At 31.9% G+C, this 72089-nt stretch overlaps 4 protein-coding genes, 1 long non-coding RNA gene, 1 other non-coding gene and 1 pseudogene across 7 annotated transcripts; 3 read left to right on the forward strand and 4 right to left on the reverse strand.

Annotated features, from left to right (window-relative positions):
- Positions 1 to 9939: 9939 nt before the first annotated feature.
- On the reverse strand, positions 9940 to 10853 carry LOC123204791. The gene is made up of 2 exons (XM_044621588.1): positions 10682 to 10853; positions 9940 to 10460 (listed from the first exon to the last, which is right to left on the reverse strand). The coding sequence occupies exons 1-2, from the start codon at positions 10851 to 10853 to the stop codon at positions 9940 to 9942; spliced, it is 693 nt and encodes a 230-aa protein (XP_044477523.1).
- A 2410-nt stretch (positions 10854 to 13263) lies between these two features.
- Positions 13264 to 36011, forward strand: LOC123204794 (annotated as a pseudogene).
- Positions 13947 to 14053, forward strand: LOC123204984. The gene has a single exon (XR_006499670.1). It is a non-coding gene; the product is annotated as a small nucleolar RNA R71 (small nucleolar RNA).
- Positions 21045 to 23591, reverse strand: LOC123204096 (protein NSP-INTERACTING KINASE 2-like). Of its 2 annotated transcripts, none has more exons than XM_044620653.1 (6): positions 23477 to 23591; positions 23248 to 23382; positions 22824 to 22950; positions 22402 to 22736; positions 21581 to 21841; positions 21045 to 21465 (listed from the first exon to the last, which is right to left on the reverse strand). In XM_044620653.1, exons 4-6 carry the CDS (start codon positions 22418 to 22420, stop codon positions 21122 to 21124), a joined length of 624 nt encoding a protein of 207 aa, XP_044476588.1. In that variant the 5' UTR covers positions 22421 to 22736; positions 22824 to 22950; positions 23248 to 23382; positions 23477 to 23591; the 3' UTR covers positions 21045 to 21121. The 2 variants fall into 2 exon arrangements, with proteins under 2 accessions (XP_044476588.1, XP_044476587.1); XM_044620652.1 differs by having other exon boundaries at positions 23248 to 23387; positions 23477 to 23585.
- On the reverse strand, positions 23688 to 24403 carry LOC123204097. The gene is made up of 3 exons (XR_006499443.1): positions 24313 to 24403; positions 24116 to 24197; positions 23688 to 23923 (listed from the first exon to the last, which is right to left on the reverse strand). It is a non-coding gene; the product is annotated as an uncharacterized LOC123204097 (long non-coding RNA).
- Positions 36012 to 59243: 23232 nt separating the features above from the next.
- Positions 59244 to 63810, forward strand: LOC123204446 (tryptophan aminotransferase-related protein 2-like). Its single transcript, XM_044621103.1, has 5 exons — positions 59244 to 60224; positions 61286 to 61589; positions 62440 to 62720; positions 62996 to 63294; positions 63372 to 63810. Exons 1-5 carry the CDS (start codon positions 59941 to 59943, stop codon positions 63554 to 63556), a joined length of 1353 nt encoding a protein of 450 aa, XP_044477038.1. The 5' UTR covers positions 59244 to 59940; the 3' UTR covers positions 63557 to 63810.
- A 397-nt stretch (positions 63811 to 64207) lies between these two features.
- On the reverse strand, positions 64208 to 68465 carry LOC123204447 (AP-1 complex subunit mu-2-like). Its single transcript, XM_044621104.1, has 11 exons — positions 68217 to 68465; positions 67749 to 67895; positions 67568 to 67630; positions 67296 to 67472; positions 67114 to 67217; positions 66545 to 66652; positions 66358 to 66454; positions 66059 to 66156; positions 65285 to 65426; positions 65040 to 65162; positions 64208 to 64655 (listed from the first exon to the last, which is right to left on the reverse strand). Exons 1-11 carry the CDS (start codon positions 68343 to 68345, stop codon positions 64557 to 64559), a joined length of 1287 nt encoding a protein of 428 aa, XP_044477039.1. The 5' UTR covers positions 68346 to 68465; the 3' UTR covers positions 64208 to 64556.
- Between the last annotated feature and the right edge of the window lie 3624 nt (positions 68466 to 72089).

Genomic DNA, 72089 nt, shown 5'->3' on the forward strand with positions numbered 1-72089 from the left:
TCCCTTCATATCTAAAGCTTCTAAAATTGAATTCTAAATGTGCAAAAAAGGATACCCATCCCTATAATGGTAGGTTTTAAGAATTCGACTGTTGGATGACAATTTCGAAGCCACCAAAGTTAGAATATCTAAGAGGACACCTGTCCCTCAAAATCCATCCTATCATGTTTTCAAAGTCAAAACATCATTATCAAAGCTCAACGAATACATTATTCCAACAAATGGTCATATGAGCTATTCCAATTATCCAAGACCATAAATTGAAGATTCTTTGTTAGGGAATAAGCTAGAGAATATAATGCAAAAAGTTTAAACTCATTTCTTCTCTAATTTCTCACATAAGCTCATAACTCAAAATTCTTGAGAGATATATTTGTGCTCATTTTCTTGTATTAGCCTTGTAAAGGCATTTACAAATATTATTTTCTATATTCAAACACTTGGGTAAAATCCTAGATAAACTATTATGGTGGGCACAATCTCAAAGAATTAGTATATGTGGGTGAAATCCTAAAGAACTATTATAAGGAGACGACATCATCACAAGTGAAACTTTAAATGAGTTGCTTGAAAAAATGGACATAGGAGGCTTAGAAGAGAAAGTTTCGAACCACTATGAACTAATAAGCATTTCTATCTTTTTGTCTTTACCTTAAGTTATATATATATATGTGTGTTGTGATAATTTGTTGAATAATGATTTTGTTTGATTGCCCTTTTAAAGATTGCTTAAGCGATTGATTTTGATTAAATATTAGTTTAAAAGATTTTATATTTATATGTTTGGTTACGCTTGTTTATAAATTTGTTTAAAAGTCTTGATTTGGTTAAAGTTTTTAAATAATTCTATTCACCCCCTCTTAGATTATTAACCATTTGAGGTTTTTCAATTAGTATCAGATCTTGGACTCTAGATTTATAAATTCCAATGAATTTTAGAGTTTAAGATCAAATTTAGAATGGTTAGTACATCTACCTCTGTGTTTGGTGAAGGACATAACATTACTAGACCACTATTATTTCGTGGGTTAAACTACACTCGATGGAAAATAAGAATGAAACTTTATATTCAATCGATAGACTATAAGTTATGGAAAATCATTGAAAATGGTGATTTTGTGCCTAGAGACTTTAGAACAAACTTGCCTAAAAACAAAGAAGATTTTAATGAGGAAGATGAAAAATTAATGAGTTTAAAATACAAAGGCTATGAATATTTTGTTTTGTGAATTAGACTCAATCGAATTTAATCGTGTCTCCTCATGTGATTTAGCCCAAGAGGTATGGACTATCCTTCAAACCACTCATAAAGGTACAAATCAAGTGAAGGAGTCCAAAAACAAGTTTTTCTTTCAGGAGTATGAATTGTTTCAAATGAATTTGGAAGAGAGTATAATTGACATGTACAAGAGATTCTCACACTTGGTAAATGACCTTAAAGGACTTGAAAAGAAGTTTGAGGCCATTGAGCTAGTAAAGAAGATTATTCGATCATTACTAGAATCATAGAGCATAAAAATGACTACCATTGAAGAATCAAAAGACTTTAGCATTATTGGAAGCATATTGACATTTGAGATGAAAAAAAGCCAAAGGAAGAAAAGACCAAACCAAAGAAATATACTGCCTTAAAGGTAGAAAATGATTGTGACAATTCTTCAAACAGATGAGGAAGGTGTGAGCATTCTTGCAAGAAAATTTAGCAAGTTTTTATTAAGAAGTAAAGGCAAAAACTTCTCCAAATCAAATACAAGGCGGATAGTGACGATGAAATCAAATACAAGTTTTTATTAAGAAGCCCAGTCATATTTGACAAGAATGTCCAAAACTTATGAAGAGAAGGAAAGAGATGAAGTTCAAAAAGAAGGTTCTTTAGGCCACTTGGAATGGAAGTGACAATTCAAGTGATAAAAATAAGTCGAAGCATGAAAGAGTCAATCTATGATGCATCGCCATGAGCGAATCGAAGGAAGAAGATAACAATTCTAACATTTACTCCTTTAGTGATTGCAAGAAGCATTTGATTTTCTCATAAATGAATATAAATGCATGAGTGCTGAAAATAAATCCTTGAGAAAACAATTGACATGTATTAAGAATGATCATAAAAATTTCATTAGTGAGCATGCTAAAATCAAGAAAGAACTTCAATTAGTTAAAAATGAAAAGATTTTAGCATCAAATAAGCTATAAAAGTTAGAAGTGAAAATGATGCATTACATGTGAAAATATCTAACTCAAATGAGATTTTGGATAAATTCAAAATAGACACAAAAGATTAGATAAGATGTTTGCATCTCAAAGATGTGTATTAAATAAGGAAGACCTAGAATATAAGAGAAATAATCCTTTTGTTAAAACATATAGACCATTGAAAACTGATTATTCATTGTACTTAAAATACAAGTTTTGTGTTTTTATTGGTCATAATGTTAGAAAGTTTCCAATTAGGAATAGCAAACCATTTAAAGTAAAAAAGGTTTGGGTTCCTAAAATGACATTGAAGACTAACCTTGATAGACCCAAAACTATTTGGGTACCAAAGAGGTCTTGAATTATTTTGCAGGTGTGCTTTGTAGCATTAGAATCAAATGATGCAAAATGAATGGTTGTGCAAGGCACATATTCGAGTAATGAAGATAGGGGCACCAATATACATTGAAAGTTTAAATTTCTTCAAATTAAAAGCTTGAGACATCAAGTAAGTACCTAGACTTTCATTTGAATTCAATAACCATATAATTTGAATTTGATTATTAGTTGTTTGATTGTTTGAATATATATTCCTTAATATATTTTTTGTTGAGTGCTCATTGATATGATGTTGATAATATTTGAATGACGCATTTGAATTGATTGAGTGATTTCATGTGTATCTTGTTAAATATGTGATGATATATATATATTTTTTAATTGGTATCTATCTTGAGGTGTTTTGATTTGATGCATAATTCATTTGTCTCATCACATGGTTTTAACTTCAAAATTCATGAAAAATCATGTGTCTCTTTACATAAATGTCTATCCAAGATTTTTTGGCCAATCATTTTATGCAAAGTGCTAATGGTTTCTCAAATTTATGTTTTTGCACATCATGACTCTTTGAGCAACATGTTCTTTTTATAGTACTCATACTTATTCTAATACTGGTTATAATGTTTAGTTGAGTATTATATTTATATTTATTGATGATGATTGATTACATATCTTTTGGAATCATAATTTTAAAACATTGAGTTGATTGTTTGAGATGAATGGAACTTTGATGTTTGGAAAGAAGTTTGGTTGATTGAATAAATTATATGGAAGTGTAATTTTTGTTATTTGAAAAAGGGATTTATCGAAATTAAGGGACACCATGCCAAATTTTTTCCAAAATTTAGTCATATGAACTTGCTTTAACACCAAAGCTTGGTAAATATTTTTTGTTAAAGTAAGAGTGAACATATAGACATTAATTAAAAGAGAGAAAGTTTTCAAATTGGTGTTGTGCCTTAACTTATCTTTCCTTTATTATAGTTTTTTATTTATGACAAAAATGGGGAGAGATTGGTTAAGTTTAAATGGGTTTGTAAAATGAAATAAAAAAATGGGAGATGTCAAATTGAATTATATTGTTAAAGTAAGGGGAAGTTTTTCAAGTGAAGGGGAGCAAAAGATTTTCAAAAATTTTTTCTCTTGTTTTTCAATACTTAAATTTGAGTTTTGTCATCAATCAAAACATGGGAGATTGTTAAACCTCTAGTTATTTTGATTATATCAAAACTAAGTTCAAAATTGTTAATTTATATTTATTGAGCTAATTAAGTATATGACATAAAATTTTTATGACTGAAAGATGGGTGAGATATATTTTTTTCATCTTTTTAGATATGGGACTCCTGTCGCCAAATATATGACACTTTTCCCCTATGGGACGCCCATTCCTTTGCTAGTCCCATGTTTGTCTTTGCAAGTCTAGAACTCTCGAGAATTTTTTCCAAATAAACAAGAATGTCTATACCCAAAATAGGGACACCTATTCCTACATCAGGGATGCTTATTCCCATACCTGGGACACCCATTCCTATGGTGATCCCCTACTAATCCTTTCATGTTTGAAGTTTCTACAATTGAATTCTAAAGGTACGAAAAAGGACATTGGTGCCTAGCATGGCGCATTTCAAGAATTCCACCTTTGGACGACAATTTCAAAGCCACCAAAGTCAGAATGTCTAAGAGGATGCCCATCTTTCAAAATAAGGTGCCCCCGTCCTATCGTGTTTTTAAGGTCAAAACATCATTATCAAAGCTCAACGAATACATTATCCTAACAAACGATCATATAAGCCATTCTAACCATCTAAGACTATAAATTGAAGACTCTTTGAGAAGGAATAGGTTAGAGAATATAATGTAAAAAACTTAAACTCATTTCTTTTCTAATTTCTCACATAAGTTTATAACTCAAAATTTTTAAGAGATACATTTGTGCTCATTTTCTTATATTAGCCTTGTAAAGACATTTACAAATATTATTTTCTATATTTAGAAACTTGGGCAAAATCTCAGATAAACTATTTGTAATACCCTCAGGTACATTTCAAGGGCATTTATATCTTTTGGTCCTACTTTGAAACATTTCCAATTTTAAATATATCTGTCCAGATGTATGTGGATATATATATATATATGTAACAAAAAGAAGAAAGCCAAAAAAAAGAAAGATATAGATATATATTAAGCCAAAAAGGCTAAAACACAAACCAAAAGGCATTTTCATCTTTTTCTCCCGTCCTTTCCAGAAGCTCTGCCTTCTTCAAGCTTCTTTCTTTGTTTTTTGAAGAAAAAAGAAGGATTTTAAGGGGTTTTGGAAGACAAAGTAAAGAAAGAAAAGAAGAGAAAACACTTTGGAAGCCTTGGTAACCAAAAGATCTCCTTCTTTTCCCTTTACCTATGTTTATATATATTGGATGCATATTATATGAATATGGTAGTGTGTTTTGGTGTTGATTTAAGGTGATTTTAGTGATAAAAGAAGTAAGACAAAGATTGGCTTGAAACAAGGTAAGTGGAATCATTTTTGATATGTTTCATGTTTTATACTTTTGGCTCCTTTGCTCAATGTTGTAAATGATGGTTTTGAAGTTGAGCAATGTTTTGCCATTTAGGGTATCTATATGTGTGATTTTGTTAATGACAGAGAATTAAAAAATATTTATAGTTTTACCACTAATTTAGTCCCACATTTGGACTACCTTATCTGATGAATCATGAATGTTATTATAACTTATTGGAAAACTCTTTGAATTCTCTTTTCAGTGATATATAACTTGCATGAATTAGAGATCGTTTGGACTATTAAATTGCATGAACAAAAACATTGTCTTACCAAGTAAACAGTAAATACAGTTTTTTGCCACTAAATTTATCCCATATTTTGACTGTCTTATTTGATGAATCATGAGTGTTATTGTAGCTTGTTGGAAAACTCTTTGAATCCTCTTTTTAATAAATATATAGCTCGTACGATATAGAAACTATATGGACTATTAAACTGCATGAACAAAAAATTGACCTACTAAATGAACAGTCTAATGAATAATAAATTACAGTTTTTGGAAAGAAAAAAAGAAAGAAAATGAAGAGAGAGAAAAGGAAGAAAAGAAAGAAAGGAAAGGAAAGAAATAAGAGAAAAAGAAAAGAAAGAAAAGCAAGAAAAAGAATTTGGGGCTGAAGATTTAGGGGTCGTCCCAGAGTTATGGTCTGTTAGTTTATAGATAGTTTTAGATGGAAGCAAGATTAGTAAGAGATAACACAGACATGCATGCTACGAACTATAAGATGACACTTTACATTATACCGTCTATAGTAAGACACATCTGCAGTAGGACACGTCTATAGTAGGATATAGACTCACAGTAGCGTTCACTTGCAGTAGAGCATGTTCATAGTATAACACAATTCAGATTCAGAAAATGGTGTAGTAAGAGAAAGGAAGAGAGCTCGAGCTTAGAAAAGTGTCAAATCCCTGTACTTAGCTTCCAAAAAGTATCAAATAAAAATCAGATGGGACAAAATGTGACCTAAATAATAAAGGATGAACTAGATTATCCTTTCATTTCCTTGAGGAGGTTATGATGTGAGATTGAGTCCCGAAGGTGATTTAGAACAGGAAAAAAGATAGTTTACTTAATTATTTCCCTTTACTGAGTATTATTATCTCTCACTTCCATTTCTTTCATGATTATAGATATAGGTGATCAAGGTAGTTGTGAGGCAGGGTCAAGTCAGCAAAGATAGATCTAGGCTGGGGCAGGTTATCTATGGTTTTTGGTTAATGCATATGATATTATTGACTTTTGGCCCTATTCAGATAGTTGTACAATTGTATCTAAGGGCATGTATATGATTATTCTATGATCTTAGATGTTTTCAGATGAGTTTCATATGGGATATATACATTTTTTGTTTGTTTTTAGATTTTCAATTTTCTCAAAATAATTTCATAATGCTTTTAGTAACGAGTTCATTTTAAAATTTGTTTTAAAATAAACGCTTCAAATATTAATTCAACATTTTTCCTCTGGAAGGCAACATTCTGGGGAGGGATGTTACACTATTATGATGGGCACAATCCCAGAGAATTAGTGTACTTGAGCAAAATCTTAGAGAACTATTATAAAGAGATGATATATTTATAAGTGGAATTTTAAACGGGTTGCTTAAAGAAATGGACATAGGAGACTTGAAAGAGAAAGCTTTGGGCCACTATAAACTATTGAGCATTTTTTTCTCTTTCTCTTTACCTTGAGTTCTATATATGGGTATTGTTAATATTGAGTTAGTTTGATTACCCTTCTTAAGATTGCTTAAATGATTAATTTTGATTAAATATTTGTTTAAAAGGTTTTACATTTATATATTTGGTTGAGTTTGTTTATAAATTTGTTCAAAAGTCTTGATTTGGTTAAAGTTTTTAAATAATCTTATTCACCTCCTCCTCCCCCTCCTCTTTAGGATTATTAACCATTTGGGGTTTTTCAAAGATCAATAGATCTTTATTTAGGTTGTAACATGGCTAGAGGTATGTGTTTAAGAAGGAAAGATAAAGAGATAAATAAATAAATATGAGCATACTATTAATGACAAAAATGGAGATCTACATGATCACAAAATAGAAATTAAAGATAAAAAATATAAATATAGATATTGCACTAATAATATGTACAAAATATATATTTTTCATTATTTTCCTTTCTTTCTTTCTTTCTTTTTCATCTTCTTTTTTCATTCATTTTTTCTTTTCTCACATTTTTTTTCAATTTTTTTCCTTCTCTCTCTTTCTCTCTCTCTCTCTCTATATATATATATATTTTTTTTTTCTCTTTCAAAGGTCCTCCAAACTTTTTTTTTTCCCATAAGAGAGGGGTAAATGTAACAATAATAATTTGGCTTCATTTTTTTCTTCATTCTCCCTTTTTAATTAATCCAAAACTCTTATATAAGTCCACTCATTTCATCAATAATTTAACTTATGTAAAGGGTGTTATTAATATATTTATTAGCTAAATGGGTCGATGTAGGTTAAAACAAAGAGAATATTATGACTATAATTGAAATATGAATTATAAAGCTCCACAAACTAGCAAGGGATTAGAAATATGTACAAGGATTAGTGGGAAATAGGTTATTTAGGCTAAAATAAATCAAAATAATGTCTATCATATGTCTTTTATCAATACATAGAACTTTTTATTTCGCATCAAAAGATTTAGTGACAAGTTCTAGGACTTATCAGACATTAGGAAATATACCTAAACATGAATAAGTCAATTTAAGTAAGTATACATAATCTTGAAATGATGAACACATGCATAACAAAAATCCGAATAACAAATATAAAAATTGAAAACTCTTCACCAATCATGAACACCCCCTCATATCTATTGCTTCTTGAGAACAAAATTTAAAGTTAATCAATCATTAGACCATCAGAAGATTATTTAAAAACATGATCAAAAGATGGCAAAGGTTCGGCACTAATTCATGATTGAAAGGAATTGAATAATTATAAAATGCAGAAAAATAAAATGCAAAACTGCTTAAAAAAGATATGAAACAGAAGAAAAAAACAGAGCTGAAAAATCCTAAAAAGAAAACTAATCCTAAAAATATGAAAAACTAAAACCTCCCTCAAACTTAGGACAAACATTGTCATCAATGTTTGCAAATCAAGTATAGCATGAATAATTGAAAAAAAATAATAATAAATTGCAAGGAAAAGGGTATGAAACTTCCTTGAAGTGAAGAAACTTTTACTTAGAGCACATTTACTTCTTATTTTCGAAAGTGCAATGGAACCTAGAATTCACTCATCAATTTCTACAAGATGTTGTAGCAAGCATTTTGAGCAAGAAATTGCTATAACTTTGGAGAAGTAGAGGGTTGTGTAGTTGTTCTGCTGGAGAAGAGGAAAAGCACATGGCTGTTTTGAAGAATATGAAATTAGTTGTTGGAGGAGGAAATAAATGCTTTGTTGTGGGAAAATAAAGATGGTGAGCAGTTGCTGGTGAAGCAGGAAGACGTGGCTATGGTTTGTGTGAGGAAGAATGTTGACAAGGCGTTGTGTTGTTGGAGAGAATAAGGGACGTAATTGTTATGGGGAGAAACAGGTCTCTGTGGGGAAAATCAAAGGCGTGGCTGTGAAAGAAGGGTAAAGGAATGCAACTGTGTGGGTAAAAAATTGAAAGTTATTGCTTGTGAAAAAGAGTGACGCATGGCCTGTAGGAATGGATGAGGCGTCGAGTGTTGCTCTGTGTGAGCAAGAACACACTACTTGGAGATAATAGTAGAGACATGGCTACATTCTGTGGGAGAAGGGAAAAAAGAAATGTGTGGCTGCTAGACAGGAAAGGCGGGGCGAATGCTACACTGTATTGAAGGGATGGAGTTGTGTGACACAGCCGCACAAAGAATAAAAGGAAAGGTTAGGGGAAACGGTAGGTGCACGTTTATGTGTTTAGTTTCAGGAATTTTTTTAAATTAAAAACTGAAGCAGCAAAATTTGGTTGACTGGATTTAAAAACTGTGCTGCGGATGCTGCAATAACCTGAAGAGAAGATTTCCTCAATTTTTACTCAATCTAGCAGATTTCAATCCCAACAGCCACATTATCACGTTTTCACTCCAACAATGATTTAAAAAACATTCTAAATCAATTCAAAACAACCTCATTCAAGCATTCAACACTGAAAATTAAATGTTAACCCCTTTTTGTAGTACCAAAGTTGCTTAATGTCCAAGGCTCCCTTTCTACAGGAAAATCAACAAAAAAGACAATAAAAATCCTGGCGTGGGAAGAATTTATTATTAGCAAAGTGAAAAATATAACAAGAAAAATAAAGAAAAACATTCAGATGCCTCCCAAAATTCTAATTTAAAGTTTTTAGCTTGACCACTTATTTATAAAAATCAGGGTGGATGATCATATAGTGGGTAGGATACACCAATGCCAACTGATTCACCATTAAGATAAGGCTTCAATCATCACCCGTTTACTTTGAAAGAACTTGATTCATCAGTCCACACTTTGACAGCTCCACTCGAGAATGGTTTCATTACATTAAAGGGCTTTAACCACGTTGAGTTGAGCTTGTCGGGAAAAAACATTAGTCTCGAATTAGAAAGCAATACCATCTCACTTTCACAATTTTTTTTCTTTAAGACATGCTTGTTATGTCATCTTCTAGTTCTTTCCTTGTAGACCTTGGAATTTTCATAGGCATTTAGTTTAAATTCATCTAATTCATTCTGTTTAAGAATACGTTTTTCATCCTTTGTTGTAGCCTTGTGTATGATCCATGCTTTAAGTTGGTTCTTCAGATATTTCTTATTATATATCTCCTTCATGCACTTATCCATAATATCAACCCTATAATGTGATCTTACAATGTTAGGTTAATTAGACGATTGGAAAACATTAAATGCTACTTCTTCATCACTGATTTCAAAAGAAAATTTTACTTTTTTAACATCAATAATTACACCAGCTATCGCTAGGAATAGCCTTCTTGGAATTATAGGAACTTGAATGTCCTCTTTCATCTCTAACACAACAAAATCTAAGGGGATATAAAATTTTCTAATTTTTCTTGGAGCATTCTCCATAATCCCCATAGGATACTTTATGGATTGATTGACTAATTGCAATATGACCATTGTAGGTTTTAACTCTTCAAGCTCAAGTCGCCTACAAATAGACAAAGACATTAGACTTATACTTGCACCATGATCACATAAAGCTTTTTGAAATGATTCTTTACCAACTACATGAGAATTAGAAAAACTCCTTGGATCCTTAAGTTTAAGCAGTATCTTATTTTGCAATATAGCACTATACTCCTCTAAAAGAGTTACTGTTTCAAACTCTTCAAGTCTTCTTTTATTTGAAAGGATGTTCTTAAGAAATTTAGCATATGCTAGCATTTGAGTAATAATCTCCATGAAAGGAACATATAGATATATTTGCTTAAAGACATCAAAAAACTTTTCAAATTGTTGATTATGTTTTGCCTTTTGGGAAAGGCAAATGTGTAGTATAGCTTTTTTATGGGACTCTCTTTTGAGGAGGTTCTTGAATCTTCAATTTTTTTCTTCAACAAGTCTTCCTCACCCAATTTTTCAACTTTCTTTTGCTTACCCTCATCATCAACCTTATTCTCAACCTTGTTTGTAGATTCACCCAAATGCTTACAATTCTTAGTGACAATTGCATTACAATGTTCTCTTGGGTTTTGAGGTTGGCTAGGCAACTTTTCCATTTCCCTTGAATTTGAAACACTTACTTGTTGAGCTAATTGTATCTCAAACATCTTATTATGTGTAGCCAACTGACAAACTTTAATAGTAAGTTATCGAATGGCTTCATCTTGAGCAATGACCTTTTGTTTTTGAGCTAGGATAAAGTTCTCCATCATCAATTCTAAATTCGATTTTTGCTCTTGAGAAGGTTAAGGGTGACTTGTGGGTTGTGGGTTAAAGGTTTTGGGGTTGGAATCCTGGAGATGGTTGCTTAAAGTTGGAAATTTTATGTATTTGCTTAGGTTGACCATGTGAAATTGGGGCGATTTCTCCAATTTGGGTTATAAGTGTTTGAAAAAGGATTATTCTAACCCTTTTGGTTGTAATTCACATAACTCACTTGCTCGCTTGAAGATTCTTGTGAAAATTGGCCATCTATTTAGCATTCATATTTACTGTGGCCTCCCCCACATATATCACAAGTAAGCGTAAGTACAACCTTCATATCCAAACTCTCTAATCTCTTAGCCAAAACATCTAATTTAACATTTACTATAGAAATCCTATCTACCTCATGTACTCCTAAAGCTAAAGTACGATTAACTCTCTTATTAGACCATCAAATACTATTAGAAGTCATTTCTTCAACCAATTGTGTGGCCTCATCAAATCTCTTTTTCAATAATGAATGGTTAGATATTGCATCCAGAATATTCTTCAAAGAATCATGAGTCTTGTAACACTTATAGGTATGTCTCAAGCATGAGATAGTCTTTTTTTACATGAGTAAACATGATTAAAAGTAAAAAATATAGGTTCTGAATGACACACGACCATACATAGTAAGGTCATGCTCATGTGTCATGCCATGTCAGTTGGATAAAAAGAATCTATGTGAAATTCAAATTTTAGTGACATAAGGTCATGTGCCTTGAACATACATTTGTGTGTATGTAATGTGCTTTCAGTGTATATATAAAACGTCACTTTGTTTCTGGGATCATGATTTAATAATTCCTAATCACACAAAATCCTTAAATTTTGGGTGAGGGAGAGAGTTTGACCATCCAACTATTGTGAAGCAATTTCCACAGCTTGGCTTCAGTAATGTGATGACAAGAAAAAAATAGAGAAGGAAACTTGCTTGTACATTTTTACTTCTGTGAATTAAGGTAAGTAAGGCTTATTGTTCTACATTCTTGATTAGGGTGTCACTATTGTTTGTGATTCCTGATGATATTATCTATCATGAATTAATTAAGATATATATGTGCATATATGATAATCGATATGATGTATGAGTATTCATTATGAATTTTGGAATAAATTGATAGTCAATGCTTTTTTGAATAGTTTATGTTTGTCTATTTCAATTGGATTGGGATCATGAATTATTTTATATATTTATGAACACCCTGGTGAATGATTAATGGCACGATAACCCTGGTTGAGCAAAGTTTTGTTGAAGAATGGAATATTAGGAACCCTAGTTATGCTAATCTAAAATATTGTGAAGTTTTTTGGTTGAATTATGTTATTTATTAACAAGACATCGGTAGTTAGAGGTCTATATAATGATGCTAGTTTATGTGATTATCTATTTGTGAGGATGGATTCGCATTAGAATCAAGAAAGATGAGAAATTGGGGCACTCAATGTGTTTTATAGGTTCATCACACGATCGTATGTGTAATTCCTTGAATTTAGGTTAGGTTATCGTGGTGTTCCAACAACTATTGGATGTTGTTGATCGGTTAGTAGTCAACTATGACATGTGAATTTCTTGTGTGTAGTTTTAGCACGACCATGTATAGGGTGAAATGATCAGAATACCCCTGAGAAGCAGTGTAATAGAGAATGGAATAGAAAAAGGAAATAAATCAAATATATGAAGGATACACACCCATGTTAGCTAGGATACACGTTTGTATATCGTCAATTGAAGCACATAAGGAGAAGCCACGAGGAGGTGGCCATGTGTGAGTAAAATAGGGAGACACACCCCCATGTGTCAAGATATACACGCCCATGTGTTTAAGGCAGAAGAAAGAAAAGAGTAAGGGAATTAGGCTAGAGATTTAAAGGTTGTCCTATGTAATAGTATAGAAAGCCTGGGTATGCAATAGTGTCCTACGTGCCTAAGAGTTCAGTTATAGTGGGGCATAAGGTATACTATTAGGTGGAAGCAAGAATGAGCTAAGTTAAGTAAAGGCTCGAGAAGTATGCATGCTAGACATCATAAGATTGTTACAAAGGGGCACCATGAGTATACAGTCACTACACTATCTGTAGCGGGACACCAGATCCACAATAAGGTATATGTTTATACTAGAGTCTAGTTAAGATATAGTTGGTGTAGTGAAATAGAAAGATAATCCACATGACCAAGGTGTCAAATCCCTATATTCAATCCACACTGATTGGTCTAGTATACAACTTTAGTTACAACTTTCAGATTTATATGCTTCCACCAAGTTTAGTATGGTCACGCCAGATGGGAATCCGAGTAAGTGGTTTCTTAATGATCGAAAGGGGCATAGTTTGATCTGAAAGTTATGAGATACAACTTAAACAATCCTTAAAGGACAATATCAGCACAAAGACAATACTAAGACCCGTCATCATCCATGAAGGAGTTTAATGCCAACTTCAGATGCTAGAGTTAATATGGGTTGAGTTTAAAGGCATTTCAGAGATTTCAATAAAAGTTATTTGTAGAGTCTCTTACTTACTGAGTGTTCTTATCACTCATTCCCTTACTTTCTTGTGTGTAGGTACATGTTATTGTGATGATTGCAAAATAAGTGGTAGTCAGAGGGTGTAGTGCTTCAAGGGCATTTCCATCTTTTTAAATTTATTTCTAGATTTCTCATTTTTCAATTTTATGACTATATTAGACCACATACATTATGATTTCATTTCATGCCAATGTATTTGACATCTTTTGATACATTTGCGAGATAGTTTTAATAAAGGGTATTTCAACCATTTTATAAAGTTTAATAAATAAAGTTTTACTCAAATGTTTGGATTTGAATTAAATGTTTTAAATTAAATGCATACTCAAAATAAAAATTATGTTGTGCTTTCCTTCAGAAGGTAACACTTTTGGAAGGAGTGTTACAAGTCCATTACAGAATGTTTGAAAAAACAACTAATCAAGTAACCTATGGTGAGGACACTGTCTCTATAATTCCTTGAATCTCTCCCATGCTTTATACAATGTCTCATCATTTCTCTGGTAAAAAGTATTTACCTCATTTCTTAGTTTTGTTGTCTTGCCAAGAGGGAAGTATTAAGTAAGGAATGCTTGCGAAAGTGTCAACCAAGTGGTAAAACTGCCAACTAATCTAGAATCTAACCAAGTTATGGTTCTATCCCATAGAACGAATGGAAATAATCTCAACTTAACTATGTCTTCAGGAACCTCATTCATTTTGAAAGTAGCACAAATCTAACAAAGTCGCGATATATGCACATACGAATCCTTGTTAGGAAACCCCCTAAACTGATTCAGTTGTATCATCTGTATAATGGAAGGTTTGATTTCAAAATTATTAGCATCCACCAACAACCTCACAACACTTGAAAGACCATCATAGGCAGTTGGTACAATGTATTCCCAAAGAGCTCTCTAATTATTGTTTGCAATTTTTAATTTTTTTCTTCCTTTCCCTTCTAAGTCTTCTAAATGTTTTTTCTATTTTTGGAATGAACTCTAATAATTAAAAATTTTTAGGTTTGAACATCAACTGAACAACCTCTGTAAAATGAACAAAAGCACAAGGAAATCAAATGAAACAGAAAAATAAAAGAAATAAACTCTAGTCTAGCTCAAGTACAAATTTCACTAATATTAATAATCACCAATCCCCCGCAACAATGTGTAAAACTTGTTGTTTATGGCTCGCAAGTGCACAAGTCAATCAAGTAATATAGAAAAATATTGGTTCCAAAGAGATTGGTTTGTAAGTACTAGATTGTTTTATAATTCAAATTAGTTGAAAAGACCAAATATTTACTCTAGAAAAATGAATAAAATGCAATGAATTAATTAAAATTCAGCAAAGTAATTAACCAAACAAAAAATTAAAAAACTAGTTATCAAACAAACTTGTCTAAAATTTAAGATTTCACTATGAATCACTTGTAATTATTAACGAATCATATCTAAAATAACAAATTGGTGAGAATTTAATGAGTGATCATCTTAAATTAATTAATTTTTTTAAAGTTAATAAGCATGTAAAAATTAAGAAATTACTTATTTTCGTGAGCAAGTATTAATCAAAATCTATTAAATTTCTCTATAGTGATCAAAAATCCATAAGGAACCTAAGTTTATTTCTAAATCAAAATTCCAGGTTTCATATTATACAAACAAATTGTTTATTTATTTTTCAATGACATAAAATTAACCTACAAACAAGTTTGATGTTGGACCCAAAATACCCAACAAGAAATAAACTCACAATCACTAAATCAAAGCTTCATGAACACTAAATTAGATAAAAAAATCTATTAACAATCATAAAAATTCATAGATCTATCATAACTCTTAGATAAAAAATTTAATTATTCATAATCACCACAATAAATCCAAAAAAATTAGTTAAAAAGAAGTTCAAGATGCTCAAATCGATTAAAAGAAACAATTATCAATAAGAAATAGATAGAGAAAACTCTTGAATTTTTAGGCTTGACTGAGTGGATCTTCTCAAATTTGCTTTTAGATGTTGATTCTTGAGTTTTCTTCTTGGATTTTGTGAGTTTCTCTTTGAAATTTTGTCTCTACGGTGTTACAGTTGCTTTTTCCTTTTGAAAAAGGGAAGGCATAACTTTCTATTTATAGTATTTGTTAGCTGCACTTTTTATTTTTGTTATTAATTATGAGTATAATTAAATTGATTATGATCATAATTATTTTTTTATTTTTTCAACAATTCACGTTCTTTCTCGTTTCAAACTTTTATTTATTATTTTGAACACGCTTGAATCTCGCTAAATCACTTAAAAATATCATTCAAAATGTCAAATAAGATCGACCTTTAAAATAAATCAAATTAATTAAAAGCTTTAAATATGTGTGTAAAATAAACCATCACATACGTCTCTTTTTTGTCAACATTAACACCATTTTCCCACAAGAAAACTCAACATTCATCCATTGAAACTCTTAAATTTATACCCAAACAGAAAACATAGTCCTCAATAATAAGCACTTAATTAAGAATCACAATCAAACTCTAAAATAAAACCATTTAATATTGACGATGATTAGGATGATATTTTTGGATCGAAAAGGTTATTTCTTTTCTGTTAAATGCTTGCCCTTGTGAGTTTTTAATGTTGCGTGAATTAGAGCCATTTATGCAAAAATATGTAGTCAGAGTTTGTGTAAGCTTATAGTTACAATGAATTCTAATGCTTTGTTTAGCTGCCTTAAGCATCATTTACTTTGTTATTCTATAGTTATTTCTGTTGAGTTTTTGGATTTGTATGTTACTGGAGTTGCGGCCACATTGAATTCTATGGGGTCTGAAATTGGAAAAATTGTTAGTGAACCATTTTGAAGTTTTAATGGTTTTTACAACCTTATTGTTGTATTTACTATGACAAAAGTTTGATAATACTTGACTTTAGACTATGCCTAATAAAATTGGAGATATTTGTGGATGGAGCATGTTGAAATTTAGGGTGTTGGTTTTTCCTTTAGAACCTTATGGTGCAAGAGTTTAATTAAACTGTTATTTTATTGGTAAAAGAATCAATACATTGGTTTATACTGTGCTTACTGAAATTTTTTACAAAAAAATTATAAGCAGTGAATAGTTTAAAATCAAATGATTATTAAAGAGAAGAGCTTTATAGTTATTTGTGGTTTCTGCATCTACCTCTATGTTCTGCTATCAGTCTCAAAGATTTGTGGGAATGTAGCTGGATGATAGAAGTGTCATTCTTTCTGTTTGAGATGTATATAAAGTATCTATTAGAGAACATGATATGAGAACCTGTCTAGTGGTCGTTCTTGTGACCTGGCTGAGAAAATTAAATTAGAATTTATGGGTTTTTTCATGGAAACTTTATCTGATTTGAGAGTGGTTGACTTTTCTTTGCATTGGCTCTCAGAACTTATGCTTCATATTGAGTAGCATATGCACATTTTTGTATTTATGGGATAAATTTTGTTTGTTTATAATCCAGAGTAATTCAAAAGTAAAAGAAACTGTGCCTGCTGTCGCAACTGGGATGATTTTGTCACTTCGTGAGAGGTATTGTATTATTCGGATGGTTTGTATTTTACTTTAGGATTCTTATGTAACAATGATTACACATAGAATTCTTTAGAACCTTATGTGTTCCTTTTGGAATTTTGTTTTGCAGTCTTCAGAACTGTAAAGACACGCTAGCAACATGCCAAGTATGTACATGTCTTATACCAAACACATGCTTGGCGAATAGGCTTCAGATATAATTTTTCCTTCTTGTTGCCTCCCGAAATCTTACCATGAGCATATTTTTAGTCAGAGCTTGAAGCCGCAAAATCAGACATTCAAAAGTGTGTTCTTCATTTCAAAATGACCCTTTCATACTAGCTGGGACATCTCCTGGTTAGCCTTTCCTTGGAATGTTTAACTAAATAGTTTTTATTCTTTTTATGTAGTCCTATTATGAACATAGTATATGCTCTGTATTTATTTTTGAGACATATGAATTCTAGTATTCTTTGTAGAGCCTAAATTAGTCATTAATTATCTTCAAGCTGGAAGGTCCCAATCAAAGCTTAGAATTAATAATGAAATAGAGTTCAACTTAGGGTGAGAACAACCTAGAATTTTATTTGGAATAAATCCCTTTTGTTCATCCCTTGAAAGGAGTTTAAATACAAAAAAATAACAACTCTTTCTAATCCTTGAATTATATCCCTAAGAATTAGGATCCTAACAACTAATTTGCAACAAAATAGCAATATTATTGGATTTAAATAAAACTGCTAGACCTATTCATAAGCATTTGGCGCGGTTCTCCTAACTACTTAAGACCAATTCTTGTGCATGGTGCATGGCTCATGCAACTTAACACATGTAATCCATGGCAAAATACTTTGGATTTTTTTATGGCACTCGCACAAACCTTCTAAGCTTATCATTGCCCTCCCCTTTTAGTGGAACCTTGTCCTCAAGGTTCAAAAATTGATCCTGTAGTTCCTACGAATTTTCCCAAGTAGCATCCTCAGCTGAAAGGCTTTTCCACTTAACTAAACTTTCTTCCACAAATTTAGATCCACTTTTTACCCAACGTGTATCCAATATAGTTTCAGGCTTCAAGATGAAGTCATCATTGGGCGAAATAGGCAGCAATTCAGAACTGATAACATTAGCATCACCCACATGTTTCTTAAGCATAGACATATGAAAAACGGGATTTATACAAGAGCTAGAATGAAGCTTGAGCTTGTAGGCTACATTGCCAATTCTCTCTTCAACCAGATATGGTCCGTAAAACCGACTTGCGAGCTTCTGATAGGCCCGTTTAAAGACGAATTGTTGGCGATAAGGATAGAGCTTGAGAAATACCATATCTCCTGCTTGGAACTCGACATCCCTTTGCTTTTAATCAATCCTCTGCTTTATTTGATTATTGGCAGCATGCAAATTATCCTTGAGTTGCTTTAGTAAAGCATCTCTAGCAGCTAGGTTTTGATCTACTTCATGTACCAAACAGGTTCCTTCTTGATATTGTGGAATTGTTGGTGGTGGTTGATCGTAAAGGGCTTGAAAAGGAGTCATACCTATGAAGGAATGATAGGTGGTGTTGTACCAAAATTCAGCACAAGGCAAGAAAGAATGCCATTTTCATGGTTGATGATAAACAAAACACCAAAGATATTGTTCTACACAACGGTTCACTACTTCGAACTAGTCGTCTGTTTGAGAATGATAGGCCGAGCTCATCTTTAATTGCATCCCAGATAGTTTAAAAAACTCTTGCCAGAAATGGCTAAGGAAAACAAGGTCTTGATCACTAATGATAGATCGAGGCATCCCATGTAGTTTAACAACTCTTTCAACAAATTTCTCAACATTGTCTTCGTTGTATACAGATGGGACAAGGCTACAAAATGTTTTGATTTGCTTAATCTGTCAACGACAACTAGAATAGCATGCTTGCCATTTGAAGGTGGAAGTCCGTCGATAAAGTCTATGGTGATATCATCTCATACTTGACATAGGATTGGTAGTGGCTGTAGGAGTCTAGTTGGTGACAAGGTGTCAGCTTTAACACGTTGGCATATTTGGCAAGAAGCAACATATTCCTTCACTATTTTATGCATGAAAAGCCAATAATATTGCTAAGCTAATTTTTTATAGGTGTGAAGTACACCCGAATGTCCTCCCCAGGTGGAATCATGAAACTTTTGCAATAGTTATTGGACAACATCTGAATATGGAGGAATTACGACCCGATTGTGATAATAAACCAAGTCATTGTGCCACATGTAAGGATTGCCTGGTTTTTCTTATGCTTGCTTGTGGATTCTTTGCATGTAGGGATGGTCTTTAGCTTCAGTCTTGATAGTGTCCCATATGTGAGCTCGAGAAACAGTGAGAGCATCAAGGCTTGGACTACCCACTACTCGTGATAAGGCATCAGCTGCGTTGTTCTCCATACCTAGTGTATATGTGGTTTCATAGTCATAGCAAAACAATTTAGAAACCTATTTTTGTTGCTCCAGTGTCGCTATACGTTGTTCTAGCAAGCATTTGAGGCTTTAGTGGTCAGTTTTGATGTAAAAATTTCGGCCTAGTAGGTAAGGTCTCCAAGTTTGGACAACTTGGATGATTGCTAGCATCTCTTTGGCATAAGTGGACCGAGACCGTTTAGTGGTGCCCAATGCTCTACTCATAAAGGCAATAGGTTTCCCTTATTGAGTGAGAACTACCCTTAGGGCTGGATTCGAGCAGAGCCAAGCTCGAACATAGGCAAACTCGATATCAACTTGATAATTGTTCATTCGAGTTGAGCCACGGCTCAAGCTCGTCGAACGTCAAGAAAATGCAGCTCGTGTTCGAGCTCGTTGGCTCGCGAGCTATTCGCGACTTTTAACAAGCCTAGCTCGGAATACATACCAAGTCGAGCTACTCACAAGCTTGGAACGAGCTGACAAATCGAATATGTTTCACGAGCCGGATATCAAGCTAGGCTCGCTTATTCTTAACGAGTCGAGCTATCGAGCGAGCTGTCGAGCCAAGCCTAACGATCTTGTTTACAGGATCACAGTTTCAATTTCAAAATGTTATTTTCGTTTAAATCAATCTATTTATATATTTTAAATATTTTCATTGTTTGTTAATCAATCTATTTATATATTTTAAATATTTTCAAGAATAAATGCAAAACTAATTCAATAGATAATAAATCCCTGCAACTTCCATTCTTGTTTGTTAGTTGTGTACAACGAGGGTTTTTCTTGTTTTCATAATAATTTTTCATTTTCAGGTACTAACTTAATTGACTTGACTTTTTTTTTCCCATTTTAATCTGTATAAATCAATTTTAATTGGAATTTTTTCTTTAAATAAATTAAAATAATTTTTTAATTGGATAAACAATTTTTCCTTAATTTGTATTTATTATACAAATAAATAATTTATTAATTGGATAAACGATATCTTTCAGTATTCTTGATTGTGTTTTTCCTACTTTCATTTTGCAACAATCTTCCTATTATTTTTAAGCAAGTTTGGAATAGGAGACCAACTTAGCGTGAGTTTCAATTAATTTGCATTACACCATCCATCCACCTGCTGTGAGTCTATGACACGTTGTGTAACTTCCATTCTTGTTTGTCAGTTGTATACAATGAGAGTTTTTCTGATTTTTTTCATAATAATTTTTTATTTTTCGGACACTAATTTAGTTGACTTGACTTCTTTTATCACATGATAATATAAAAAATCATTCTTATATTTATAACAAAAGAATAATATTATATGCATAAATAACGATATATTATCTTGTGATTAAATAATTAAAAATTAAAGATAAAATTATACTCAAATTATTGTTTTATACACAAAAATGATACATATTATTTTATTGTTATAATAAAAAGGCACGTACAAAAACTTTCATCAACCTGCCGACCCATGATTCAGGAGAAACCAAATTAATTATTAGCTTAGCTATTGACACTTTACTTCATTAGTTATAGCTTTGAATGCAAAGATATGATCTTAAGATGGTAAACCCAGCAAAAATGGAAAAACGGCCATAGGATCTGTGATTATCCTGGAAAGTTGACCTGAAACATGCAATTTTCAACTGTAAAACAAATTCATATTGAATGCCACGTGAGGACCAAGTCAAGCACCAGTTCCAAACGGTCATAGCATCTGTGTTTATTATCCTGGAAAGCTAATAATGCATTGGTTACAACAATTGCACCAACAACAATAGATGCTTGATGAGATTTGGATGAATTTGAGCAGAAAGTTTGGTTGCAAGGCGACTGCAAATCTGCTGTCTCCGGCATGTTTCTTGTTGTACCAGTTCCAAAAGGTTCAGGTCTACTAGGATTGATTCTACTTGAAGCACTGCAAGCCTTCAACAAGTAAAACCCAGCTGCACATAGCTCCAGATTGTTTTCATATAGAAATCCTTCATTCAGTCTCTTCAAAGCTTCATTAACCACATTAAAACAAAATCAAGTTCCATTTAGGTTTTTCAAGAAATCAGAGTAATTCTCAACCAAAAGATAGAATAAATCAAACAAAAGCTGTAGAAACTTGAATACTAGGAGGCACATTGCCAGACAGAGTATTGTTTCGAATGTCTAAAACTTCCAGAAGAGGAGCATCAGCTAATTTTTGCGGGATTGAACCAAATAAGCGATTGAAGCTCAAATCTAGTCTCCTTAACATACTCAGATCACCTAAACTTGCAGGGATTGCACCAGTGAGCTGATTAGATTGGAGAGCAACAACACTAAGCTTCTTCAAAGAACTGAGCTTGGTGGGTATGCTGCCTGTTAACTGGTTATAACAAAGCTGCAACACTACAAAGCATATGAAGAACCATAAATAGGTCACAGATTAGACACACAGCACCAAAATATAAAACTCAACAGAATATGCCATGCAAGCTTCAAACTTTACAGAGAAAACACGGAAACTGATAAATGAATGACTGTATATGGAAAACTTTTACCCCAAATTATCCACCACTAACCATGAACAAACACAGATTAAACAATGTAACTCAGATTATATGTCAAGAAGATATCAATTCTCTTTTTCCATATGTCAAGAAGTTGCACAAACAGAGATCCCATTTATACTTCTAGGTCCTCCATAACAAGCAACACAGATTAGCACAATTTTCACAGTCGAAACACAGCCAGATAGAACAAATTATGAAGGTATACATGTACTTATTAATGCAGTGAACAAAAATAAGGCATATCAGTGTACCAACAAGATCTGATTTCAATAATGCAAATAGTAACAAGTGAAAGAGATGCCACCAATATTATGAATGACAACTGAAGATGATAGATATAAATGTCATCTTATATTATGAATGACAACTGATTTAAAAATAAAAATAGAAAGAAACCTGGCCCTCGCTCTTTCATTTAACAGAAAACTTGCTGCAATAGCCACATTGTTATATAGACAGAATCCCATTGCTTCATCTTTTTCAGCCTGATGGCCAGAAGGCCTCACAACAGCAAAAGCAGAATTCAATTCTCTTTTGGCAACTTTGTCTACCAACTATTGATATAACATTCAGATTGGACTTTCCCAACCGTTCATATTCGAGCATGCTCAGGGCAACTTCACAGCTCTGTGAAACAATATGCTCAGGATCCCTGGCAACTTCCTCAAGAAGCGCCACACTGTGGTTATCTGCAAGTGTGGCAAATTCCTCAAGAAGTGCCACACTATTTCCTAGTTAATCATCAAGTTCAGAGAATGCATCATGCACTCAACCAAGAAAAATAAGTACCAGAAAAAAAATCAAGTAATAATACCTACCAGCAATGGAACCAAGAGCTTCAGCAGCTTCATGTCTGACCATGGGATGCTCCTTCAAATCCCTGAGTACATTACAAAGCGCAGCAGACGCAGCTTTGTTTTGCAATTGCCCCAACACATAAGCAACCTGCATGCCACCACAAACAAAAACATCTAAAGATCAGAAAATTTAGAGGATACAAACCACATCAAGAAAGACATGATTCACGTTAACAATCTCTAGTAAACCTTCATCAAAAGACCAAGAACCAGAACCATTTTTTCTTGACAAAATAATTCTGGCCAAATTCTTAAAAATTGCTGTAACAGTAAATCTTCATCCACATCCAGCAGATATCAAATAATTACAATTTTACATCTACCAAAATGGAACCCTGGCACAGGCTTAAAGAGTCACAGATCAACTAGATTAAACTTGACAAACCTCATGCTTCAGCAGAGCATTTTTTCGCGCCTAAAGAATCAATTATAACAGAAACAGCTTCATCTCCACTGTTGTTTCGAAGTGCAAAAAGTGCTGCATATCGTTCATACATCCCTTTTGCTTCATCCAGAAGAACTTCTCTTAAAATCAAATAATGTCAGTCAGCAAATTAACCATTATACAACATTCTCAATCATGAATCCATTGATTTTTTTAGGACAAAACAGACCTTGGCTCGTCAACAGAACAGCATAATGAAGTTGGTGCAGCTGGGTCAACAGACATGAAAGGTGATTTTTCTACCACAGATGATCCAAACAATTGCACCCAGAGCCTCTGCTGCCTAATATTAACATTATAAATAATGTAAACAACAATAGTAACCAAAATAAACAAAGAAGAAAAACAAAAAGGAGAAAGGAACGATGGTAACTTGCCTCATGACGAACAATCGGATGCAAAGAAAAAATCATTCAAAACTGCTTCAAAAAAAGCAGGGATAGCTTCAGCATCTTGCATTTGACCCAAATCAAATGCAGCCTCATGCGCCAACAAATTTTAAGAATCCCTTGTAGTTGCAACCCAGCGAAAAAGAATGCGTTGACCATGTTGTGAATGAACCCAGCTAGCAGTGCTGTGATTACTGTATATGGGTCAGTTATGAACCCCAAGGAGCCTGTTTCACAATCAGCTTATGGTTGAGGCAGAACGGGATTCCCGAATTCAAGTTCAAAGAAAGTTTTTGCCAGTAAATATTTCTTTCCTACCCAAACTTTAATAACATAAAAATTTCTTTCCACATATAAATTTTTTTTGATTTTACCCTAACTCATATAACATTAAGAATTCAAGGAAAGATAGGGATCACCTGAAATATATTTGTTGCTGATTTCACAGCCATTTCTAGAATACAGAATAAGCAGGTTAACCATGCCCATGAAAGAAGCTTCCTGAAATCAACAGAGAATAAGCTTTCTGGTAAGGGGTAACTGAACAAATTTTATTAGCAAATTGGTTCACAGAGTGACAGATGAACAAAAGGAATTTGATGGAAAAAAGAATTACCACTCTAAATCATGCCATAAAGCAACAAATTCCCCTCCATCAATGAATGTAAGAAATCCACTCTATATCTTTATTTATCTGGCAAGATAATCTCAGCAATCTCGTTTTCAACTTCAATCTTCAAGAGATTAAAAATTAATGAAAGCTATTAATCATACTACAAACAGTTAAACGAAAAATTAATTTAAAGATCATACAGTTGTGATAAGTTATTGACTACCTCATCTTATTTCTTTATATTATAACGTGTTCTCATCCAATCAGCTCCACACCTAAGCATGTTGACTATTTTTGGCGATAGAGTTGACCTGTACGTGTCAATCACTCTACTACCCACACTAAATATGCTCTCTGAAGCCACTGTTGTAATAGGAATTGCTAAGATATCGACTGCCATTTGTGAAAGCACTTTATACTTATATTGATTGTCTCTCTACTAGTGAAGCACATTAAAGTCGACTGAGTTGACATCATCAGATATCTCAACACAACGTTTATCTAGATAAATTTCTAACTCAGACATCTTGGTTTCTTCTGAGTATGTTTTCTCCTTATGATTCTTTAAACAGATCCAACTATATCCAAGACCATAATGTCTAGTCTTTGAATATCGAGAGTTTGATGATTTATCTACAAATCAAATGTTAAAACTTATGATATGTTATAAAGTTTCATTTAATGACAATGATCTAATGTACCTGATGTACTTGATGGTGCTTGTTGGGTCTTTGGTTGATGTTGTGGATGTGCAAATACAGTTGATGAATTTCTTGATGACAATATGTCAATGTATTCTTCGTATAATTTTTCTAACGCGCTTTTGACATTTTCTATCTCCATAGGGGCATTTTCTTCACCATATAAAGTGGGAAATGCCAAAGTAATCATAAGAAACTTTATCCTGAAATCATCACAAGCAAACTAATTAGTTAGAAACATGTTCTTTATATACATATATATTATAATAAACCCAAGTAAATTAATTACCTTGGATCCATAATGCTAGCAATCGCCATAAGAAAATTCACCTCACCCCAATATTTGTCAACTTTTTCTGACATTGCTCACACCATCATTGATTTAGAATAATCTTCATCAAATTCTCACTCTTTAAATACCTCTTTTATCCTAAACACTTCTTGTAAATACCTATTTGCAGTTGTATACTGCGACCCAGAAATTAATTTTATTATATCATCAAATATTTCTAAAAAGTCACAGACGACCTCTAATCTCTCCCACTTTCCCTTGTCGGGCAATATATATAGCTTAACTCAACAAACATAAACCGAAGAAAGACCTCTCTGAACTGTAGTGTTGTCATTAGCATTTTGTATGTACTATTCCATCGTGTAGCACAATCCAAAACTAGCTTCCTTTCTTTTATTCCACACTACATAGCAATTTTCGTAAAAATTTTTTGCCTTGCCTCACTAGCTCTTATAAACTTCACACTTTCCCGAATATTGTCTATGATGGGTTTAATCACGGTCACCCCATCCTGAACTAACAAATTTACAATATGGGCAGTGCATCTAACATGGAAAAGTTTTTCATCAAACAACAAAGGTCTCTGCATTTGAAAATCTTCCTTCAATCTTCTAACACAACTGTCATTTGCAGTAGCATTATCTACTGTGACAGTTTCCACTTACAAACAAAATTAATGAATATTAATGAAATGATATGCGATAAAATTATATGTGTATTTTGATAAACAATTTGCAAATTTGATTTTACCTTATGTTCAATCGCCCAACCCTTTAGATAGTCAAAAATTGCTGCTGCAATGTCTATTCCTCTCCTAGATGGAGGTAGGTGCACAAAATTTATAATTTGTTTATTTAAGGACCATGACTGGTTCACCCAATGTGTCGTGAGTACCATATACTCAATATTTTGATGATCTGACTTCCAAAGATCAGTAGTAATACTAATCCTTCTAGTCTCCTCAAAAGTCTTCTTCAATCTCTCACCCTCTGCTTGATAAACCCTAAAGCAATCAGCTTTTACTTGTTTTCTTCCAACTTTTTCATAAAGAGGTTGCAAAACGTGACAAAAATTAATGAAGTTGGGGTGCTCGACAAAATTAAACGGCAATTCAGATATTATAACCATATGGGCTAAGGCCTCTCGAACCTGAAACACCAACACCATTATCATTGCATTAGTTAATATAATTAATTTCATAACAATTTTATAGTAATAATATAGGTTAATAATTGAACTCAAACTGACTTTGGGATGCTCATAATTAGTATTTGTTTTCACCACAGTTGGAGTAGGTACCCCTAAGGTTGAACGCTCAAAACCCAAAATAGTTTGTCCCCCCACAACTAAGTCTTTCCCCATTGTTTTCTTCCTTTCAACACATTGACCTATATGTCGTGTCAAATAGGAAGTAGCCTTGGTCTTTTACAATTTCAACTTTTTCTGGCAATACTTGCAAACCGCATATGTAGCATCGCCAATAGTAACAAACATATCTTTTGGATAACACTCCCAAACAACTGATGTTTTCCTCCCCTTAGTAGATGGAATAACAGAAGATGGTGCTTCCGTTTGGCTTTTAGGACGTTCAGTTGCTTCAACTTCTTCACTTGAAGCTGAGACATCAAAATCTCCTATTACAGCCAAATCAATATCCACATCATTAATAGGTGCTTCAATTTGCACCGATTTTCTCTTAATTGATGCACATACAGAAGGAGTCATCGTGCTTGCAGTAGATACTTACGATGAAGCTGAGACATCAAAATTAGCTGAGAAAAGTAGTTGGTAAAATAAGCTACATCAATTGGCCTATTTAATTCATGTCAACTGAATCCAAACACTCAAATTTTTATGGCCGAATGACTACTTCCCACCTAAGGTTTGATGAAGAGCATTTCTAAGACACACAACCAACAATTTTGCTGTTAATAACCCAGCTGTCTACATCCAACACCAACAACGTAGTTTCAACAATAAAATTTTATATTAAAAATTAAAAAATTAAAAACCCCCAATTCAGAAACCCTAATTCCAAAGTTAGGGTTCAATCAATTTAAGGCAAAAATTAAAAAATTGAAAGTGAAAAAAATGGAAAAACACAAACCTGAAATATATTTGTGTCATCCACGTCGTTGCCGTTTTCAAACTTCTTGTCATAGAACTCCCGATCGTTGGAATCTTCTATTAGCACATCAGAAGACTTGAACAGAAACGCTTGAGAAACCCCTATCAACGGAACTGGAAAGTAGCTGCAGGCTGAAACTTCAGATGACGGAGGGCTGTACTCTAGTCTAGAACTGGAACTAGAGCTTGGAGTTTGGAGGAGGAGAGTTTTTACGCGATTGGAAAAATAAACAAGGTTAAATGGAATGAACTTCTTATTTAATGAAAAACGACACCGTTTTTGGTTAAATAAGAATTGGCTCGCTAGCCGAGTCGAGTTACTCGACTCACGAGCCATAACGAGCCAGTGGCTCACGATCTATAACAAGCTAGTGGCTTGCGAGCCATAGCGATCTGCTCGCTTCTAGCTCGTATTCGGGCTCGAGCTCAGTTTCTCTAAAACTTAAAGCTCGAGCTCGGGTTTGGGCTCATTAATACCTAGCTCATTTTGGGCTAATTCGAGCTAAGCTTGAGTCAGCTCGATTCGAATCCAACCCTAACTACCCCTATGCCATCTTCTGACGCATCTACTTCAATGATAAAGGGTTCATTGAAATTTGACGTTGCTAGTGTTGGAGTTGTAGTCATGACTTGTTTAAGATTCTAAAAAACATGTTTTGCTTCATCTGTCTACCTGAATTGCCTCTTTTTTAAAAGATTAGTGAGAGGCTGAGCTATGACATCGTAATTGTGGACAAACTTCCAGTAGTAACCTATAAGGCCTAAAAATCCACATAACTTAAAGACATTAGTAAGTCTAGGCCAATTCAGCATAACTTGTATTTTGCCTTGATCCACTTTAACTCCTTATGGAGTCACAATATGGCCCAAGTATTCCAACTCTTGTTGACCAAAAACACACTTGTTCAATTTAATAAAAATCTGATGCTATTTCAAAAACTTTCTAAACATGTTTAAGGTGCATGTTCCAATTGGGGCTATATATTAAAATGTCATCAAAGAAAACTAGTACAAATTTTCGAAGATAAGGATGAAATATGGAATTCATAACTGCTTGGAAGGTAGATGGGGCATTATAAAGACCGAAGGGCATGACTAAATATTCATAATGACTATTATGAGAACGAAATGTTGTTTTGTGGTTATATTGAAGATGAATTCATACCTGATGGAATCCAGCCCGTAAATCAAGTTTGGTGAAATATGAAGCCCCATAGAGCTCATCAAACATATCATCCACAGTAGGAATAGGGAATCAATCTTTGATGGTCACTTCATTAAATGCTCTATCGTCCGTACAAAATCGTCATGTCCATTTTTTTTTTTTTAACCAACAAGACAGAGGATGAAAAAGGGCTAGTACTAGGTCATATGAGTCCTAACTTTAACATGTCCTAAACCTGTTTTTCAATTTCAACCTTTTGAAAGTAAGCATACTTATATGGTCTCACATTAATGGGCTTGGTCCCTTTTTTCAAATTTATGTGATGATCTACTACCCTAATAGGTGGTAATTGTTTGGGCTCTTTAAATATGTTTTCAAATGCTTGCAATAATTGTTGCATTTCAAGATGAATTTGTGGTGATGATATGTTTGTTATGGCTTGAAGACACAAGGCAAATACCGCGCTCCCATGTCAAATGTTTTTGGAGATGGCTTTCATAAATATGGGCTGGATGGCTTGGTTGTTAATGCCTTGCAATATGTGAGTTTGATTTCCCAACGTGAACTCTATGGTTACTTGTTTCCAATTGCATAATACAATACCCAATTGCTCCAACCAATGGATACCTAACACCAAATCCAATCCACTTAATGGTAAAGCATAAAGGGTAAGGATAAAAGGAATGTCATGAATTAAAACAGAAACATTTTCAAATCGCCTTTGACATTTTAATGGTTCTCCATTTGCCACCTTTACACTAAAAGGTCTTGTAGGAATTATTGGCAATTGTAACACGTTGGCCACTTTCTCAATAATGAAATTATGGGTACATGCATTATCAATAAGCACAACCATTTCATGGTGTCTAATTTTTGCCATCACCTGTATGGTTTGAACTGTGGACCAACCCAAGAGAGCATGAAGAGATATTTCAGATTGGGCATCCAGGTTTGCTTTGTCATCCGAATGATTATCACCACCTTCTAGCAAAAGGAGTTGAGGACCTCAACACTTGTGGCCCGGTGTAAACTTTTCATCACAATTGAAGCAAAGTCCTTGTGCCCTCCGTTTTTGCATGTCATCCCAGGTTAATTGTTTGACTGGAGTTGAGGAAGGCGAGTCAGTTGATGTTCGAGCAATTGGCCTGTTGCATCTTCGTTGTCGGTTAACTTAATCATCCCTCATCCTAGCAAGCCTAATTACTTCCTTCAAGGATTTCGGTTTGAACATCCAAATTCCTTTTGCTATCTCGGCCTTAAGTCCTCCCATGAATGTTCCAACCAACGCCTTTTGTGTCCGACCTTGCACCCGATTTCCTAACCTCTCAAATTCTTTCTAGTATTCGCGTAAGGAGCCAACTTGCCTTATTTTTGACAAGGCTTTATCAAAGTCTTCACAATCTATAGGACCGAACCGAGCCCATAGTTCCCACGTCACTTCTTTGCCTTCTTCCTTGTAAGCCTGACGTAGCCATTGCCACCACTGATTTGCTTCGCCTTCTAGATGGAAGAAAGCCAAGGACACTTTCTGCATTTCCTGGGTGCATTGATATTCAAAGAATTGGTCCACTCTGGTGAACCATTCTGTGGGGTTGTCACCAGAGAATCTAGGGAATTCGAGTTTGGCTAATTTGGAGGAGAACAAAGGTCGCCCACCTTCATTGGTATCCCAAGTTCCCTCTCTTGTCTCATGGAATCGGCCATTGGAAGAGTTCCCATGGCAATCATTGGTGCTTTTGGTGGGTGTTTCTTGCTTAGAAAGTGGGACTTCAGACATCTTGCTAATAGCATCCTCTAATTTGTGCAGCCAATCAGCAACGCTAAGTTCCAAGTGGGAAAAACTATCTTGCAGTCCACCGAGTCCTGCTTCAAGGTGTTCAATCCGCTCTTTATTAGTAGCCATCGTGTCAAACTCTGATACCACTAGTAGGTCCCAATCAAAGCTTAGAATTAATAATGAAATAGAGTTCAACTTAGGGTGAGAACAACCCAGAATTTTATTTGGAATAAGCCCCCTCTATTCATCTCCTGGAAGGAGTTTAAATACAAAAAAATAAGAACTCTTTCTAATCCTTGAATTATATCCTTAAGAATTAGGACCCTAACGGCTAATTTGCAACAAAATAGCAATATTATTGGATTTAAATAAAACTGCTAGACCTATTCATAAGCATTTGGCGTGGTTCTCCCAACTACTTAAGACCAATTCTTGTGCATGGTGCATGGCTTATGCAACTTAACACGTGTAATCCATGGCAAAATACTTTGGATTTTTCTGTGGCACTCGCACAGACTTTCTGAGCTTATCACAGACCCTAAAGACATCTGAGGAGGTGATTAAAGAACAGGTTAGTGTGCAACGTCTTCAAGTGATGGAACAAGTGTTATACCCTATGCAAGAATTCACCTATGTTTTATTCTTGTTATCAGCTAGAAAAATTAAGGAAAAAGGAAGCTGCAGTCATTGTACAATTGGCAAAACGGGAACAGGAGATAGGAGACTTGAAGGTCAGACTTCCTTTTTCTCTCTTTTGTTTGGGATGTCTGTTCCTCAAATTCTATTTTATATGCATAGTCTGGTTTTTGTTGCATCTACTGTTTGTATACAGAGTTTGATTTTATAATTCATCTTCTGGTAGAAGGAAATGGCAGAGATATGTAATAGGTTTGCCTTTCGGATAGAGATAGCTGTAAAGTGCTGTTCAGGTGCATTTGATTTATGGGAACCGAGCTTGTTGAAACTTGAGGCAAAGAATCCTGACTTCATTGTTCTGTTGTATTTTAAACTGCATGGTTATTAATGGCATTGTTTTATTTCTGCCTTATACTTAATTCATTTAAACTTTGCAGCCTGCCGTGCGGGATTTAAAGGCTCAGCTTAAGCCACCATTAATGCAGGTATTATGAAATCTGTTATTGGGGCTTGCGGCATTTATGGAATTCACAATTAGTTTGTTTCTTTTATTTTTATTGTCGTCCTCTTTGCATTTTTTGTGGGATTTAATGTTGCATTTTCATGTAGAATGGAATTCTACATTAGGCTTTTCTCTGGAACATCTTCTGAACCTCTAGGATGTATTTGGTTTAGATAATTTTTTCTTACCAAAAATAAAATATTATCATAAAGATAAATTACTTAAAAGATATATTGGGTATAAATTATTATTATATTTGATAAAATTTGATAAAAAATAATCAGTATAAATAATTATTGTATTTGGTTAAAGGTAATAAAAAAACATTAAGACATTATTTTATTTAAATGTCCGCAGGTAATAATTATTTTAAAATATTCTTCATGTTATTTATTATATTAATTAAAAATAAAGGTATTTTTATCCTAAAAAATTAATAAATGAGGATAAAATTATAATAAAATCAAGATTACTTTAGTAATCTTTTAATACTTAAGGTAAAAGTAGTAATAAAATTATCTGTCATATCTCTATTGGTGATAGAACATTATCAAAATTTTTTATTATTTAATAGACCAAACAAAATAATGTAAATAATAAAAGATATATTATTAGAGTAATTTTTAAATCTCTCAACCGAATGCCCCCTTAATTGTCCATAATATAGTATTCTTGAACGTTTTAGGAACATTAAAAGCCAATAAAAGAACAAACAGTATGCTTATGCTTGTTTATTGACCAAGAAAATACCAATTCTTAGTGCATCATCATAATACATGGATGAATCGCTTTTTTAAGTTGTAATTTTTTTTTTTTTAAATTTTTTATGTGAACTTGGTGGTGGCTCAAAACTCCTGTCTAAAAAGGTTCCTAAAACATTAAGTAAATTTTGTTTGGCAAACCATTTAAGCAAAAATTTTCTTAGTATTTGTTTTGATTTGTTGGTAGGTGGGCAAGCTTTTGCATCTTTTGGGGATGCTTTTCATAAAAATAGGATGTTCTTGCTTGTGCTTATATTTAGTTTTCAAACGTGATATACAGGATGTTCTTGTGTTTGTATTGACAAGAAGCTGGTTTTCATTGCTCTAATGCAATATTACCAAATGTTTTGAGGTGTAGCTAAAATGTGTGTTTCCTCAACTGTTCAAAAACAATGCACCCCTTGTTTTTTTTATTGGGTTTTTATTTATCTTTCCAGCTGCTTAATTTTCTGGTGATTGATTTGATAGGCAAGGAGGTTACTGCTCGATCCAGCTATTTATAAAGAATTTAAACTTCTAAATGTTTGCACTTTTAAGAAAATCCTTATTGCAATTCAAATTCACCAAAGTTTAATTTTCATATATGCTACCGTGTTCTAATCAGGTTGAATGATTAATATCTGTTATTGACTATCTGATGGTAAATTATCTGGAATTTTGTAAGAATGTGTAGCTGTATATTCTGCACTCAGAGCAAAGGATTTTGCAGAAAGAGGGTGGATGTGGTAATAGTAAATGATGTATATGGAAAGTCTAGTTACCGTCTTTTTCGTAACAGCCAAAGCATTCACTGGAGTGTACTTATTAAGCATTTCTTGCTAATGTCAGTTTTTGAAACTGTTCTCAAAGTAAATGTTTAAATTCCCCATGTCATATATTTACTTTTTTGTATTTTATTGCCCATAAGATTAATGTATTAAGTGCTAATTGAGCATAAAACACTTAGGCCAACTTGTTTTGTTTGCTTTTGTATGATATTTGCTTATAGGATAAGTTGTTTGAGGTCCCTTTCATTCCATAATGCTAGAATTGGGTTGAGGAGAAAGATAAAAAGGTGAAGGAGCTGGAGGAAAACATAGCTGCTGTTGCTTTTACTGCAAGCAGCAAGATGGGTAAAGCATTGATAGCAAAGTGCAAAACCCTGCAAGAGGAAAATGATGAGATTGGCCATCAAAATGAGGAAGGGGAGGTATTGCAACTGCTATTTATGGTGTATATTGTTGTTTATGCATTCTATTTTTTGTATTTATTCTTTCTGGCTTGGTGTTTGTTTTTCACAGATCTTTATTTTTCTTTTCGTATTTTTACTCACTGGAAAATTGCTGGCCAATTTGGTTCCATGTGATGAAATAACAGTTTTCCCCTATTGAAGGTGAAGGGAGGTTGGGTGCAATTTTTAGTAGCATGTTGAAACTGTTGTTGATCTTAGCTGGAATGGGAACTTGTGCTGATTTACTTTTAGTTTTTGATCTAGTTTTTGGGTTTCACTGTATAGCTCTATTTCAGTCAGCTCTCTCCATAAACAACCCATACAGATTCACTAATGCCTTTTTTGCTCTGCCCCCTTTCTAGTTTGAACTAGCTTCTTCAGTGAATAACCGATCCACTACTGTTCTTTCTCTGCTAATACAGTTTAATAGACACTCGCAAACACACACCAACTGATTCCTTTTCCTTACTAAGACAGTATTATAAACACATACACACACCCCAGATCCTGAAGTAGATAAGAAGCATCTTTCTGCTGATTATGACTATTATGTTGATACATGATTATTATAGTTATTATATTTTTTTTTGAAAGTGTATGCAATTATTCATGAATGCTTTCAAAATCAATGTTCTGATTTATGCGTGCATATTATTTCAGTGAAGACTTGGTTGAGCAATTTTCATTTTCCCAGTTTTAAGACCCTTTTTTAAACCAAATTTTCGATGCATTAATTTAATTATCTGAATGTTGGTCTGCGGACACATCAGTTGCTCTCGAAGCTTGCTTTGCAGAAATCTCAAAATTCAGAGCTTAAAGGTCAGTTTGAAGGTTAGTGATATGTAAATTTTATGGCATAGCAATTGTTTCAGTAGAAATTCATGGACATCTCTGCTTGCAGTGAATATCTTCAAAAGTTAAATTTGAAATCTGGTTGGCTAACTTATCTTAAATTTCTAGGTCTGTCTGTACGTTATTTTCTCTTTAACAGTATCTTTGATTGTACATTCTATGGTAAGAAAAGGATTTTTATTTAAACCATGGAAGCTGGACACTTCTTAGTGAAATGGCTTGCTTGTATGGAACCTGATATTGAGTTTTTGACTTCATATCGAAACTGAAATCCTTGTCTCGTTGTTACTTTTTAGTGTAGCATCAGAAGTTCTGATCATAGAAGTATGATCATTGGCTAATCAAAACAATTTAGTCAAGTTGGATTTCTGTTACTTTGCTTTAGCCGAATTTTAATGTGTGATTGACTGGAATGTCTTCTTAACTTCACATCAAATGCATGTTCTCGGTGCTATCAAAGGCTTCTTCTGTGGGCTATCAAATATTATTGGACTTCGTAGAAGGAGAAATAAAAGAATAACATTGCACTATTACTAAAATCATTCATGAAACAAGTGGAGTGTACTTCTTTTGCTTTACCATAATTGAGAACAGAAATCAGAATGGTATTATTAGCTTATGCCTATGATTTCTGACAGTTGAAGTGCAATCCTTGGTTTCTCTTGATTTTATTTACCAGAACTAGTACCCTGTTGGTATTGCAATTCTTTCTGTTTTTCTGATTTTGATTGCATCTTATTATTGAGCAACATATTTCCGAATGCCAGAATTATAGTTTGGTTGCCCTTTTTCTGTGGGCATAATTAAGGAATGTGGCCACCTTTGCACTTACGTTTTGTCCATGCAAACCTAAATTGCTCTTCCTATTTAAGTCGACCAAATTGTTCAATCCATGTCAATCCTTTTTGTGCCCTTGTATACCGGACTTTACAAACATATGGAGGGGCTGACAGATGATCGTGAAAGAGCAAATGAAATGGTATCATCCTGCTTCATTCTTTTTCCATTTCTTTTTTAGTTTAATTTTGTTGAACTATAGCAGCACAATATGCTCAAGAGCTGTGCCTCGTGCCTATAACTTGGTTAACTAGTTAATGAAAATTTAATGGAAAATTTTGGTTCATAGTTTTGGGCTTGAGGGATAGGGTAACCAAGGATTGTAACTGTATGTAGGGGAAGTTTCAAATTGGTGGCTCATTTATTTATAGAGATAATGATAAAACATATTTTCAGAAATTCAAAGAAAATAAAGACAGCCTCCAGAGCATCACCACCTATGGTTTGGGTTGAGTCACATAATTTCAAAAAGATGAATAGAAAGATTTGTGAGAGGTGTAAGCTGAGAGCATTTCTTTTACAGGTGCTGATCTTCCGAGAGAAGCTAGAGGAGAAGGATGCTCAACTGAGAAGGCTGAAGCAGGAGTTGCAACGGAAGAGCGGAGTGGAAAAGGTCAAAACTGACTCAGTTTCTGATAAGAAAATTAGCAAAGACATTACCGTATCTGGGGAAGCTGTAAAAGCTTAAATGTAAACTGAAGCAATTTTATAAGATAATATAATTGTTTTTTCTTCCCCATGTCTGTACAATGCACGTTAAATAGTTTCTTTAATTTGTTAATGATTTTTGAATCTTAAGTCGTCCCGCATTATGAGAGTAGTATAATGTGCTTCCCCCTCAATCTCAAGTTGATGCAATAGGAAGCTCTATGTTTTATCTTGAAATTCTAGAGGCAAGGATAAATATGTTACACCTAGCTTGTGACAACTGAGCTCTTTACACTTGTGTGGTTATAACGGGGTGTATAATTCAGTTCAAACCATAAAATTCAATTGAATCATTTAAAAATTATGGTTTGGTTTGGTTGGGATTAAAATTTTTCAAACCATTTTTTTTTCAATTCGGGTTATGGTTTGAACGATTTTCAAACTGAATCAAAACGTAAACTGTATTTTTTTATAATATATATATATATGTATATATAAATAAAACTATATTTGACAATTTTTCAATAAGTAGTTATTGAAAAACCGTAAACTATAGAACTTGTTTTTTCATATTTATTTTGACTTTTTTTTACATGTATATATTATATTTTAGAAAATTATAATTCAGTTAATTTTATTGAATTATATATATATATATAAATGAATTATTTTAAAAGATTCAAACTATGATAGCCGAATTATGTATCGTATCATATATCAAAAACTCAATTTACTATATCATGTATCATATTGTATGATACACCTTTTAAAAATTAAAATAATAAAATACTAATAAATATTATAATTAACATGTCATCATTTTGAAAAATATCACATTCTTAACATTTAAAAATTTTTTATATACACATCTAATGAACTATCATTTTCTTTAAAAAAATGTATCAATTTGTATTGATAATATGTATCGTATCATAGGATATATATTATATCATATAATATGTTTATTGTATCGTATTAATTCGATATATTTTATGATATGTATTGTTTTCTATACGTATTGTATCATGTCGTAGGATTTAATATGTATCATATATTATAAGATACTAATAATTATTATTCAAACTATAATCCAAACTAGACTAAACCGTATTTTTTCAATTAATTTGGTTTGGTTTTAATCTTAAAATAGTTTGGTTTGGTTTGAAATTTTATCAAACCGTTTTTTTCAGTTTAATTTGAAAAAGCTTTTAAACTATATCAAACTACACTATGCACACTCCTATGTGGTCATATTTCATTTTCTTGTACTCCTATAATGAAATTATGCTAGGTGGTAATTTTTATCTTATTGTGGCTCAATGTACGATCATTTTTTGGGTGCTCTATAAGTGTTTGGAGGCTCATTGTGAATACTACGAGATAAGTTGTTAGGGTTGTGTCTTAGAGTCAATCATCATCTTTGTAATTATTGTAATCTTTGATATCTTAATTAATAAAATGACATTTAATCATTTAATCTTGTTTTACATTTTAGATAATTTTGCTGAGAATGGTTGAAATGTGATGGGGGGGACTATTGCGTGATACTTGATCATAAGAATCTTATGTGTATATTAAGTGATCGTTCTTAAAACGTTTGTAACTCGAATATTATCATGAGGGTACGGGTAATAGTAATAAAGCACTCATAGTGTTGAATGACCTTGTTAGAAGATGATGACAGATCTTACCTATTACAGTTGTTTGATAACAATTTGGTGTAACTCATGGGTGCACTTTGTAGGCATATTGACAAGATAGACCCGTCAAAAGGATTTCATATAGATAGTTGTTTCAGTGTTTATGAAATATATTCTTTTAGTGAACGAAGGTACATATGATCCTTAAAATTTAGGTCATCAGACCATCATGTGTAAAGATCGGTATGGTTTGACACTAGTGTAACATAGTCCATTCACAGGGTTGTCAAAAAAGTGGTGATTGACTATATTGAAAAATGCATAAATACTGTAGTGGATCAACAAAGGATTTGAGACTCATAGGCATGAGCACTATATCTTAGCTAGGATTGATCTTGGCCACGAACCAATTTGGCCCATGAACCGAACCAAAACTGGCCCATGTAGAACTAGAACTGGAACCGTTAGAGCTAGAAATAGCTTGAACCAGAATCGAAACCAATTTCTGACGATTTGGTTTAGGTTTTTCCTTTTTTAGAACGGTTGAACCATCGGTTCAAAGATTTATGAATCGACAATTCAATAATTTAATTAAAAAAATATTTATTAATTTTAAATGAAAATTATTAAATTTTTTATTTTTTAATTTAAAATAGTTTAAATTTGCGGGGGACCATAATGGTCCCTACAAATTTTGCAATAGTTGTTAGACCTATTAATTTTTTTTATATAAAATTTTATTTATAAATACTCAATCTTTCAACTCTCTTGTTTATTTATTCTGATTTCTCATTCTCTTAATTCTTAATACTTTCTCAATCTTTCAATCAAATTCAATTAAATTCTCTCTTTATTTTTATCAATTCCAATTTTAATTTCTATAATTTAATTATTATTATTTTTTTATTATACAATTTTATAATTAATTATAGAATTTATCTCTATAATTAATTTTATTTATATCAAAAAATGATAAGTAGTGAAAATTCTTCATGTAATAAGAGATTTGATCAATATTCATATACATCAAATGTGGATGAAGATCAATCTGTGAAAGATTTTTCAACAAAAGAAAGTGGAAGTCAATATGTGGAGGTAAAGCTACAATAACAATAATAAATGGAGATGGAACAATAACCACAAAAAATTCTTACCTCCGATATTTTCAAAATTCATATCAAAAAAATACAAAAAAGAGATGGTAATTTTAAAATTGTTTGCAATTGTTGTAAGCAAATTTATAAATACAAGCAAAAAGGTGGATTTGAGACATTCAAAAGACACTTGGAGTCAAAACATCTAGAAAAAATTCATGCAAAATAAAGGTCAAATACAAATAACTGGGTATGGTTCTCTACATAAATCTCTATTTATTTATAATGATAATAAAAGTAAAGAAGAATTTACAAAAATGGTAGCAATAAATCACTTAGCATTTAGTTTTAGTGAAAATTTAAGTTTTAATAATTATTATAAAACTGTGTTAAATCTTGCACATAAAACTATTTGTAGAAACACATTAAAAAGATCATTATTAGGTTTATATAAAAAAACAAACAAAAATTAATTCAATTATTTACAAATTGAGATGGACGTGTGTTTATATTTAGTGATATTTGGAGTGACTATTGACAAGTTTACTCTTATTGGGTATAACTTATTATTGGATAGATAATAAATTTTACCTACAAAAAAAAATTTTAATATTTAGGGTGTTTGATGACCAATATATGATCAATAATATTTATAAAATAATTAAAAGAATATAGATAAGTTTTTAAAATTTTTTCAATTTCATTTGATAATGCAGCTGCAAATACAACCTTAATTACTGATTTAACAAAAATTTGCAAGCCCAATTTGGATGGTAGATTTTTTCATATTAGATGTGCATGTCATATGTTAAATTTATGTGTATAAGACAGTTTAAGATACCTTAATAATTTTATCAATCAAATAAAATCAGCAAATTCATTTTTATGGACACATTCCCAAACAATAAAAGAATGAGATAAATTTTGTAAAATACATAATAGAAGACTAAAAAGATTTTCTAAAGATGTGCTGACTCATTGGAATTCAACATATAAATTATTTAACGAGTATCACAAAATATGTTACAAGTTACACTATATCCCAATATTGGGATATTTGTAAGACAATTTTAGATGTTTTAAGAAATTTTAATAATACAACTTATACTTTAAGTGAGTTTTATTATCTTACTTCTCATTTGTTTTTAAATGAAGTCCTTGATATTATTCGGGGTTTACAAAAGGCCGAAAAAGATGTTTTTTTAAAAGAAGTTATTTTTTAAATGGAAACAAAATGGTTAAATTGCTATAAAGAAATTCTATAAATTTTTCTTATTGCTTTTTTTTTTTTTATCCTAGGTTTAAATTAGATGGTGTTATAAATTATTTAATATTATATTATAAATGCATGCAATTAGATGATGAGGATGAAGTTAATATTCTATTAACTATAACTATCATTACAAATTTAATTAAAGAAATTTATTTGAATATTTATTAGTTTATGGTAACCAAGATGGTTCTTCTTCCTCTCTACCGCCTATTGCCCTATCACTAACCTAAAATATTAGTTATGGTGATCATATTTTGATGCAAAGGGTCAAAAGACCAAGAGAAGCATTAGACTCCACCTCAAAGCTTGAAATTTATCAAACGACTACTTTTGAGTTTGATGATAGCAATATAGGTAAAAACTTTTCAGTTCTAAAATGGTGGAGTTGACATGCATCAATTTTTCTAACATTAATAGCTATTGTTAAACAAGTCTTAATAGCACCGACATCAACTGTCATAGTGGAACAAGCTTTTAGTCAAGGGGGCAATATATTAGATGAAAGGTGATCAAGTTTGGCTCCTGAATTTATTGAAGCCTAAGTATGCATGGATGATTGGATAAGAATTACGCCAACAAAATATGAAAGTAGACCTCTTAATTTAAATACAAATAATTCAATGACGGGAACCGGTAGTCAAGAAAGCGGAGGTGAATGATAAAGTAAGAAAGTATCACCGACTATCAAGTACGCAAAGGCAAGAGAACTATGTAGGCTTTGATTCTTCTAAACCCTGAGAGGATACGCAGGAAGTTTAATTGAAAAATTAAATCCAAGCCTTTTTTTTAAATTTTTTTATTATTAATTATTATAATTATTAAATTAAAAAATAAATCAAGGCCATGAATCGGAACTGGAGGTTTAATATAGGTTTTGAACAGGGGCGATGAACCAAAACCGACAATTTACTACTGGTTCCTAATCGGTTACAAATCGACCTATAACGGTTTTGGTTCAGAGTTTTTGTTTTTTTGAATCGTGAATCGGTGGTTCTGAATTGAAACTACCGATTCATGAACCGTGGCTTAGTCCAGCTAGGACCATCTATTGGATGACAATGACAAATTAAACCTATGGCCATAATGAGATTAAATTGAAAACGATTTATAAAGCTATAAAAAAAAAAAATTCTGATACAGGTTACAGACAATGCCAAAAAATTTCAGATTTAATACTTAAGATTCTAGCAAACTTTATGAAATTTTTATGACTTATAAAATCATGAAAAATTTATGAAAATTTTAATAGTAACATGTGACATCTTAAATAAAATTTTTGATAATTTTGAAATACTATAAATTAGTAATTTAAATTCATAAAGTCAATATATAAACAAAGTACTAGAAATTTCATGTTTTTATAAAATTTAATTAGTAGATAAAATAAAATAAAATATATATGAAATATTTTTATTAAAAAATAAATAAATTAAAGGGTAATATTAATCTTGTAGCTAAAATCTCAAAAATAACATATATATTTTGTTTATTTTACATACTAATATACAACTATTAAGGAACAAAGAGTATACAATGCAAACTAGGATATATTTTATTCTACAACAGTAAAAAAAAAAAAATCCTCTAATCCTCGAATTATATATCATATTTATACACAACTATTAAAACATTGAGACTTATCATATTGTTGTTGAGACTCTTCCAACAACACTTTTTCACTACTCCATATCCTTTATCAACAATATTTTTGACTCTATAGATAATAATTATCTCTTCTATTATTGTTCTTTTAGATTATAAGTTTGGGTTGACTAAAAATTCTAACATATGATTTTATTAAATATACAATTTTGTCATCCTTAATATCCAAATATTGAAATATATCTCTTACCATAAATATCATCTTATCCTTATCCTCATCTTTAGTTATTTAAATCCTCTACAAAAATTCAAATTTACCTAATCCTTCTTAATATTGAAAGTACATCTATTTCCTTCAAATGAAAGTTTTACCTTATTTCCGACAAAAATTAAATATTCCAATTTTATCTCATCTCCTTTAAAATTAAAGTTTACCTTTTCTCCTTCCAATCTAAATTTTTATATACTATCCTTAATATTTAAATTACACTACACCTTCAATACTTATCCCAAAACATAATTTTTCCCATAAAAAATATAATAATAACAAAAAATATTGGATATTACAACGTGGGTATAGACTTTTGAATAGATGAGTCAAGTACTGAAAAGGAGGTAGAAAAACTAGCAAGTTTGTGAAAGATAACATTTTGATGGAATGGAAAATCTACCTCATTGAAGGTCACACTTTAGGCTACATAAATTCTCCTAGTAGAAGAAAGACATTTATAGCCTTTATGATGAATGTTGTAGCCAACAAAGACATACTTTTTAGTGTGAAAATTAAACTTGTGTTTATGATACAACCTAAGGAAAGGGAAAGCAACATAACCAAAGGTTCTAAGAGCAGAATAATTTGATACTTCATAAAACAACACTAGAAAAGGAGACTCAAAATTTAAGATAGAAATGGAACTCTATTAAGGAGATAAAAAGATGTTTGAAAGGCTAACCACTAGAACTTCAATGGCATGCCACAATGAGCCAAGAGTGTTAAACTATTTTCCACTATTTGCCTATGTTTATGCTTAACTCTTTTGTTTTGTTGATAGGTATGAGAACATGAATGTCTAAAAAGAATACCTTGATTGGCTAAATAGGAAGATAAAGACCTATACTCCTCACCCTAGTCAAATTGAATGAATTTTATTTATGAATTGAACTATTTTTTCTGCAAGTGTGTGAACAGTAATGAAAACAGACTTAACTTTTTATTTTAGTTTCAAAGGAAAGATCTAAGTGAACCTATTGTAATCATCAATGAAATTGATATAATATTTATATCCTTCAGATGAAACAATAGGAGTTAGGCCATACAGATGAATATGGATTAGTTCTGAAGGATGTGATGTTCTTGAGGAAGATAAAGGAAAAGAGTTTTGTGTTAGCTTTCCATTATGACAAGATGTACAAAAAGTATTAGAGGGAAAATAGTTGGAAGTGAGTTTAAATGTTTAAGGACTAAGGTGACGATTTTAGTGTATGGATGTCCTAACCTACTATGCCTCAAATCAAACAAAAAGACTTTATTGAAAGCAAATACATACTACATGATAACATTAGAGATTATTATTGCAAGAATTAGACAAACAAGTTTTTGGAACTATAAGTAACAGTATCCTTGGTGTAAGAACCAGTTAGTAAGTGACCATTAACAGTATCTAAAAACATAGTAGTAGTACAATTATTTGAGATAAGAACAAATTTGGAACTATTTGAAACCAAGAGAGATGTAGGTTGCTTGAGTAAAGACAACTAGTGAAAACCATTATTAGGACTTCCTTACAACAAAACATAATTACTAATTTTACCCTTTATAACATACTGAGTAGCTGAGAACTCTATAACAATATTGTTATCTCTTCTAATTTTTGAAATATTGAGCAAGTTTCTTATAATTTTAGGGACAAAGAGAACATTTTTAAGATTTAGGGCTTTATTCTAAATGAAACTAAGAATTGAGAGTTGACCAGTATAAGAGACAACAAGGTTCTCACTATTGCCAACTTGGAGCTGATCACGTCCTTGATATGAAAAAGATGTAGCAAGATATGTGTGCTTAGAAATGATATGATCAATGGCTCCAAATTCCATAAACCATGAGTTGTCTTAAACTATAGAGGCAGTGGCCACTAGGGTTGGACTCGAGCCAAGCCAGCTCGAGCTCGAGCTTGGCTCGGCTCGACTCAGTTCGAGCCTGAAACGAGCCGAGCTCTACTCTGCTCGATCGAGCTAGAGCTGGCTCAGGTTGGCTCTGTAAATTTTTTTAAAAATTTTTTATACAAAACAACGTCGTTTTGATCTATATATATATACAAAACAATGTCGTTTTGATATGAAAAATGAGCTAAGCCGAGCCGTAAATGAGCCAAGCCGAACTAGAACCGAGCTGAGTTCAGCTTGAGTCGAGCTCGAGCTGAACTCGAGCCAGCCATAAATAAACTGAGTCGAGCTCGGCTCGGCTTGAATCCAGCCCTAGTGGCCATAGAGTTATTATTGAGTTTAAAACTACATGAGGTGTTAATTATGATTCTATTGGGATTAGTAACTGGATGTTTGGATGGTAAGGTATTATGAGTTAAGTAGACTTGATGAGAGACAGTAGGGTTTTGGGCTTGAGACACTACATTTAGAGGATTTATGTAGTAAGATTGTTAACTAGATGGTGTTATAGGTGTGTGTTGAGTTAGTATTTGTGATGGATTTTCATATGAATTGAAGGTAGAAGGATAAGAAGATAAGGGAGCTTGTTGACATAAATGGTGTTAGGACAAGATTGTAGGAACAATAATATATAGATTATTACTAGAGTTGTATTTGTGATACCACCATAGAGCCTTGTACCTAGTTTTGTTGCAAACTTGACAGATAACTTTTCCTTTGCCATAATCTTTACCTTTAACTTTTGTTAAACTGTGTAGATTGATATGAAGTACTAAGGTAAGCAAACTGATTTCTGGGTGGTTGGCTTATGCTATACTAAGGTATGGGTTGACTATATTTTTTTTAGTAATGACTAAAGGTATTAGTTAGAGGCTGATTGTCTACCTGAGTGAATTAAGAAGTTTGGACAAATGGTTATTGAATCTTGTTCTCTAAGGGGCTAACATAAGCAAGAGGATTAGTGACTTTGTTAGATTGATTCATTATAATTGCAGTATTGATTGAGCCGCTATGAAACTCTAGACTAATACTAGAATGTAGAACATGTTAAGCTCTTTCTAACCTTATTTCATGTTTATGCAACAAAAATTTAAACTTTTTGAATAGTAAGTATATCAAATTATGACTTTAATGTAGTTGTTAAACTAGCTACATTTGGATCATATTCAGAGTTAAGACCATTTAAAACACAGTTTATGATTTCATCATCTGTTATATTGTATCCTTCTAAAAAGAGCATTTCACCATGCTTTTTCATTTTGGTAATATAGTCACTAATGTTATGTTTTTTTTTTTTTTTTTTTTTTGTAGTTTGGAGTAGATTTCTTACATAGAGTTAAGATTAAGATTTTGACCTGAACTAATTTTCTAAGGTTATTCAAATCTCATTAGCAATATTGCACTTAGAGATAACACTAAACATACTTTCAGATATTAATGACAGTAACCAACTGGCAAGTTGCTTATCAAGTTTTTTTTCATATAACGTAATTAGGATAGGTTTTCTAAGTTACACTTGACTCTTCAACTAAGATAATAGTTCTGACTTGAATAAATAGAGCAGGATAAGCCAAGAAACCTAATAAATGATCACTTAAATCATAAACTCCTATAGTTGAAAGTACTTGAGAGCTCAAAACCCTAAAATTTGACCTATTCAACTTAGGTTTTATAGCCTCGATACTAGATGAAAAGACTGATGCATTGATAGAAATGGAAACAGATTGAATCCCACTAACTTTAGAGCTAAGATTATTTTTTGAAAAATCTCTCATGATGGATACATACATGGCTTTAACAAAAAAACAGATAGGAATACAAATTTAATAAGAGTACAAGGTAAGATACCAAGATATAACTTCTTGGATGAAATATAGAATATTCACACAGGAGCAACAACATAAAAACAAATTCAGTTTAGCACAAATAAGAAATAGTACTAAATTACAAACAAAAAAGGAAATTCAACACATTTGACACAATAGTGCAAACAGGTAGATACATCAAAGATATAACAAGACTAAACATTAACAAAACATGTAATCAACACAAGTTGACCATAAAAATTGGTAAATACATGTTTATAACACATGGAATCATTAGATCTACATTGAAACAAGGTAGTACAAACATTTTCATCATAACAAAAGCAAAATCTATAGTTAATAGTATATAAAATCACTAGCTCAACACTAAACAAGGCATATCTAACATGTTCAACATAGTAAAGTCAAGGTAGACAAACAATAGTTCACCAAATACCCAAATCTATACTAAAACAGGATAGATCTAACATTTTCAATTCAACAGAGACAAAATCAACACTCAGTACAAAAATAATGCCATAAATTTAAAGAAAAATCACAATTTGATGAATTATTGTAGAGAATTGTCACTGTAACACTTACTCTCTTAGTGCGATTATTATTAGTGTATGCCCTAGAAACTATTTTTGTTGTCAGTTCTAGGACATTTTCTCATATGTACACTTACATGACTTATTAATAAAAGAAGTAGTCTTTTTGTTCATAAGTCTTTTCCTTTATTTATGATGACATAAAGTATGTATGCAAATTGTCTAGATGACTCACTTGGCTATTGAATTGTCCCCTATAGATATGACATAACTTGGGCAATTATATTATATAATATACATATTGAATACCTCTGTTAAATGTCATAAAATGACATTAGTGCAGGTGACAATGATGACCATGTCATTAGGGTATTGGTATAAATCAACAGTTAGAGAACTATTTTTTGAACATGACTAATAATGATAAGTCACATGGTAATTAAATCGTAGTCAATGACTTATTATAAGATCATACAAAAGTATGAAATAATCCTTTGACCTAAGATGTCATAGTCAGATTTGATATGGATACATATGATTCAAGCAATATATAAATACATGGCTAATCACATACCATAAGACAAACTATATTGGTCATGTGTTATTTGTATATGGAGAAGAATGATGGTCAAGATGAGATCCGTTGACTAGAAAAGTATTAGGTTTTGAATATCCACTAATTTGACTTAGATTTGAGTTTCAAAACAAACATTGATAAATATTGAAAATCTAATCTCTTATTAGAATATAATGTCAATCATGCAAAGGATGTTTATTATGACGTATTTTGAATGTTTAAATCGGCAATTCATATATAATCAAAATTAGGGCTTTAATGATTCATTAGTTCAAAATTGATCTGGATTAGACAACAGAAGGATATTACCAATATAAAATGTATGATTGGAGATATTAGATTTGATTGAGTATTTCTTCATCTTAGTTTAGGGGCTATGACACAATGCTAGATATTTACCATAGTCATTGAGTTTTTTAATACACTTTCAAATCGTCTGAAAGGAGACTTATGACTATGTCATAGTGAACCTAAAAAGTCACACCAATAAACCAAACTTTAAAGAGAGAAAATTAATTAACTAGGGTTGGCTTGCACCTTCCAAAGGATAATAAAAAATTCATATAAAAGTTATATGGGTGCAAAGGTAACATATTAAAAGTTATGGTGTTAGTGAGATAGAATAAATGTGACTAACGTGTATAAAAGATATACATGCATGACAAATCTTTAAATTAAAAGATTGGTGGGCCAAATGAGAATTTGGAAATTGCAAAAGCTGACCATTGTAAAAGGAGGCCATTTAGCTCATTTGAATGAACTAATCTCATTTTGACACTTCTTCTGTCACTAAACAACATACACTATTTCCCTTTCTCCTATTTGGTTTGGCCAAGTGAAGGATTTGCTTAGTGGTGGATATCCTTTGGAGGTCTTGCATTTGGAGGACTCAAATCCATCATCCTATATCCATAAGAGGCAAAGGAGTAGGTAAAAATCCCTAACTCTTCTTATTTGTTAATTTATGCTTGGTTTTTTCTCTCTTAAGCATGCATGTCTTTTTTGCATCTTTTTCTTCAACATTTTTCTTCCAAAATGGTATCAAAGCTAGAACAGATCCTTGCATGTCTTTTAAAGCCAAATGTACTTTTAAAATACATAAAAATATGTATTGGTATCACATATATGCTTGTGTGTGCTAGTTTTGCCTTGAAATCATTTTTTCCAAGCATAATCTTCTCTTGAATGTTTACATTGGACCATCTTGGCTGGGTTCTTGATTTTCTTTTCATGTTCTAGTGATTTTAAGATGAACATGTAATACATGACATATACATGATGAAATGTTCATATGATGTATGTGTTGGTGCCCATTTTTGACATGCATGTGCATTTTTGCCTTGTACATTGAATTTTGATTCATAAAATAAGGATGCATGTCATGGCACCCATGTATATTATAATATACATTCTGTTTTGAGATCATTTTGTGCTTGATGTATAAATGATATGATTTAGGGGCATGTATGTGTAGCTTGTTATGTGATTTGGCTTTTAAAAAAATCAAAATGAACATTCTTTGGCCTCCATGTTTATGTGATGTACTTGGTGTTTTTTGTTTGATGAAATTTTATGTATTGGACATAGAATTCATGTATTAGAGGCATGCAAATATGGTATATGCATTAGAGGCATAAATTTATGATGATACATTAGTTTGTGAGCATATATGTCATAAATAGTCCATAATAAAAATTTTGGATTTTTTAAATTTTCATTTGGACATGCTAAATGATGTTTTAATGTTGATTAAGACACTTACATCAAGATAATGATCAATAAAGGTTATGATGCATGTAGAGAGAATAAATATAATTTGCTTAAATGGCCATGTATGATTAGTGTTTAATTTGATTGAATGGTTAAATTTTGTATGTATGTCAACTTGCATTAATGATGATTAGGTATTAAGATATGATCTAATGTTGAAATGAAATTAAACATTTTAGAAGACATGTGAAATGAAGTGTGTGCCCTTTTGCTTTGCTTAATGTTAATTAAGTGATAATATTATGCACAAATACCAACTAACTCTTAATGGTGATTGAGTGTGATAGTTAGCATAAATTGATATGATTGTAAATATAATAATTTTTATATTACACATATACCAACTAACACTTAATATTGATTGAGTATGAGAGTTGATATAATCATTTGATGGTAATTTGAAAATTAATAATATTAAATTATGTGAGTATGCATGACATTATGACCTATTATTAGGTAAAAATTATCTAAAATAAATATTAAAGAATATTTATATTATATATTATGTCATTTATAATTGAATCAAAATTTATGGATTAATATTTAATTGAATGTGAATGAGTTCATAATTTATATTAAATATTAGTTTAGTTGGAATGGTTTCCTACTTATTAAATTTAATTAACCAAGATTTATATTATGTGAGGTTAATTATGTTTAATAAGAATTTGATTCCCTACTAAAAATTTTATCTAACAGAATTTTCGAATCTTGTTTGAAAGAGTGCAAGATTCGAATAAAATAGTGAGAGCTAATGAGATTATGTAATAAAAAGGTTTAAATTCACATATGTGAGTTACTAATAAAAACTATTTCTTTTTGTAGTATTTTCATTTAATTGTGATGTATTCGAAAAATGACTGACAACGTACTTTTAAAGATCTTGGATAATAATATTTTGACTAAACCCAACTTTAAGGATTGGTTAAAAAATCTTTGAATAGTACTAGACTTCGAAAAGATTGGCTACGTCTTGGAAGCATTACTTCTTATTGATATAACTCTAGATGCTTCCAATAAGGAACATAAGACATTCAAGGCATGGGTCCAAGATACTAGGAAAGTTCGATGCTACATGCTAGCCTTAATAAATAGGGAGCTCCAAACTAAGCACGAAAATGTTTCAAGGAGTTATGATATCCTCATTGCTTTATAAGAGTTGTACAATGAGAACTCATGAGTAGTCGAGTACAAGCTATATGTTTCGTTCTTTAGTATGAGATTAAGGGAAAGCATGCCCCCAGATGAACAAGTCATAAAGATAATCAATGCATTTGGGTAGTTAGATGATTGGGACGTGGTTCTACCAGACTACATCAAAGACCAAGTTATAAATTATTTATAACCAATTACAATCTGAATCAGATAGAGTGGGCACTCCTTAAGTCGTTTAATGAGCTTTATGAGTTTTACAGGCAAGAGAAAGACTCTAGACATATGGATGTCTATGTAGCTTTTACCAATAGGACCAATAAGAGGCCTAAAAAGCAATAGAAAAAGGTCCAAGGCAGAGAAGGCGAAAGCAAAGTGAAAGTGTTTCCATTGTCAGTAGGATAGACATTGGAAAATGAATTATCTCTTATACCTGGATAGTCTTAAGAAGAACAAAACAGGTATAATCCACTATCAAGTCATTGAATTTGAATTAAGTTTGGATTCACCTTCCTAGATTATAGATTTAGTAGCTACATCTCATGTGTATGTTTCTATACAAACACTGTAGAATAGTTCTGTTTTACCACAGGGCAAGATCATTTTGAAGATGGCAAATGGGGCAAAGGTAATAGCCAAAGCCATGGAAACTTGCCAAGTTTAACTACCATCGAGGCACATTTGGAGACTTTACAAAGTTTTGTATTTTACAAAAGCCATTAGAAATATCATTTTTGTTTCTACATTATGTAAGCTTAGTTACAATGTTCAGTTTAATGGAAATAAAAGTTCAATATTTTTTGAAAATGTTATAGTGGGTCAAGATATAAATACAAATGGTTTGTATGTATTAGAATTGAATGATTATCATATAAAATTTGTTACTAATAAAAAAATTTGAAATGAAACAAACCCCGAGGTTCTATGACACTATAGATTAGGTGACACTAGAGAAAGAAAATTAATTCAACTTGGAGAAAGTGGGTTTTTAAGTTCATTGGGTTCTAAACCCTATCCAATGTATAAATCATGTCTCCAAGGCAAGATGACCAAATCTCCCTTAAAAGTAAAAGGGAACATGCCAAAGAATTACTAAAAGTTAATACATACAAATGTATGTAGATCATTTAATCATATGACCAGAGGAAGTTTTCACTATTTCATTACCTTTACTGATGAATACTCTTGGTATAGATATCTGTATTTGATGAAATACAAATAATAATCCTTTGAAAAGTTTAAAGAAATCAAAAATGAAGTAGAGAAACAAATTGGAAATAGCATTGAAATTCTACGATTAGATCGTGAAGAAGGATACTTGAGTATAAAATTTCAAAAATTCTTGAAAGATAATGGAATAATTTCATAAATGACTACTTCATACACACCTCAATATAATAGTATATCTAAAAGGAGAAATCATACTCTATTGGATATGGTACAATCAATGGTAAGCTTTATTAACTTGCCAATATCATCATGGGGATACACCTTTTAGATCGTTGTGCATATCTTGAATCATGTACTATCAAAATTAGTCTAAAAAACATAATACAAGTTATGATATTCCAAATGCCCAAGTCTTAATTATATGAAAGTTTAGGGATATCAAGCCTATGTCAAAGTAGTTAAATCAAATAAGCTAGATATTAGATCAAAAAAGGGTCGATTCATAGGATATCTTAAAGATAGCTTAGGGTATTACTTTTACTTCCAATTGATCAAAGAATAAGAGTCAATAGGTAGACATACTTTCTTGAGAAAGAGTTCTTGGAAGAAAGTGGCTCCAAAAGGAATATTGAACTTAAGGACTATTCTAAAGAGCTTCAAATCGATATCACTAAAGTTGGACCATCTATTCAATGAACCTTAGTATCAAATACTAGAGTTCCAACATGAAGATCTTCTAGGGTATCTAGACTTTCAAAAAAATACAAATTTCTTTATGAGCTAGATTTTGAATCTTACTTAGTAGGGGAAATAGGTCATAGTGATAATCCTAGAAGCTATGAGGAAGCTATAATGAATACAGATTTAAGTAGATGGCTAAAAGCAATGAATTCTGAAATAGAATCCATGCATGCTAATCTTGCATGGTCACTTATTGATCCACCATGAGGAATTGTTCCTATTGACTATGAGTGGGTGGTCAAGAGAAAGATCGGTAAGGATGGATAGGTAAAGACCTATAAGACATGACTAATATCAAAATATTATACTCAGAAACAAAGGCTGAATTATAAGGAAACCTTTTCAACCGTAGTTATGATTAAATCCATCCAAATAATACTAGCTATCATAACATATCATGATGATGAATTTGGCCTATGCATGTAAATATCGTGTTCTTCAATAGATTTATTGAGAAAAATATATTTGGAATAGCTTATAGGCTTTGTGTCTGTTTTTGAAAGACATAAGATATACAAATTGCATCGATCCATTTATAGATTGAAATAAGCTTCTAAAAGCTGGAACATTCAATTTGATGAAATAATCAAATCATTTGGTTTCAAAAAGAATCCAGATGAACCTTGTGTTTACAAATGGGTCAAGGATCGTGCCATTACATTCCTTATATTGTATGTAAATGACATACTCTTAATGGGCAATGACATTGGTATGATGAATGAAGTTAAAATCTGGTTATTCAGAACCTTCTCAATGAAAGACTTAAGAGATATGACCTATGTTCTTGGAATTTGTGTCTACAAAGATAGAACAAAAATGATAATTGGATTATCTCAAAGATTGTATATAGAAAAATTGTTGAAGAGGTTCAATATGGAAAACTCGAAAAGAGGACTTTTACCTTTTACTCACGGTTTTAATTTTTCTAAAGATATGGGTCTTATTTGTGGATCATTTAATCACATGACTAAGGGAGGTTTTTACTATTTCATTACCTTTACTGATGATTATTCTTGGTACTGGTGTCTATATTTGATCAAATACAAGTAAGAATCATTTGAAAAGTTTAGAGAATTAAAAAATGAAGTAGAGAAACAAATTGAAAATAGTATTAAAATTCTATAATTAGATCATAAAGAAGAATACTTGAGTACAAATTTCAAAAATTCTTGAAAGAAAATGGAATTATTTCAAAAATGATTGCTTCATACATATCTCAACATAATAATGTACCTAAAAGGAAAAATCATACTCTATTGGATATGGTACAATCAATGGTAAGTTTTATTGACTTGTCAATATTATTATAGGGATATTTCCTCCAAACCGTTATGCATATCTTGAATCAGGTACTATCAAAATTAGTCTAGAAAACACTATACAAGTTATGGTATTCCAAATGCCCAAGTCTTAAGTATATGAAAATTTAGGGATGTCCAACCTATATCAAAGTAATTAAATCAAATAAGCTGGATGTTAGGTCAGAGAAAGGTTAGTTCATATGATATCTTAAAGATAGCTTAGAGTATTACTTTTTCTTCTTAATTGATTAAAGAATAAAGGTCAGTAAGAAGACACATTTTCTCGAGAAAGAGTTTTTAGAAAAATGTGGTTTGAAAAGGAATATTGAGCTCAAGGAATATTTCAAAGAGCCTTAAATTGACATCACTAAAGTTAGACCAGCCACTCAATGAACCTTAGTATCAAATACTTTGATTCCAATATGAAAATCTTCTAGGGTATTTAGACTTTCAAAAAGGTATAGATTTCTTCATGAGCAAAATTTTGAATCTTACTTAGTGGGAGAAATAGATCATGGTGAAAATCCTAGAAGCTATGAGGAAGTTATATTGGATACAAATTCAAGTAGATGGCTAGAAGCAATGAATTTTAAAATAGAATCCATGCATGCTAATCTAGTATAGACACTTATCGATCTAACGTGAGGAATTGTTCTTATTGGTTGTAAGTGGGTCTTGAAGAGAAAGATTGGTAAGGATGGACAAGTAGAGACCTATAATGCATGACTAGTAGCAAAAGATCATACTCAAAAACAAGGGTTGAATTATGAGGAAACCTTTTCACCCGTAGTTATGATTACATCTATCCAAATAATGCTAGTTATTACAACATACCATGATTATGAAACCGACATATGGATGTCAAGACCACGTTCCTCAATGAAACAACCTACAAGTTTTGTGTTCACTTTCGAGAGACATAAGGTATACAAATTGCATCAATCCATTTATAGATTGAAGTAAGCTTCGAAAAGTTGGAACATCCGATTCGATGAAACAATCAAATAATTTGGTTTCAAAAAGAATCCATATGAACTTTGTGTTTGTAAATGGGTCAAGGATCATGCCATTACATTCCTTATATTGCATGTAAATGACATACTCCTAGTAGGCAATGACATTGGCATGATGAATGAATTTAAAATATGGTTATTCAGGACCTTCTCAATGAGAGACTTAGGAGATGTGACTTATGTTCTTCGAATTTGTGTCTATAGAGATATAACAAAAAAGGATAATTGGATTATCTCAAAGATTGTACATATAAAAATTGTTAAAAAGGTTCAACATAGAAAACTCAAAAAGATGACTTTTACCCTTCACTCATGGTTTTCATCTTTCTAAAGATATGAGTCCAAAGACTGATAAAGAGCGACAACGGATGCGTAGTGTGCCCTATGCTTTGACATTTGGTGGGCTCATGTAAATAATGCTTTGTATAAGACCTGATATAATATTTGTCATAATTGTTATAAGAGATATTAGGCCAATCTAGGAGAAAAACATTGGTCAACTATAAAATTAATCCTTAAATACTTAAGAAGGATTAAAGATCTTGTTTTGAGTTATAGGTATTCAAAGTTAAACATTCAAAGGTACTTAGACTTTGATTTTCAATCAGATGTTGATGATAAAAAGTCCACGTTAGGGTTCATTTTTATTTGTAATGAGGGTCTCATGTAAATAATGCTTTGTATAAGACCTGATATAATATTTGTCATAATTGTTATAAGAGATATTAGGCCAATCTAGGAGAAAAACATTGGTCAACTATAAAATTAATCCTTAAATACTTAAAAAGGATTAAAGATCTTGTTTTGAGTTATAGGTATTCAAAGTTAAACATTCAAAGGTACTTAGACTTTGATTTCCAATCAGATGTTGATGATAAAAAGTCCACGTTAGGGTTCATTTTTATTTATAATGAGGGTGTAATTAGTTAGAAAAGTTTCAAATAGTCAACCACAACTAACTCCACTATAGAAGTTAAGTATATTGTCATTTCAAAAGCAACAAAAAAGGTTGTATGGATGCATAAGTTTGTATTCAAACTTGGTGTGGTTCCAAACATGGCTTATCTGATAACTATATTTTGTGACAATATCGATGTTATTGCATAAGCAAAGAAACCAAAGATGTATCAAAAGTCCAAATATATTCAGCGAAAATATCACATTTTGAGAGAATTCATTGAAATTGGAGAGATAATAATACAGAAGACATCGTCAGCCGAAAATGTAATTGACTTACTAACTAAGACGATGACATTGAAACAAATGGACTATCATCTTGAGAAGATGGATATGCAATACAACAATGAATAACTCTAGTATAAGTGTGAGTTTTGATAGTTTATGTCTTAGGAATCATTTTTGTTGTCAGTTCTGGGGTATTTTATCTCATACGTACACTTACCATAACTTATTAGTAAAAGAAGTAGTCTTTTTGTTCATATGCATAAGTTGTTTAATTTATTTGCGATGATATAAAGTATGTATGTGAACTATTTGGATGACTCACTTAATATATAAACTGAGTCATTGAATTGTTCCCTAATAATATGACATAACTTGGGTAATTATGTCACATAGCAGGCATATTGAATACTTTCACTGAATGCCATGAGATAACATTAATATAGGCAACAATGATGGTTATGTAATTAGGATATTGGTATAAATCAACAGTTAAAGAACTGTTTTTGAACATAACCAATAACGATAAGTCACATGGTCATTAAAATCATAGTCAATGACTTATTATAAGATCATACTAATATATGAAGTAATCCTTTAACCTAAGACATCATGGTCAAATCCGATATGAATACATGTGATTCATATGATATATAAATGCTGGGTTAATCACACCCATAAGACAAACCATATTAGTCATGTGTTGTTTGTATATGAAAAAGAATGATGGTCAAGATGGGATCTGTTGACTTAGAAAGTATTAAGTTCTAAATATTCATTGATTCAACCCGATCTAAGTTTTGAAGTGAACATCGATAAATATTAGAAATCGAATCTCTGGCCAGATTATAATGTAAGTTATGCGAAGGATGTTCTTTATGACATGTTTCAAATATTTAAATTGATGATTCATATAAAATCAAAATTATGGTTTTGACGATCCATCAATTCGAAACCGATCTAGATTAGACAATGAAAAGATATCACCAACATGAAATATACGATTGGAGATATTAGGTTCGATGGAGCATTTCTTCATCATAGTTTAGGGCTATGACACATTACGAGATGTTTATTACACTCATTGAGTTTCTAAATGCACTTTCAAATCATTTGAAAAGAGACTTATGACTACGCCACAGTGAATTTAAAGGATCACACCAATAAACCAAGTTTTAAAGATAGAGAATTAGTTATCCAAGGTTAGCTAGCACCTTTCAAAGGATAATAAAAAATTTATATAAAAGTTATATAGTTGTAAAGGTAACATATTAAAAGTTAAGGTGTTAGTAAGATAGAATAAATGTGACTAAAGTGTATAAAAGATACACATGCATGACAAATCTTTAAATTAAAAGATTAGTGAGTCAAATGAAAATTTTGAAATTGCAAAAAGGGCACCATTATAAAGTGAGGCTTTTTAGTTCATTTGAATGAATTAATCTCATTTTACACTTCTTCTTCTCTCACAAAATAAAATACACTCTCTCCCTCTCTCCTCTTTGGTTCGACCAAGTGAAGAATTTGTTTGGAGATGGATTTCCTTTGGAGAATTCAAATCTATCATCCTATATCCGCAAGAGGCAAAGGAGTAGGTAAAAATCATTTGTTAATTTATGCTTAGTTCTTTCTCTCTTAAGCATGCATGTTTGAAGAAGTCATTTTCAACCTTATTTAGAAAATTTGTTAAAATTTTTGTTAACCTTTTTTATAAAATTGTTAAAAAAACAAATAAAACCTTTGAACTAAATAATACTGTTTCTAAATTTTTATTCAATAATATTTATGTTCTTATTTTATATTAATTTTGATTAAAAATAAAAAATTTACGTATAAAAGTACAAATAACAGTGTTAATGATGTATAATAATATGTTAAAGGTAAACTATAATTAAAAAAAAAAATGTTAAAGGTATTAATCAAATTTTAGGCGGTTTTGAAAATTTATAAAAAAAATTATGATTTTTTAAATTTTTTTAAATTTTAATATACCACTTAGTAATTAAAAATTATAATTATATTTTCAGAAAAGCTAAATAAAAGATAACAAATTAGAGATGTAAATATCATATCGTAAACTACTAAACCTATAAATATTTTAAAAATATATAAGATATATAAAAAATATATTTACACCTTTAAAATTGTTTAAAGTTCAGGCATTTTGCAGTTTACTCCATATACGCCAATGCACGCATAAACCTGAATTTTTAAGAAAACACAACTAAAATAACAGAGTCAACATAGATTTAGCAAACAACAAAAAAATATTTAAGAAATACAACATTTTTCGATAAGATTTTTATTAAAAATGGTTTTTCTAACACATTATAAAAATTTGTGGTGATTAATATTATTTTTGAACAACTTTTTTTTTTTTTTTTTTTGCATAATAGTTGCTCAAAATTGATATTAATTATCATTGTGGACTACTTAAAAGTTGACAGAAAGTCTTGTTTTGGGCAACATAAACACAATCTAAAACTAACATTAACTACTATTTTAGACAACTTTTTGCATAAAAATTATCTGAAATTAACTATAATTTTCGTTTTGGAAAACTTTTTTTTTTGCAATATATGGCTAGTGAATTGTAAGCGAAGTCTATGTTTTTGGGCCAACCAATGCAATCAACTGGAAAACTTATGCTTTGTTTACAATTACCAGTAATTTCACACCTATTATAATACTTATATCTGAATGCATGGAAATGTTGTAGTTAGTTCCGCAAGGTTCTAAACCTAGACATTGATTCACTGTATTTGAAAATGGAGAGAGTTGTTCTAGGGTTTGTATTGCAGGCATCGGAAAAGTTTATTGTTAATGATGGAGAGAAAGGGTTTGTGTACTTGGATCCAAAGGTGATTTTGTGATAAATATTTGTGAAAAGTTTAAAATGTGCAAACTCTTAATTTCTGTCTTTGGGAATAGTGCCATTGAATATGATTGTTTTTGTTTTATGTGGAAACATGTAATGTAAGGAATAGAATCTATTTTTAAGATTCTTAGGTGGATGATATAACAATGTGATGAATGAGAATTGTCTTCAGTCTACCATTAATCAAATCACTAAATCTGTTCAAAATCAGAACAAAATTTTTGGAATTTCTACATCATTTTTTAAAGTCAATTTAGGGTGTATGTTGAGATGCTGTGGATTCATATGGTAAGAGATAAAGCATAATAATAGGTTATCCCATATATTAGACTTTTGCTCTCAAAAAAAATAACTTGCACTATTATCCTTCTAATGCCCATGATAATCAACCCCACGCGTCAGAAACCCAACTGGGGACCTTATTATTATTAAATGACAAAATTAAAAATGCTCACTTAGCTCAATAGAAATTATGATGGCAATGTTTGCAATTTGAACCGTTGAAGGACCATCTTCTTAATTGCATGCAGCAGCAGCTTCGGAATCTGCATTCCTATATACGAGAAGAGGACCACTTTTTCTTAAATGCTCTAAAATTTAGTCATCAAAAGCCATATCCACTATGGCTTGTTTTAGATAATCTGAAGAAGATTAGTCTGACTGAGCTCTCAAAATCTTCTTCATATTAATTACTTTCCCAGAGTTTTGACTAGGTTGATCCAAATCAGCTGAGGTCCAGACTATTTGTATGTTAGGAATAAATTTGTGTCATCCCTTTCATCTTTATTTCATTCCAATTGTTCTTTTTCAGAAAATTACATTTTTTTTTGCCTACTTTGTGAGAAGGAATCTTATGCTTTCCAGAGCTAGAGATCATTTAATAACACGAACACTCAACAAGTCATTGAAACGCAGCGATGATTCATGGGACGTCGGCTTTTATTGCACTTCTTAATTGGACAGGGAGCCTTTCCATTCTGTTCAAAATATTTATTTAATCATCTTTATAAAAAACACTCTGATATTTTCTTAAGATATGGGAGGAGACCTAACAATAAAAAATTAGTCACTAAAAAAGAGGATAAAAATCAAAAGAATTTGACAACTAATCTAAAGTCGCTTTTGTTGATTGGAAAAAGAAATTGGAAATATGAAATAAACAAAACACTCTGTCTGTCACTAAATTTGTCTCAGTCTTGTTTTAGTTCCCAATTGTAATCAAAAACTCCATTTGTTTAAACTCTACCGTACACTGTAAAGAGGAAAAAAAAAATCAACACAAGGCATGATACGTAATAAACAACTGGAAGAAAAAAAAGAAAAAAGAAAAAGCATTCTAATTTGAGAATGCAAATTGCAAACACAGTTCATGTAAACAGCTTTTTGCAAAGCATAGCCTAGCCTTCCTACTTTTTCATTCCCCTTGTATACAAGTACTACCATTCATCTCTGTTTATATACCTATTTATACAGTTATTATGAAACTGTGAATCTACCATTATTTTAGTTCAGGCTTTAGTGCAAGTATTTCTTGTATTTTTTTTGTCCTTTAGATCTGGCGTCGAGAAAAACTGCCAAAATCTCTATGGGATTTCTTGATCCTTGAGATCGAATATCTTGTCGGAAGTGTTTTCAAGGCTGCTGCTTAAACCCCAACCTGATTTTAACCTTTCTATTCATTATCTTTTTTCTAGGAAGGGTAAAAATCAAGAAATGGTTCTATAATTATGTATTTTTGATCTGTCAAAGCTCATAAAGGAATGGTAGTTGTATGTGTTTTCTTGGTGTACATGATTTGAATCCTTTTCTGCTATATCTAATATCAGTTCAAATCACTTTAAATACCCTTTTTCCATGCAGCTTATTTATAAGACTCTAGGAGCCCGATATATCTGATAGAGTGGCAATTAATCTGTATTTATTGGGTTTCACAAGCCTTGCAAAAACCTCCCCTATCATTTAAAACTACTTAGTTCTTTTCGTATTATATCAAGATTGTTTTTATTCTTTGAAGATTCACTACACGACAAGATTTTTGTATTCATTTACTTCTCATCAGGCATTTAACACTTCGAAATCTAGCACCCACTTGTGGGTTTTGCCATCAATCCATCCTTTTAGCTCTAAAGTGCCATACATTCACTTAAAGAGCATATAAAGAAGTTTGTACTCTGTTCTTGCATTGTAGAGTTCTGAGTTTTTGAGAGAGAGATGGCCAAGAAGTTGCCTGTCTTTTCATTGAAGCACCTTTTGGTGGTGTCCTTAGCCTTGAATGTGAGTTTGATTTGGAGGGCGATGTATGAGAGTGAAAAATGGAGTCTTTATCGTGCGCTGTCACTGCAGCAACAGAGAAGTTCTGTAATCGATGATTGTGGGTCACAAGATGAGGCGCACGTTAGCAAGAAGAAGCATCTCCCCACTTCATTACCTTCCTTGGATAGTAGCATTGTCATCGAATCCGAAGATGGCGGGGAAAGAATTATCAATCTTGACCAGTAAGTGTTAGTAAAACACTACATTTGTTTCCTTGAATATCAAACAGTGTCCTTCGGTTGACATTTGACGTTTGTTTCTGTCATTTTATTTTTTATTGCTAACATTTTCCCATATATGAGTAAGTTGGTAATTTCACAACCAAATGGGTTGGCGGGTTTTTAATGCAATTTCATATAGAGGCAAAGGGGGAAAATGGTATTTGATGTTAAGGAGTATACAGTTCCCCATTAAGTAGGCCTGTAGCGTTAACGCTGTGTTTTCCAGGATAGACAGACAGGAGAGTGTTTAAATTGAGAGTTTTAATGGTGCATGTTAGAGATGAATGAGCTTTTTATTTACTTTTTGGAACTTGATCACTGTTATTGTTTTCTCTCTGTTCCCAAGCTGAGGGGATGAGGCTTAATTACTTAAGATTCTAAAATAACATGCACCACAGGAAGTGTTCGTTGCTATTTCCATCAAACGCTTGCTTTGTCTCAGTTCCCTCTAAACGTTCAGTTTTTTCAACTTAAAGAGTTCCTTAAGGTGCATGTTAGTGCTGAGCACAAGACAAAATAAGTAGGCTTTGTGACCTCCTCAAAAAAACAATAAAAATAAAGTTGATAGAATAAAAGATGCATTTTGGTGTGGGCCATTTAGTTTTGTGGGATTGGGCACACTGCATGTAGACTTTCTTTTGTGGCCTTTGAAGATCTAAAGAATAAAAGATTTGTGAAGTGTTTTCGATATCATGGAAACTGGTATTGCCAGATCTGAATTTTTGTCGGTCCTATTTTGATGTATTCCAATCGCAAACCCATCTCTGGGATTTGCTTATTTGTCCATACGCATTCTTTGATTTGATGTAAGCCATTCCATGCCATGCCACATCTAATCATTCTTCTGTTTATAGATAGGGACACTGGACCCTCCATTACTGCCTTCTCATAACTACCCTCACCCAATTTAAGAATCCCAATGCAATGACAGTTCATTAGGCCTTTGCAGTTTAATTTGCAATTGGGTTGATTCTCTATTTGAAATAATATTTAATGATTGAATATAATATATTGTAATGCAGCGGGGATCCAACTATGTACGAGAAATATTGGCTGCAAGTGGGTGACAAGGCCACAATAGTGATTCCTGGGTGGCAATCATTGAGTTATTTCTCTGATGCGAGTAGCCTTTGTTGGTTTCTTGAACCTGAGTTTCGTAGACAAGTTGTTAGATTGCACAAAGTGGTTGGAAATGCAGTAACAGAGAATCGTCACATTGTTGTTGGGACGGGTTCAACGCAGCTATTCCAGGCTGCCCTTTATGCTCTGTCGCTGCAGGATGCATCGGAACCCGTCAGTGTTGTTTCAGCAGCTCCTTTCTATTCTGTGAGTGTTTGATTCTGTCGGTTAGCTTTTCTTTTTTGTTTTCTTTAATGCTCTAGGAAATCTAATCAATGTTTATTGGGAAGGATTTGGAATAATCTGCTTTCTTATTTAGATGTTTATTTGTTTGATCAATGATTCACCCAACATGGTGGGTCTTAAAATGAAATATTCATGTGTAAAAAAAATGGAGCTATCTGACTCTGTTGTTTGTTTAGAGTTCTCAAAAAGATTGCTGCAAAATTAATTCTAGGATGAGAGCTTTGTCTGCTGCCTTCTTGTATTTACAATCCTTGAGTTCTGGTCTGCTCTCTCTCTTTATTGCGAAAACATGTGCTTGCGAAATAAGCAAGGGTTTGCTTATTATTTCCGTGTAGCAAATTCTCTATAGTAATCTTAGCTCACACATGGGTTATTCAAATGTTTCTTTTTACTTTCGGAATTGTTAATTAATAGTACTATTACACACTCATTTTTAATTAAACTTGAAAGCCAATCACCTGCTGATGATTAAAGTTTTGTTCTGTTGACTTAGAGCTTGGAATAGGCTGATCCTTAGAATTTTATGTATCCAAGAAATTTATGGTACAAATCTTCATTGTTCTTGGAAAATAAGACACAGTTTGGGAGGTTCATCTGTTTGAAGTGAATATCTAGATCTATTAATTTAAAATTCTGCCTCCAAGGTAAATTTATTTGTTTATTTTATCAATAATTTGTAGTGCTGGTAAAGCCTTTTTTTGCTAATGAAAATAAAAGATGTTTTCTTTTGTTGTTTACACAAAGAACAAATATTGGATGTTTAAACTGTTAAATTATGTTGGTTTGAAATTGATTTGCTAATCACTTGCAGTCCTATCCCTCAATTACTGATTGCCTCAAGTCTGGGTTGTATAAATGGGCCGGTGATGCTCAAAGTTTTGATACAGATGGTCCATACATTGAACTAGTTACTTCCCCGAACAACCCCGATGGATTTGTTCGGCGATCTGTGGTGAATCGCAGTGGGGGAATATTGGTTCATGACCTTGCTTATTATTGGCCACAATATACTTCAATATCCTTTCCTGCAGATCATGATCTTATGCTGTTTACTATTTCAAAAAGCACTGGTCATGCTGGGATGCGAATTGGGTAAGTCGATCATAGTGTAATTCTACTACTTATGATATACATTTGCTGATTGTTGCTCTGAGGGAGATCAGATTTTTTATTTAACCATTTAAATGACCAAAATCAGACCTTTGGTTTATGACCTTGGATTTCTTAATCAGCATTGATTTATTTGAAGTGTACACCATGTTCACAGCAGACTGTTTATTAGAAGCATTCCTTATAACTATTGTATTTATTTACCTTAACTTACTGAGAGCTACATACTGTTGCAATTCTTTTGTTGTATCTTTAAGTTGGGCACTTGTCAAAGATGCCGAGGTTGCCAAGAAAATGACAAAATTCATAGAGCTCAACACCATTGGTGTATCTAAGGATTCACAGCTTCGAGCAGCCAAGGTTTTGAACGTTGTTTCTGACAGCTGCAAACCATCCAGCAGTGAAATGGAGTGCTTCTTCAAGTTGAGCCACCAGCAAATGGCCATGAGGTGGAAGCAACTCAGAGTGGCTGTGAAAAAGAGTGGTCTATTCAGTGTGCCTGACTTTCCGCCTGAATTCTGCACATTTCTTGGTCGTGCCTTCGAGCCTCAGCCTGGTAACAATTCGTTTTATTATCTGATGCTCCATTAATTATTGTTAATTGATGCTGACTGATGTTATTGCCATTGGCAGCTTTTGCATGGTTAAAATGTGAACAAGATATAACTGACTGCGAAAGCTTCCTTAGGCGCAAGAACGTCTTGACAAGAAGTGGGAAGCACTTCGGCTTTAGCCCAAAATATGTGAGAATAAGCATGTTAGATCGAGATGAAATTTTCAATCTTTTTATACATAGATTGTCCAACATGATATCATAACAGCACATCAACATCGAGCCAAGAGGAGCCACTCTTGTATATGTTGAAGAAGAATTCAGCACGCTTTTATGGATCTACTTGTATGATCTTGATTTTGCTGCTGTTGCTAGAGTTCATCTGACTGTAAGTGGAATTATGGGTCAGGGATTATTATTCTTATCGACTATTAATTTCATGTAGGTTCCATTTGCTCCTGGGGAAAGACACAAAGTGCGAAACAGCTATAGAAATAGAATATAGAATTTTCCCTGTTATGTTACAACTTCAGAACTGAAGTAACTAACTCAACTGATTTTATTGATAAAATTGGAAAAATATCATCATCTACATCTTTAATTAGCTCATAAAATTTATTTTCTACATGTTCCAAAAAAAATTTGTTCAAATTACATTATTGAATATATAACAGGTATATTATTGAATTCGAATTAACAATTACTTTTCAGGAAGAGTTGTTTTTCAAAGAAGAGAACAACAAAAATTGTGATACCCATAAAGACCATAATACCCAGGCAGAGCTTGTGGGGATTTATGATACCTTTTTAAAATTGTGAATGAACTTCACATAAATCGACCTCATAGCATCCATGTAATAAACCCAACCCTGTATAAATAATATTACACATACAATCTCATCAAGCTTTCATCAAATAATATAAGCTGATCACCTTTTAATATTATAAACATATTGTTACAAAATAAAACTCTCAAAATTATATAAACTGATCACCTTACACCAGAAAGAGTAAAGATCAGAAACAACAATATTACAACAAACATTATTTGTTCCTGGCAGAAAATAATTGAACAAACTTTTTGGGAATTCAGTACACCCTAAAACAAATTTTACATTCAGATGATAATTAAAACATAATGTTTAAAATAAAATAACAAAAAACAAGGACCTTACTGCAGAAACCAAAATTTTGCATACATCGCAAATGAAAGGCCATATGTGATTTATTTACGAGATTTATATAGGAGTTACAGTTATGGACCGTTACATTAGTCTTAATTCATATTCACCAGCCATTGTTATGTATCTCACCCATGGAAGAGCCTGGTATCCCGATTTTTCAATGATCTTTAAGTATCGAACCTAGATAAGCCAAATGTCAAATAGGCACATCAATTGAAATCAAACTAACATTTCCATAATAAAATACACTATCAAATATAAATTACATGAAACTTCTTTTAGATTGTAGGAAGATAAGCATGTCAAAATGAGATAAAGCTTTTTGGGTATTTAAGGAATTAATTTTGATTCCTCAACAGAAGGAAAAAGTGCATATAATAAATTACAATAACGAGGTATAAGGCCACTACTGAGTGCATCAATATGCTAGCTATAAAACAGTATTTAATGTGTAGTTTTGAATTGGCGAGTTTCCAGTGCTTGAAACACTAACATCATGGACCCATCTTGATAATGGGATTTGGTTTAAGAAACTAAGGAGATAATGATATTGATAAAAATTACCTGAATCCCTGAGACAGTAAAATATGGTATCTCAAACTTTACACGGATGGGAGCCTTTCTCTCAGGAGTTGCTTCTTCAGCTGTTATACTAGGAAGACTAAACTCTGCCCTCAACATATACTCCTAGACAGTTTAATTGAAAACATAGTCAAAAAGATTGGACGTGATTTAGCACCAAGTAAACAAAAATTGTCAGAGACATGCTACGTTGACATCTAACAGAACAGTCATAAGCCAAATCTTACTTTATTTCCTGGAAAAGATTTGATCTTCCAGACCAAAGCATCATTCTCAGGAGCATATGCTGCTGACCCCATTGATGTCCGAATATTAGGATTTGTAGAATCAGATGGTACAGGCAACTCAATTTCAACATTTGCTGCCGTACTGATGCAGAACCAGTGAATAGTTCAGATAATAAAATAATGGTCCTCGCAATTTAACTCTACCGAGTAATACAACAAATTGTTGTCCAAAGGAAAGAAATTACACAACAGGCATATCACAGCCGTATCCATTATTTATAATAGAACCAAAGACAAAAGGATATCACCACAAAAGAAATTGGACTCTTAAATCCATAAAATTCATGGAAGTGACCCTTCTTTATGTACAGTGCAACTAAAAAAGATATAAACAAGAATATTATTAAGCCACTGGTTAATAAAGTTTTGAACATGTCAAATTCAGTGTAACAATTAAATTCTACATCCATTGTTTATGTAGAATAAATCCGCTCATCAAGAAGTATCTAAAATGCAACAATAGCTTTTGGTTACTAAAATAGAAAAGAACAACCTTACAAATGTCATTGGCAGAATATTTTCTGAAAAATTTAGAAAAACCCCCTCTCAAAACAGAATAAAAGAAAATAAACATTGAAGCCACTAAAAGTTAAAAGTAACCAATAATGAGTTCCTAAAATTGAAAGTTACAATCTTTTCCAGGATAATTTATGTGTTTCTTTGTCTCTCAAATAAATTCATACTATCAATTTTATAAAGATAAAATTATTTTACCTGCGCTCCTTAAACTGGCTCCGTGCTTTTACCATTATTTCAATACGACTTCTAGAATGCCTTTCTACTTGAGCTTCCACCCAAATGAGAGGTTTTACCTGAGAAAGCATAAGAATTGAGCTTAGATGTTTTTGTTTCTGTCTGAGTGAGTCTAAATACAGGATGATATCATAGTTGGAATTTTGTGTTTAGATGTGATGCAAGTCAACAAACTCCCAGTCCAACTAACACATTTAAAAAAAAAGAAAAGGCTAATGAAAACATGATAGACCATCTGACATTTAAAACATGAGATGCACCTGGGTACTGAGTCTGTATGTCATGAGATCAAAGGATCCATCAGGAGGGATGAAGGAGATTGTCCTATCATTTTCAAAACGTGCCAAGCGTACACACCTAACACATGATTGATTATAAAACATTTAGAGATCAACAATAAGCAATGATTTTGATAGAAATGATAACTAAAATTACAAGACAACATACTGATGAAACTTGATGTCATCCAGATCAATGGCTTTCCCCTTGGTTGTTCGACCTTGGGCCTCCAATAGTACTCTATCATTTAGTCCAAGTTTACATTCGGGCATACCACTACAACAAATGAAGCATTGGAACATCAAAGATAGGGAAAAAAGGAAAAACACAAATTTAATGAACTGAGAAATTGGGCATGAGTCATATAACATAAAGAACAATATATTTTAATAATTTTTCCTAAGCCTAAGCCCAACTATATAACATAAAGCACATGACACACATCAGACAAGGGGCTCCAGCTCAACCCTTGATAGGGTGTCATCAAGGGATTAAAACCTAGGATGACATGGATTCATCTCTAGCTCAACTCAGCATGCTCAAATTGCAGTGCTAGTTAGCATCGACATAGTATTCACAACCATACCAGTTCTCAGATTATAAGATAAGTTGTCATATTTGCAAGTCGTTAAGTTTATGGAACAAAGCATGTGATAATACATAATCTTATTATTGACAATCCTCAAAAATCTATGCTTAGTTTTAAAGATTAACTCAAAAGGAAGATAAGCAAGTACCTCAAATATGTTCTCATCTTTAGAGCCCCTACAACATCTGAACGTATAATTTGCCCATTGCTATTCACAAGTATATTGACACTTTCCACCACATCCAGAAAAACCTGATTAAACAGGAATAAAATTTTCATAAACATAAAACTCAACTCTTTAACAATAAAGTGCTAAGAAAGATGACCTACTTCATTTTTTTTGTAACGTATCCCTTCACTGCGCCATGATACAGCATTTGTCACAGCCATGGGAGGACGCTGTGTAACTTCCATCCTATAGGCATCAGTCTTGATAAATTCACTCAGAATTTTAGCCTCGGTGAATTGCGGGAAACCAAAGTCCATTATTTCATCAAGTAACTCGTACTGCCAAATGCACAATCATTAGTATAAAATAATTGAGAGCTTACTTAACATATATGTCTACATTCATTAATGAAAAGGAAGCATCACATTCTTACCACAACCACAAAATTATCTCTCAAGGATTCCTCTTCCAATTCTTCAAAATAGTGCTTAAACACCTGCATATTAAGAACATCAAGAAAAAAATTAGTAAAAGAAGTTCATATTTCTGTATGATAAAATGTAGTTTGTTAGCAATAAACACAGAAGTAGAAATGATTGAAAGACAGCTCTTACATCAACTATACGATGCAAAAATAGCAGAATACTGGCAGCATTGCAATTATGCCTCGATGCAGCCATCAAGTAAACATTGTTGTGTTGTATAAACATGTAAGACACACCATTGTCGTAAACGACAGGATCTTGTGACTGTGGATCACCCTACACCAGATCAAAACCCAAATTCAGTTGTCAAACCAAGAAATATTAGTCACTTTCTGTTTCTTAAACCTACAATATAGAAAAACTAAGAATCCACAAAACTCTTCATTGAAACTACATTAGAATGATAGTCACCAGGCACAGCAACTGTATATCCATTACAGATCAAGCATACGTCGAGAAAATTAATTAAACTGTGTTTCCAATTACAAGATATTAATCTCTACGATAAATCGTATGAAGATTCTGTAATAAGCAAAGCTAGACCATAAAAATAATCATAGTGATATAAAATTACAAAGAGAGATTCGAATTTCTGACCTCTTTCTCGATGAGCTTGGTGAAGAAGCGCTCAGCTTGTATAGCAGAGACATCGCCGCGATAATCACGCCAGATCAAGACACGTCCTTTGATGTCCAGAAGGAAAAGCGCCGAGGCGGCGCCAGCCATCTGATTAGGAGGTTCACCGGCGAATTACGCAGGCAAACACCAGATACGAATCTGGATTGACAATCGGAATTCAATAAAGCTATAATGTTCTGCTGGAAGAATTTATTAATTGTGTTAGAAAATGTTTTTATCGGGCAAATTAAACTATAGTTTCTGCCAAGCACGTGCCTCCGATTGAGACTATATGTTTATATGGGCTCATTTTTATTCACAAATATTAAGGCCCAAGCCCATCCCTTAAAAAAAAGATTCGGCCGAATTAATACAATTATAAAACTGAGAAATTACGCTACATAATGCGTGAATAACAATAATTTGGATTAATTATTAAGGAGTGGTTACTATTATTATTATTATTAATGATAAATATAATTATCTTATCATAAATATTCTTTAGAATTTTTTTTTAAAAATTATAGCGTATAAATTTAGATATTTTCCGGTATAAAAGAGGATAAATCCTTTAAACAAAACTATATATATAAACAAATCTTACTGGTTTATTTATACTAACTGAGATAGAATGTGATTGGATGATGAAATTATATATATTTTTTATTACATCAAAATTATTCAATCAATTACTGTCATATTAAGTTATACATATAAATTTGTAAGATTTATTTGTATATATAGTACTACTCAAATCCTTTTAACTCTTGAATTCATCTTGGAAATAGTCATTTATTTAAAAAATCGTCTAATGTTACTTAATAAGTTACAATGATGCATATAAATGAAATGGGAATGGCAAGCCTACAAAATCTTGTCGCATTAGAGGTGCTCTTAGGCTATCATATGACAATATTGTCATTATTGTAATACTTTATCTCAATTTTTATCCAAAAAAAAATTATAGATTCAAAATGTTATCCAAATTGAACCAACTCATAATTTTCCAACTTGATTTGATGTGATTTGAATTACAAAATGGTTAAGTTTTATTTAGTTTAAGATTTTTTAAAACTGTTTTTTTAGTAATTGCAAAACTAAATGGCTAGCATACCTTAGAAGGGGTGTATATGGCTATGAAAAATTACTACAAAATTAAATTTTAATTAATCTAAATAGTATAAACAGGTTAAATCACACAATAGGTAGTTAATCAATAAATAATTAAAATTTGTAATAATAAAAGAGAGAATGGGTATAGAGATTGGCTCAACAATTTATAGTGGATTAGAGTTTCAGTTTCAAGCCTCTTACATATATTTCTATAAGGCAACCCTTTTAAGTTCAACTAACATCGTATAAACTCGATACATTAGTTTCCCATGAGATTACTTCATATTTATACTGAATTTCACCCTTGTATAATAGTTGATTTAGGATTATGCCTTTTACATTAGTTATCTATGATTTTGCTCTAGAAGATTTGAGTACAAAATGTATGCAATCAAATATGGTAGTAACTTGGATGATAAACATCAAAATAACTAATTTCACTCTAAAGATATAAGTTGAAGTGCTAAGAGATTGAATGAATAATATATGAAATTCCTGTATGATTTATTTTGCATAAATTAAATAAAACCAGTCAATCCTAATCCGTAGAATCTATGCATAGGGTATAAAATACTAAATTTAAATTTTGTAAGGTTATAGAAATACATAGGACATCATGCAATTTGAAAATGTAACACTCCTGAAATTACCTGCATTGAAATAACTGGTCTTTCACTCATAAAAACTCTTTAAATGATTTTTTTTTAATAAGAAAAACTATATTTTTTGGTTTTAAACTGAAGACCTAATTAATATATAATAGGTTAATGAACCTCTCATCAAAGGTTTAATAAACTTTAAAGCACACATTAATAAAATCTACCCAGATCATAACTTTTAAGTATGTTAAACTTATCTTTACCGATCACTTAAATCCATATGAAAACAATCATTAGACTATTCAATTACCCAACTTTATTAAAAAAAAATCATAATTAATGTTAGCCCACATCATAAAATTTTCTAACATTTTCTCACTTAGACAACATTAATTATTTTTAGTTTATTTTAAGAAAAGGAAAACAAATTTTGACTCTTGAGTAACCAACATTTTAACTTAAAGTGGTTAATATTTTAAGAAAATAAAATAGTCCAAAGATAAATTACATATAATAATCAATCCAATTACTATGATTACTAATAGCAAACCAAGACATTGTTTATGTCTTTTATCAACATAAGATTGTCTATGATCACAATTACTATTAATCAATCAATATGGATTAATGATTTGGAAATGTGGTAGAAATAATACCTAGCCATGTGATTCCAAATGGTGTCATGTCTCTATTAGTCATCTCTATGATTTCTCTTTAATCTTTAGGTTTCAAAAGAAACAAAAAAAAATTATATGTTTCAACGTTACTAGAGACTCACGAGATATACAAATACAACTGTCATACTAAAAAAAAACCATAGTCTTGACAAACATATTGTATCATAACTGTAGATATGCACATTTATTCATTTACAAAATAAATTTATCAATATGATCATGGTCAAAAATTAATACATCCATATACAAATAAGTATGTTAGTATGATCATAATAAAAAATCAATTCAACAAAGATAAAGCTCCAACTAACCTTATATATCAAAAGACTGTAAACACTCTTATATTTTCAACATGAATTTATAGGTTATAGGTTTTTTTTTTTTTGGTAATGGGCTTAAGATATATTAACTCTGGTTTTAGGGTATCGTTAACTGGTAGCATAATGGAATTAAAAATTAAAAAATTATCAAAGATCCTAAAACCTATCTAGGATACCTGTTTTAATACATAGATTCATAAACATGTTAAACACACATAGAGTATTTAGAAATTAAATTTGCATTGTTAGCTTCTCCGAGACTTCACGTGGCTATGTAAAAATCGCTATCCAAAACTCTTGAGGCAGCGTCTTGGTATCCACATAGAACACAAATGGAAGGCAATCTAGAAAGAAAGCTACTAGGGTTTCTATCAATTGGACCTTGGAAATTAGATCACAATAATGGAAGCTTGCATCAACAAGATTTTAGGCATAGAGATGCGTGTTTAGGCTATATGTGTTTAGGATTGTTGTGTTGTAAAAACTTTCACTCAAACTAAACACTTTTATTTATAAGGTGTGTAAAAATCCTAAGTTAGTTAAATCTCTAACTACTTAGGTGATAAAATGTTGAAAAGTTCTTATTAAATTAAGACTCTTAATTTACTGAAAGTTTTAATGTATAAGAATTTTAATTAAATTAGGATTCTAACTCAATCTAAACTTTTTATCAAACAAAGACTTTGAAGAATCTTTGTTAAACTAAAACACCTTACCTATGATTTAAATCAGCCAGTTGACTTGCATACTAATAAATCCATTATTTGCATATATTTATATCATGATTTGCTTAGCTTTTGTTGTGAATTTGTCAACTTATGAGCGTTATTTTCTGTGGTTTTATCAGAAAACATGTTGAAAGATTAATTAGAGAAATGTGAAGCAAAATTGAAGATATTTTGGGCAAAATTTAGTAGAGTTTATGACTAGATACGTCTTTAGATACTAATCAAGGCAAGAAGGTCAAATTGGAAAGTCTTATCATGTGATTACACTCTAGCCAATCAAAAAAGAAACTACTTACAATCCAATTTGGAAAAGAAGTTTGATGAGATTAGAGAGAGAATCTTTTAAGTAACTAAACTCCTATTTTTTAGCCTTGATATTTTATCATTACGGTTGTATGCTTTACGTGAAATAGGA

This window comes from Mangifera indica, chromosome 20 (genome assembly GCF_011075055.1).
Source record: "Mangifera indica cultivar Alphonso chromosome 20, CATAS_Mindica_2.1, whole genome shotgun sequence".
Taxonomy (NCBI): domain Eukaryota; kingdom Viridiplantae; phylum Streptophyta; class Magnoliopsida; order Sapindales; family Anacardiaceae; genus Mangifera; species Mangifera indica.

Coding starts and splice junctions, on each gene's coding strand:
- LOC123204096 (XM_044620653.1), bottom strand. Junction 21,466..21,580: donor GTCTGGCAATGTGCCTCCTA/GTATTCAAGTTT, acceptor TGGTTAATGAAG/CTTTGAAGAGACTGAATGAA.
- LOC123204446 (XM_044621103.1), top strand. CDS start 59,941: ATGGCCAAGAAGTTGCCTGTCTTTTCATTGAAGCACCTTTTGGTGGTG. Junction 61,590..62,439: donor CAGCAGCTCCTTTCTATTCT/GTGAGTGTTTGA, acceptor AATCACTTGCAG/TCCTATCCCTCAATTACTGA. Junction 63,295..63,371: donor TGCCTTCGAGCCTCAGCCTG/GTAACAATTCGT, acceptor TGCCATTGGCAG/CTTTTGCATGGTTAAAATGT.
- LOC123204791 (XM_044621588.1), bottom strand. CDS start 10,853: ATGTTTGAGATACAATTAGCTCAACAAGTAAGTGTTTCAAATTCAAGG. Junction 10,461..10,681: donor GAATAAGGTTGATGATGAGG/GTAAGCAAAAGA, acceptor CTCAAATGCTAG/CATATGCTAAATTTCTTAAG.
- LOC123204447 (XM_044621104.1), bottom strand. CDS start 68,345: ATGGCTGGCGCCGCCTCGGCGCTTTTCCTTCTGGACATCAAAGGACGT. Junction 66,157..66,357: donor CATACAGACTCAGTACCCAG/GTGCATCTCATG, acceptor ATGCTTTCTCAG/GTAAAACCTCTCATTTGGGT. Junction 65,427..66,058: donor AGCCAGTTTAAGGAGCGCAG/GTAAAATAATTT, acceptor GTTCTGCATCAG/TACGGCAGCAAATGTTGAAA.